The sequence below is a fragment of the Lampetra fluviatilis genome, chromosome 63 (assembly GCF_964198595.1).
Source record: "Lampetra fluviatilis chromosome 63, kcLamFluv1.1, whole genome shotgun sequence".
In the NCBI taxonomy this organism is placed as follows: domain Eukaryota; kingdom Metazoa; phylum Chordata; class Hyperoartia; order Petromyzontiformes; family Petromyzontidae; genus Lampetra; species Lampetra fluviatilis.
In genome coordinates this window covers 7294101-7352801 of record NC_136337.1, presented here as the reverse complement: position 1 = coordinate 7352801, position 58701 = coordinate 7294101, and the positions used below count along the sequence as shown (strand labels likewise).

The following is a 58701-nucleotide window of genomic DNA, read 5'->3' as shown; positions in this document are numbered from 1 at the left end:
GGACAAGCGGCTGTGCGGCAGCTGGTTGAGTGGTTCAAATCCAGGACTCTCCATAGTTTATTTAAGTGATTTATTCATTTCGACGACTACTTCACTTAGAGAATCTCTCCATATGTGTCCACATTTAAAATATAAATATTACAATTCATTGGGGGGGGGTCCAGGTCCAGACTGGAAGCCAACACCTTTGGCTCTCCTCGTCCAAAGTTCAACCCCACGACGGGCAGCGATTGCTGCTGCTGCTGAGCCGATTCGCTCTTGGTCCAAACAACAGGGGCACCACGGTGGCTGGGAGATGTTAATTACCTTGGTTGGTACGTAGGAGGTCGTGCGTTTAATCCCGACCCTGACGCATGCTGTATATTTGGAGTGTGCGTGTCTCTCTCCACGTGGCCAGGTGGATGCTTATCCTCCGGTTTTGCGCCCGACATATAGAATCCACACAATTCGTTCAGAGTATTTGGCTGCTATAAATGTCCACGTGATGATAAGCCACTTCGTTGGGCTATCATTTCTGGCCAGGTCGCTTCTGAAAATGAACTACATAGCTCAGCTGGCCTTACCTGGTAACCTCCAATTAGCATGGTTGGCTACGTATGGTGCGAAAAAAGTTCCACAAACATGTATAAAATAAAACGTTTCGTTTATTTTTAGTCGAACAGTAATAATTTACATTTCTGCAGTGAAATTCATCCAGGGATATCAGTAGTGGCCATGACACACACTCAGGATATCTAAATAGTACAAGGGAATTCAGAGTCCACTGGTCATTAATGGGAAGCATTTCCCTGCAGGCAGTGAGTGCCACAACGACCAGCAGTGCCACTGCTGTGTTGTGCACATGGACAAAGACTGATTATGATTATAGCTTGGGCACAACGACCAGTAACACCGCCTGCTGGGCCAGTTCACCCCTTTGGCTCGACAGGACTCATGACCTCACTATTTCGCAATGTCACAAAACAAAGCTGCCCTTGTGTTGTGCATTCTCTCGTGGAGCACACAAAAGTATGTATTTGCATTTGCATCTAGTCGGGAATTTGCGCGATTTCACGGGCTAACGGCACCCCTTGCCATGCGCCGCACGTCCCGAGTAAGATCACGGACACAGATGTCCCACCGTTGTCTATCTACAGCACTCTTGTCAATCCACTGCCGGATGGATTACATTTGGCTGCTGCTATAAATGTCCACGTGATAAGCCACTGAGTTGAGCTGCCATGTGTGGCTAGATCACGTCATAAAAATAGCTGCTCAAATAAAAATAGAGGTGTTGTATTATTATTAGTGATTTGTTGACCATTCCTCTACTTTTCACTCCTATCGTGTTGTTGTTGTTTGTTGTTGTAACGTTCTGACCCCGTGCCCCTAGTGGACATCTGTTAAAAAAAAAAGCTTTGTAGCTCATCGGATTCCTCCTGCACTATGAATACATATTTTCAATTTCTTTCCTCGCCGTGTCGGTCATGGACGTAGTTTGAGCACACGTGGAGTGAAATCTCCGCGATCTGAGTGCAGTGCGCAAACCGCTGAGCCGCCGCTGTCCCCGCCCCCGTGCTCTCAGCATCGTCCGCTGAGTTCCAATTTGCCTGTCCCTTCTCCCCAATCGTCTGTCCATCCGTCTGCCTCTTTCGTCTGTAAAGGAGGTCACTTCAACTGGATGTCATATTGTCTTGTCATGTTAGAGAGGGGTTTTTTTTCTCCCCGCCCCCAAACTGTATCGGCATCGCAAGACGACAAACCCATTCCGATCTCTCGCGCGGCAGTGCAACCAACCCCTCTGTGCTCGAGCACACGGCTCGTGGAAGTGGACATCAGAGAACTACCTCTGAGATCCCTTCACGTGACCTCAAGGTGCAGCAAGGTGAGGTCCCACTCGCCCGGAAGCCGAGAGTGTTGTTCATGACGTGGCAGTCAAATTGATATATTTAAGCAAATGTATTGGTGTACAATCAACACAAGCACCGTCAACACAAGCAAATTAAAACAACCACAACACAAGCACAGTCAACACAAGCACGGTCAACCCAACCACCATCAACACAACCACCATCAACACACCCACAACACATCCACCATCAACACAAGCAAATTAAAACAACCACAACACAACCACCGTCAACACAACCACCGTCAACACAACCACCATCAACACAACCACCATCAGCACAAGCACCATCAACACAACCACCGTCAACACAACCACCGTCAACACAACCACAATCAACACAACCACAATCAACACAAGCACAATCAACACAACCACTCAACAAGCTCGTCAATAACGCTGCCTTAAAAAAAGTAAACACAGGCGACGTTTCGGTCAGTGGCCGTTCTATTGCACGTGTCACTGATCGTATTCTCTTCTCAAGAGCTGCAATGCAGCCAAATGAAGAGCATGACCAACCCTAATACGAGGGTTTCGTTTCCTTACGTGAGTGATGAATGGGCTGAGACGATCAAATCGCTACAGCTGAGAACCCCTTTTAATCACAACTCAGCTTGGGTCTCTGTGTGAGTCTATGGGTCTCTATACAAGTCTATATGTCTCTATGCGAGTCTAATGGTCTCTGTATAAGTTTATGGGTCTTTTTGTGAGTGTACGGCTCTCCGTGTGAGACTCTGGGTGGTCTATTAGTCAATGGTGAGCCGGCTGAGACGATCAACTCGCGAATGCTTGATAACCCGCTTTAACCGTGGGTAGCAGCCTGGATCTGAACCCAAGGTCTCAGCGGTGCCTGCTCAGCTCTCTGAGCCCAGAGCCACCGGACTTGCCTGCCATTGAACACACGCGTGCACACACAGGTGAACGTTTTGAGTAGAGACTTTGAATCTAAGAGGATGCCAGAGGTGGCAGTGTCTGGGGAGGGAGATCCATAGGGGGGCGGGGGCAATCGTGGCACAGAGCTGCCACCCACCCATAGAGATCCACAGACTCACATAGAGACCCATAGATTCAAGAGACCCATAGACTTGCATATAGACCCATAGACTCGCATAGAAACCCGAAGACTGACAGAGCCCAATAGATTTACAAAAAACAATCGACTTGCACCCATCCAAACCACTGTCCAGACTCAATCCTGCTTTATCCCGAGCTCCCACAAGACTGCACATTCTCGTTAACAATCCACCACGCATGCAAACAAGCACTATGTATTCGCAGGAGTATTTCTGCTTTAAGTGCTGAGCACAACATCGAACAACAGCGCAAAGTTGGGCAGCAATGAGCGGCCAATTGTTTCCCGCAAGTGCCCTGCACGAGTTGTTTAAGCAGTGTTCACCGACACGATCATCTCTCAGCAGAGTTCACCAGTAGAGGCTACCAAAATTGTCCACCACTGGTCGACCATCAGTCTCCAACAGTGGAGTCCCCAAACAGCCTCGTCTTCCTAACAGGTGTCCAAGGTGTGTGTGTGTGAACACACCTGTACATCCTAGCAGATGTCCAAGGTGTGTGTGTGAACACACCTGTACAATTCCCAGCAGGTGTGGATTGTGAACACACCTGTACAATTCCCAGCAGGTGTGGATTGTGTGTGGACAGACCTGTACATCCTAGCAGGTGTACAAGGTGTGTGTAACACACCTGTACATCCTAGCAGGTGTACAAGGTGTGTGTAAACACACCTGTACATCCTAGCAGGTGTACAAGGTGTGTGTAAACACACCTGTACATCCTAGCAGGTGTACAAGGTGTGTGTAAACACACCTGTACATCCTTGCAGGTGTACAAGGTGTGTGTAAACACACCTGTACATCCTAGCAGGTGTCTAAGGTGTGTGTAAACACACCTGTACATCCTAGCGGGTGTCTAAGGTGTGTGTAAACACACCTGTACATCCTAGCGGGTGTACAAGGTGTGTGTAAACACACCTGTACATCCTAGCGGGTGTACAAGGTGTGTGTAAACACACCTGTACATCCTAGCAGGTGTCTAAGGTGTGTGTAAACACACCTGTACATCCTAGCGGGTGTACAAGGTGTGTGTAAACACACCTGTACATCCTAGCAGGTGTGGAAGGGGTGTGTGTGTAAACACACCTGTACATCCTAGCAGGTGTCCAAGGTGTGTGTGTGAACACACCTGTACAATTCCCGGCAGGTGTGGATTGTGAACACACCTGTACAATTCCCAGCAGGTGTGGATTGTGTGGACAGACCTGTACATCCTAGCAGGTGTACAAGGTGTTTGTGTGTGTGAACACGCCTGTACAATTTCCAGCAGGTGTGGATTGTGTGTGAACACACCTGTACAATTCCCAGCAGGTGTGGATTGTGTGAAGAGACCTGTACAATTCCTAGCATAGTTCACCAGTGGAGCCTACCATAAGTGTCCACCACTGGTCGACCAGCAGTCTTGCATGACACATCAACTAGGAAAACCCAACAGCAGTCACCCATGAGGGGTCCACCAGTCGAGTCCACCAGCAATGTCAACCAGCGGCAGAGTCAATCAGAATTGTCCACCGCAGAACAGTGTCTGTCGCCCAACTCATTCCACAAGAGCACGGTCCACCAACACAATCACCCAGCAGAGTCCAGCAGCAGCAGTGTGTGAGGAGTGTGTTCTTTAATGAGGAGCAGGAGTGGATGCCAACCGCCCCGGACACAATGCACGCTTCCAGTGTAAAATCATAAAACCCAGACACGTACACACACACATATACTGTACACGTAAATGTATGCACATAGCCATCAGTGTACACATACACACGGATACATACACATAAATACAGAGACACATATGCATATACACACATCGACAGAGATCCCCCGTCTCGACTTGAACAGCCGGTTGAGGCAAGTGCTGTTAGAGAGTGGCACCTACGAAGCCCGGCACGGCACATGAGAGGGTGAGTGGCCAGCACCACGCCCGGCCGTCTTTGTCTCCCCAACGCTGATGGTTACGTACAGCTGAGTCACCGCCCCCCTAAACAGGAGTCGAACCCCTCGACCTTCCCAATTGCGAGCCGCTATCTCGACCAGCGAGCCACCAGGCCACACGGTCTCCACAGGCAGTAGTGGACAGCCATCCGCTGTCTCGTCACAACGCGGATGTTCTTGCTTGGGCCTGGCATGCATCCATGATGTTGTGTGGATGCGCCGATGCCGGAAGAGTGTGTTGGTAATTACAAGCCCATTGGCTGCACAAAAATCTAGCAGCCTCCTACCATTCTTATTGAGCTGATCTGTCCTGTGCCTTCCAACCACTCCAGCGTACGGGCCTGCCTCGTGACCCACTCGGGCACTGAAGTCACCCAACAGGATGACTATCCCGAGGGGCCACTCTAGCCAGCACCTGGGACAGGTCATAGAAGGCATCTGAATCATAAGCCTTGTCTGCATCCCTTCATTGATGTGCATCTTCGGTGGTGTTGTAAGCCACCACAACCACCATTCCTCCTCGCCTTCTGCTGATGGGAAGGTGCGACCACAGTAGCCTGTGACGCATCTTCCCACACTGCCCTGTCACGCTCCCACACCCTCCATTGTTTTAAGACATCCCCTGTTGTTTGGCAGTTGTATATACAGGGTGTTTTAAAAAGATGAACCCAATTTCAAAGCAGTATATTTCACGATGGCAACGTGTTACAATTACACAAAATGTTACAAACGGTTTAATGAGTTATCAAGTTTTACTAACCATTTTATAAATGCTCTATGTGCCCTCCAACTGCTGTACGGACAACATCGTGACGATAGTTGAATTCGTCCCAAACGCCTCTCTTCTCACGTTTCCCTCTGAGGTGCGTGGTCGCCCCGTGCTCTTCCCCTTACAAAAACAGCAGCCTGCTTCCTCAAATTGTCGGCTCCAACGAAGAATGCTCTTTGACATTGGCGGATGAATGCCAAAACGCCGTTGAAACGTGCGCTGCACCGTAATTACGGATTCAGTCTTGCTGAACTGCAGAACGCAAAACGCCCCTTGTGTTGAGGGGTCACCGTCTTGCGAATGACTGAGGCTAGGGGCTGTTTGTGCGCTGGAAGAGGCATCTTGCGGTAATCATTTGAAACTATGCCCCGCCCTCTCTATGCCCCGCCCTCTCTATGCCCCGCCCTCTCTATGCCCCGCCCTCTCTATGCCCCGCCCTCTCTAGTGGTAAGAGTTTCATTCATTCTAGATTTGAAGCTTTCGTGACTGCAATGATTCATATTCTCAGGTTTTTTCGGTAAAGTCACGTAGGTAAAACATTAAAAGTAATGAAAGTAAAATAAAACAAAACAAAAATAAAAATAAAATTCACGACGTTTCGGAGGCAACACAAGTCTCCGTCATCAGGTGGGACCGTCACAGCCAGATTAGCTGCATCAAGTGAAGCAATGATTCAAAATGTAATCCCTTATAAGCAAGTTGAAGGGGGGGAGGAGAGGGGGGGGGAGTTAATCAGAATGTGGTAGCCAATGAATGGAACGTATCGGGAGGGAGGGGGGTGGGAGGGGGAGGGAGCCAACAAAACATTTGGCGACGGCTTGGACGCGGCTGCTGCGCACGCCAACACAATGGGCAGAAAGGGGGGAGGGGAGGTCTGATACACATGATAGAACAAAGGAACGAAAATGCCCATGTTTATACCAATGCAGGCTGAAAAATGAAGAGAGTACTGTTAAAAATAACTGGGGATGTTAACACTCGGTGAAGTAAATTAAAATAGTGCCTGTCAGATAAGATGGTCCAAAAAGTGTAATTAAGTCTTATTTGCGTGGTTAATAACATCTTTCCAGTGATTACTGAGTTTGTACCCATCATCACGGTTGAAATTATGTCTGTGTTTGTATATTTGTATGGCTTCGTGTACAAACCTTTGATGGTAGCCAGGAGGCTTGCAGAGAACCTTGGTCTCGGAAAAGACAATATCATGAGAGCCCGCCGAGTTGTAGCAATGATCGGCAACGGCCGAAGAATCAGTTCTGCCGTGTTTCAGATCTGACTTGTGCTCGCGGACACGATCAGCAACATGACGTTTTGTTTCTCCAATGTAGCAATCACCACAAATGCAACTCAATTTGTAGACTCCAGGATACTGTAAGTCAGGAACGACATCCTTCACAGATGGAATCAGATCACGGATTTTATGCACTGTGCTGAATCGGACTTGGATCTTATGTTTGTTTAGAATTTTGGAGATCTTTTTGGTCACGCCTGCTATGTATGGTAACGTGATAGTTTTGGTCGGAGTTTCATGTGGTTGTTTCTGTGTGGTGGGAGAGACAGCTTGGCGGATAGTACGGTCAGAGTATCCGTTCATCCTGAGGGCCCGATGTACATGTCTTAATTCATCAGTCAGGTGGTGTTGGTCAGAAATGCCATGGGCTCTGTGGTATAGCGTTTTGATGAGAGAATTCTTTTGAGATGGGTGGTGGTGGGAATCCGGTTTCAGGTAGGAATCTGTGTGGGTGGCTTTCCTGTAGACAGAATGTCCCAAGGATCCGTCAAGCCTCCTCTTAAACAGAATATCCAAGAATGGTAGTTTACCGTCTTTCTCCACTTCCATGGTGAATTCACCATGGAATTCACCATGGAAGTGGAGAAAGACGGTAAACTACCATTCTTGGATATTCTGTTTAAGAGGAGGCTTGACGGATCCTTGGGACATTCTGTCTACAGGAAAGCCACCCACACAGATTCCTACCTGAAACCGGATTCCCACCACCACCCATCTCAAAAGAATTCTCTCATCAAAACGCTATACCACAGAGCCCATGGCATTTCTGACCAACACCACCTGACTGATGAATTAAGACATGTACATCGGGCCCTCAGGATGAACGGATACTCTGACCGTACTATCCGCCAAGCTGTCTCTCCCACCACACAGAAACAACCACATGAAACTCCGACCAAAACTATCACGTTACCATACATAGCAGGCGTGACCAAAAAGATCTCCAAAATTCTAAACAAACATAAGATCCAAGTCCGATTCAGCACAGTGCATAAAATCCGTGATCTGATTCCATCTGTGAAGGATGTCGTTCCTGACTTACAGTATCCTGGAGTCTACAAATTGAGTTGCATTTGTGGTGATTGCTACATTGGAGAAACAAAACGTCATGTTGCTGATCGTGTCCGCGAGCACAAGTCAGATCTGAAACACGGCAGAACTGATTCTTCGGCCGTTGCCGATCATTGCTACAACTCGGCGGGCTCTCATGATATTGTCTTTTCCGAGACCAAGGTTCTCTGCAAGCCTCCTGGCTACCATCAAAGGTTTGTACACGAAGCCATACAAATATACAAACACAGACATAATTTCAACCGTGATGATGGGTACAAACTCAGTAATCACTGGAAAGATGTTATTAACCACGCAAATAAGACTTAATTACACTTTTTGGACCATCTTATCTGACAGGCACTATTTTAATTTACTTCACCGAGTGTTAACATCCCCAGTTATTTTTAACAGTACTCTCTTCATTTTTCAGCCTGCATTGGTATAAACATGGGCATTTTCGTTCCTTTGTTCTATCATGTGTATCAGACCTCCCCTCCCCCCTTTCTGCCCATTGTGTTGGCGTGCGCAGCAGCCGCGTCCAAGCCGTCGCCAAATGTTTTGTTGGCTCCCTCCCCCTCCCACCCCCCTCCCTCCCGATACGTTCCATTCATTGGCTACCACATTCTGATTAACTCCCCCCCCCTCTCCTCCCCCCCTTCAACTTGCTTATAAGGGATTACATTTTGAATCATTGCTTCACTTGATGCAGCTAATCTGGCTGTGACGGTCCCACCTGATGACGGAGACTTGTGTTGCCTCCGAAACGTCGTGAATTTTATTTTTATTTTTGTTTTGTTTTATTTTACTTTCATTACTTTTAATGTTTTACCTACGTGACTTTACCGAAAAAACCTGAGAATAAGTTTCATTCATGGGCGGTTCGTGGTTGCAGAGATATAGCGATTTCAAATCAGGTCCATCTTTGTGAAACACCCTGTATACTCACACACAGACACAACACATATAATAGACACAACCTTCACATGCGCGCACTCGCACACTCATGCACGCATATAAGCACGGACATATACATACATACCGACACACACACACACACACATGGATACACACGGACAAAGGTACCCACACACCTTACACAACTCAGCAGTCGACATAACAGTAAGGCACTCCTGTGCAAATCATCGCGAAAACACCAACACACTAGCACTGACACCAACACTAGCGCTGATACTAACACACTAACACCGATACCCACACTAGCACGGATACCAACACACTAACACTGATACCAACACGATCACTGGACTCGGCGGTTTCACATCCGCTCGGTCACTCGGCGCAGCTTAGCATATTTCCCGACACACTCCCCAGATGGTGGAGAATGTGTGTGGACACGTCTGTACAATTCCTGGTAGGTGTGGAAACTGTGAGCGTGTGTACACCTGTACAATTCCTAGCAGGTGTGCAAGGTGTGGATTGTGTGTGTGTCCACACCTGTGTGATCAAGTATGTGGATAGGAGGAGCGCCCTGGAATCACTTGAAAACCTATAAAAAGTCACTCGCCTAGGAAATTCCATCTTTATTGGTGAACTTGTTGAACTATTTAATACGTGCGCTTGTGCAGCAATACCAAATTACCTGCCCAGAACCCAGGCCTTGTGTAAAGCAGGTGGATTGAGTGGATGGGAGAAGTAAATTGTTAAGTTCACCCGTGCGGTCATCTGTGGGGGAGATCCACAAACTATATTTACAAAAAACTAAGAAAAAAAAGAGAGAACAAAAGTGCATTTTAAAATGTGGTCCAATGAAGCCAGCAGTGGGTGATGGTAAAAATAGATTGTGAGTGATCAAGTTTGACTGTTTACTCCCCCTAAGGAGAACAACGCCCTTGCTGGCTCGATGCAGCAACCCCGCTGGGGGGCTTGCCACTGCCGACACAAAAGTTAATCTACAACAGAAGTTATTTTTTTTTTGGGGGGGGGGGGAGGGGGGATAGGTTGCATAAATATGAATGTCGGAAAACCCGCCACCACCTGACGCAGCCAATTACCAAGGTTTGTCACTTAAACAAAACTTTCCAGTTAGTTGCTAGTTCAGCACACCGGTTGTGTGTTGGAGAGTAAACCCACCGTATTTAAAATGTGAGTGTGTATGCGATCTAACCCAAAAACACCTCAATTACGGATCATAATGGTCGCGAAAGCCGACTGAGTGTTAAACAGTAGTTCATGCACACAAGTTCGCGACGGTCAACGTTTGTAACAACAATGCGGACCAACGGTCAAAGTTCAAGGCCCCCCACTGGGATTGGGAATCCGAGCCCTGCTTACGCCATGCACACCCCGCGAGTGCACATACGTACGAGTGTGCGTGTGGCTGGCTAGCACACACACACGTACGAGTGTACGTGTGTTGCTGCCTGGCTCACGCACACGCGTACAAGTGTGTGTGGCTGGCTAGCGCGCACGCACGCAGTGTCCTCGAAATACAGTGATCATTCAGGTTGTGGGGTGGCCCCGGTATAACGGTTTCCTTAAAACCTTGTTAATTCAAAGTTGGACAAATTTAGCACATTCACAATCCTACTTTTTTATATTGTGAGAATGTATTTTTTAAAGCAGTAGAAAAGAAAGGCGCAAAAACGCCACTGGAAGCAGTGAAAATAACGAGTCAATACGGCAACGCACCAAATCTTTTCTTGAGAACTGCTTGTTTGCGTTGAGTGTGTTGTCCTTCCCCACCGCACCTCCGATTAGCAGGCTTGGCTACGTACGGTGCGAAAGAAGTTCCATGTACGTATGTACAATCCAATGCTCTGGTGGTTTCTGTGCACTAGTACAGAATTAACTGGCACTGCATGGCACGTGACATTTCCTGCCACTTGAAATGTTTCACATTATTCCCAAGAGGCCACCCTAAACTCGCCATTATATACACGCAGGGCATAGCATGAATCTAGATTAAAAACTCTTATTTCTTTAGAACTGTGTTTAGAAGTTCAAGGTGCGTACGTATCCATGTCGGCGATTTCGAGGGCACACTTGACGGACGTATGCACACATTTATCCAGCGCAACGACAATTAACAATGCCCAGTGGGTGGTGCTCTCACACTTGGTGGGGAGCATGGGGCGCCGACGCTCGGCTCCTACTCAGTTTTGAGCCTCGAGGTGGAAATGCCACCACGTGGTGCCTCATTGGTCAACCCCCTCGAGAGGATGTAGGGCCAAGTAGGAGACACCGCCGTGATTTGACCTCGCTACCAACTGAAGTTGGGCCGCGGTGATCGAACCACCAGCGGTGTGAGCGCAAACGAAAATCCACCAGAATCAAAACTAAACAAAAACAACTATTTGTGTATTTTACCAGGTAAGGTCCACTGAACGACGTGGTTCTTTTTCGCAAGCGACCTGGCCGCAAATGACAGCTCAACGAAGTGGCTTATCGTGTGGGAATGTATAGCAGCGAAATACTCTCAACCAGGGATCGACAACCTCCCTCTCTTCGCAGACTGCTTCGTGACGTGATGCACATGCATTCACATTGCATTGTGGATCTCACAATATTCAGTTTTGTACTAAAATCTAATTTTTTTGTCTCCTTATTTAGTTTGCTGACCCCTCCTCTAGAGGCGTGTTTCTAAATGTGGAGCGAAAAACCGGAGGACCCGGATAAAAATTCACACGACCACGGCGAGAGAGACACGGCAAACTCCAAATATACAGCAGCAGGCGTCAGGGTTGGGATCGAACCCACGACCTCTTGCATACCAGGCGAGGTAGTTAACATCTCGTCCACTGTGGCAAATGTTAACGGCCGCTCCTTGTAACGGGGAGGAGGTGCACCCTGACCCAAACCAACGTTACCCCTCACCAAGTCTCCACTGACCACAACCAATACTGACTAGCGAGGACTTGGCCTGCTCACCAACACTCACCCCAACCCCTGATCCCATCTCCGCGCTTTGCCGCATTCCATTTTCACGTTTTGTTCGTTTGTCAGTTTAAGTGGTCACAGTGCGAATAGTGGAACAGCAGCACTCACGTAACGGAGTGTGACACTCACGTAATAGTGTAACAGTCAAATAACAAGAATGGAACAGCAGCACTTACATATTTACACAAAGACTCCTGTATAGCCTTTAACAGATTGTTGAGGGCAAGTGCTGTTAGCAAGTAGCACCTACGAAGGCCGTCGGTATGGCACACGAGGGGAGCGGGGGAAAAACACCACCGCCCGGCCGCCTTTGTATCTCCAGCGCTGATGAGTTAGGCACTGCAACAGCTCCTGCAATGCCGAGGTCACCTGAGGTGACCTGAGGTGACATAAGGGAGTGACCTCCCACCCCGAGATCACCTAAGGGAGCGCCCCCCCCCCCCCGAGGTCACCTAAGAGAGCCCCCCCCCAGGGCTCAAACATTCGCCACCGTCATTGGTCGCGGTAGGGAGTTGAAACTCAGATCACCGCGTTCATAGCGCAGCCGCTAACCGCTGCGCCACCGCTCCCCATGAGGGTGGGGGGCAGCGAGGGCGTGCGGTGCCTCACCAGGTGTGCGGTGCCTCACCAGGTGTGCGGTGCCTCACCAGGTGAGCGAGCCGCCAACGCCACTGACGCGAGACGGCGGTCGGGGGAAGACACCAAATGGTGCTTTTGGGTACTTGGCCTCCTGCTCAAATGAGGCGGTGCTCATCTCCTGCGAGCAACCCTGAGCAGGTGATGGATATTCCGCGTCTTTTGGTGGGGCCCGAGTATCCAAAAGGACCACTGCTGTCGACTCGCCTACAACAGAATCACAGCCGCGTGAGGCCTCTTTGCGCAGTCGTCATGAAACTAACTCCGGATGAGATGGCACCGTCTACCCGAGGATTTACGCCTGTCCGCCACATGTTTAAACAAACTAGAAACAATTATTATTTGACCACCGCCTGAAGCCCACCGAAGCTTCTTTTGTCACAAGTGACGTGGCCATCACAAATGATAGCTCAACTTAGTGACTTATCATTAAGTGGCAATATATAGCAGCAGTAGCTAAGTAATCGAAACGCACGCCCATTTCTAAACGCGGAGGGTAAAAAAAAAACCCCAAGGGGACGACCCGGAGGAAAAATTCCACGCGACAACGAAAACCAACGTAGAAAATAATTCCCCGTGACAATGTAAAACATTGGTGGCGGTGACGCGGGTCAGGTGCCTGTGTTGGGGGGGGGGGGCTGCGACCTTTCAGCAGTGCACTTGAGGTCATCGCTGCCACACGCACACCACCATTTTCCCACGTCAATAAGAGGTGAAACCGTTTGAACAATTGTCGCGAGTTGAGTTTGCGATCCCATTGCAGAATCCACTACGGGCCGTTTGTTGTGTTTCTGTTTAACGACACTCTGGTCAACTTAACGGCTCAAGTGGTCACACGGACGCACTGCATGTGGCATTTGTAATGTTTAAATTTGTTTACCGGGCCTCTGTCAACCGCCACCGCTGGGTGAAGCCATCCCCAGACAGTGCCGGTTGTGAGGGGTCTTATTAAAAGTTGTTTGAGCAGGCGCATGAACTCCAGAGACCAGGGATAGTCTCATCTGCAAGGATGACCACCCTGGGGTTGTTTTAACCACACTTCACCATGCCGATCAGTACGTGTTGGTGAAGGAGGGGAGACCCAAGGGCTTCGTTTAAATATCAATCTTCCCGCTGATGTCAGCAGTGGGCAGGAATCCAACTCGGGTCGCCTTGTTCTTTGAGCGCTGCTGCTGCTGCTGCGTGTGTGTGAATCGGAGCACGTCATTCCCCAATGCATGTGTCGTGCAGGTGAATTGGTATTGACCAATGCGGTATCGCGCAACTCTATCCCTAACCCCAAGTCACATCCTCATTCCCTTATTCCTCTTCTCACGAATTCACTCCGTGGACAATGCTCTTGTTGAAACAAATGACCCCGCAGTGATTAAAACGATTTAAAATAAAAAAAAATAAAAGCCACAGAAAGCTCTTATCTTGTTCACAGTCGGACTCAAACGATTCCCAAACGCACAGCGATGTTTACGATTTGTCACGATTTCACGGTGGCAATTTGATTCAAGAACCAATAATTTTTCCGTCTCAACGCCCGATTTCTATTGCTTCTCGTTCTATCTCGTTTGTCGTCTATTTTCCCCGCCCTATTCGCCTAAATATAAAATGTGCTTGTTCACGTACGATTTGTAGGAATCGTAAATAATAATCGATTCTTACTTGCACAATTAAACACACTTCCCATCCTCCGTGAGAAGAGATCCAAATTGGTTGAATTGACACATCATTAGAAAACGTGGACATTGATCCGTACTGAATTCAGAACCCTGAATCGAAACCGTGGCCTTGAATCACGGCAATTCGTGGCATCGCTGGGAAACGGGGCGAAATTGTACGGCCACATCGGTAGCATCACCAGGAAGTATCGGCCGGCCGGCCAAACCGAGCAAACGACCCCACGGACCCGAAACGACCCAAAACACGCGTCACCAGGGTGACTCAACAAATACAAAGCGTCACATTATTCTCCCCTCTGGCGAGTCCCACCCAGCCCTGAGGCAGGATACTCGTCGTCGCGACACTCCGGTGTGCTGCCACCATCCCACGCCACACCCTCTGAATTTTGGGATGGGGGTGGGGGGCGCGGGTGGGGCGGGTGGGGTGGGGCAGGTGGGGTGGGTTGTACCCCACGCCACCCAATTCTTTCGAGGTCATCTTAAAGTTTCAGTGCAGTGGGGACTGGCGCCACGGCCGCCACCTCCTCATCGTCGACGGCCCAGTCCTGCGATGACGCCGACGGTGCGACGCCCGGCCGCTCCGCGTCGTCCGCGCAGTCGCTCCTCGCCCGCGTGTAGTCACCCGCGGATGGAGAGGGGGCCTCTTGGCCGGGCGCCGTGACCCCCGCGACCCCCAGGGCGGCTGCGCCGCCACCGTGACGGTGCCGTCGCCGCCGCCGCAGGATGAGCAGCACGTTGAGGGCGTAGGCAGCCAGCGCCAGAAAGCCCAGCGTCTGTCGGGGGGGGGGGGGGGGGGGTAAGCAAGGCAGTCGGTCGACTAAGATCTATTTAGAATGTCAACTATTTCTTGTTACCAGGCTAAGGCCCGCCAAGCTGTTTTCAGCTCTCTTATCAGAAGCGACCTGGCCACCACAAATGATCCCGCGACAAAATGGCTTCTCGTGGTGTGGAAACTTAGACCAGCCAAAAAAACCGGAGGACCCGGAGAAAGATGTACGCCACCACGGGAAGAGAGAGATATGCAAATATACAGCACGCGTTAGGGTTTCGATCGAACCCACGACCTCCTGTATACCAGGCGAGGAAGTTAACATCTCGCCATCGTGCCAACACATAGGGGCCATGGACTCGCATAGGGGCCAAATGCATTGCATGGGGACTCAGACTTATGCAAGGAGCCAGACCTGCACAGAGACCTATAGACAGACAAAGAGATCCATAGACTCACGTTGGGAGCCACATACTCGCACAAGACCCATACGGCAATTGCATAGGGACCTATAGATTCGGGCCCATAGGAGGCCCACAGACATACATAGAAAGCCAAAAACTCCGACCCATATTTGTAGACAGTATAACACGTTCACATGAGCCCTTCAGCCACCATAAGGAAGGACTTTGGTTAAATGCAGCGCTGCATTTCTGTAGCTTACGTGCTGGGCATTGTCTCGGCAAAATCCATTGTTGTACTCCGATGCTCACACGCGCGTATCTATGCTGTTCCGCCTTCACCGATCCGCAACTGAGCAGCGCGGCCAAAAATATGGCCAACCAACTCCCATGACCGACGTCTGCATGTGGAGGCCCTCACTCATCCAGCAGTAGATCAACGCAAGGGCTGCACGTGTCTATAGCGACAGAGCGAGCGAGGGAGAGATCAGCATGGCTGCCAGGGAGCCGCGCCAACACGACCGGGCCCAGAAGGCGAGCTGCGTCATCGACGAAGAGGCGACGATGTCTCCTCGCTCGCTTTCTCTGGCGTTAAAAGCCCACTGAGCTATGTAGCTATTGATCGGAAGCAACCTGAATTCACAAATGATAGCTCAACGAAGCGGCTTGTGATCACGTGGAAATTTACAACAGCCCAAATACTCTAATCGCGTGATGTCAAATCTGAATGCGGAGGGAAAAACCCGAGGACCCGGAGAAAAATCCACGCAACCACAGGGAGAGAGACACGCAAACTCCAAATATACAGCAGCAGGCGTCAGGATCGGGATGGAATCCATGACTTCCTGTAGACCAGGCGAGGTAGTCAACATACCGCAGGCCCAACACATCTGACCAGTGTGGCAGAGGAGGCCACGGGGCTCTCTGGAGCTCCCTCTAAGAGGAAGCCCTTCCGCCAGCAGTTGGCGTGAGCAAGAAATTGCAGGGCTGCACTTGAGCATTTTTTTACCGATTTGCCGAATTTCGCCAGACTTTTCAGACACAAATGCGGTGGTAGAGCCCACATCAGTGGCCATGTGACCGCGGCGCCGTAGCTGATCATGCGCGCGCCTCTTCGATGATGCAAGTAGGTTTGTATGGTCACGAGAATCAACGAATGAACGAGGCGCAGATGACGTGACGGCGTCGGGGCCCGGCGCCGCGCGCCAGCCCCTCTACTCGGCGTTGCGCCCCTCGTACCACGGCCGCCACGTGGGCACCGCTGCCGCCATCGCCCAGTGCCGCCAGCAGCACGCTCGCCAGGAAGAGCAGCGCCGTCCACACGGCCGTGTTCACCACGTCCTGTGCTCACGCACGAGACAAAGACAAGATGCCCCGCACAGCCATCGATCACACTATATTCTTGGATCTTTCGGTAAAGTCACGTAGAAGGGAAATAATAAAAATACAACATTATACAATTCTCACGACGTTTCGACCACAACACAAGCAGCCGTCCTCAGGTAAAGAACAGAGCTGTCGGAAAGACAGCGTCCTAATGGACACTGCTCAGCTTGGCAGCGTATTCTAAGCTGGGCGGGAGGAGCAGAGCGCCTTGACAAGGCGAGCCCCTCTACTCTTATTACTTCCCTTCGACGCGACTTTACCGAAAGATCCAAGAATATGAATCCCTGCAGTCACGAAAGCTTTAAATCGAAATCAATCACACTGTTGGGGGGGGGGGGGAAGTGGCGTTTGCGAGGAGCACCTACGAAGGCCGGCAAGGCACACGAAGGGGGTTGGGTGGCCAGCACCAATGCCCGGCTCCCAAGTGGCAATGTTCACTACACACCACATTTACTCATTTGAGGCTGTGTCGACCTGGGGGGGGCCCACGACCGGTTCAGATAATTAATCGTCACTCTTGTTTGGCCGTAAGCAGGAATCGAACTCGGTTCGCCACTAGAATACCATTTCCCATGTAAACACACACACATGGGTGTACATGTACCGACGCGGGCAAGCACAAACACATACGCACACACGTGTAAACACACGGACACAAACATAAATTGATTTGTATTCTACCAGGTAAGACCCACGGAGCTAAGCAGCTCTTTTTCAGAAGCGACCTGGCTATCACATATGATGGCTTAACAAAGTGGCTAATCATAATGTGAACATTTTTACCAGTAGCCAAATACTCTAATCTCACGTTGATTCTAAATGTGGAGGGGAAAACTGGAGGACCCGAACAAAAATCCACACGACCACAGGGATAACACGCAAACTCCAAATATATGGCAGGCGTCAGGGTCGGGATGGAACCCACGACCCCCTGTACACCAGGCGAGGTAGTCAACATCTCCTAGCCACCGTGGCTCCCATACATACAGAAGGAACAGGCGGAGTTCACATTTGCCGGACTTCACTCTCCTGGCGAGCCAGGGGTACGGGCACCTTCTTGACACCCACGGGAAGGGAGTTTCGCAAACAAAACAAAACATCTGCGCGCGATCCACCAACCGCCGGTTCCAGATTACAGGCCGCGTGCTCGGCTGCACCACCGCGCCCCCCCCCCCCCCCGCCGCTCACCAGCAGCGGCCAGTTCAAGTTCGGCAGGCGCAGGTGCAGAGAGAGCGCGAAGAGCAGCAGCAGGGCACCGGTGAGGAGCAGCGCGAGGAAGCTGACCGCCTCGACGAGGTAGAGGGCCCCGCAGCGCGAGCACGCCGGCACGCTCTTGGCGACGATGAACGTCAGCAGGTCCAGCGACTGCTCGCGACACGCGCACGGGCAGCAGCATCGCAGCACCGTCAAGCGGCGGCCGTCACACGTCGAGCTTCTTTCGCGCCGTACGTGGCCAACCGTGCTAATCGGAGGTGCCTCGTTACATCTCTACAGTGTCAATGTGTCTCCGAGTGTCGCTATATCCTCTGCGGCAGGGGTCCCCAACCCCCGGGCCGCGGACCGGTACCGGCCCGTGGCCTGTTAGGAACCGGGCCGCACAGCAGCAGGAGGTGAGAGCGGTGGGTCCGCGCGTGGAACCCGCCCCCATTGTTTTATTATTCACCACTTCCGTCCGCGCCTCTTTCCCGCACCAAGCACTCGTCTCAGTCACAGTGTTGCTAAGCCCACAAGCTGCTAACCCCGAGTAGCCAAAATGAGTAAAAAACAAACGTCACTGGAGAGCTTCTTTGAAAAGGGGGAAAGACCCAATGATGAACCCCCCCGGTCCGTGAAAAAAATAGTCGAAACCGTTCCTGGTGCCAACAAGGTTGGGGACCCGCTGCTCTTCGGGGAGCGGGAGCAGTGGCGGTTCGTGCACCGCGCCACGAACCCGGCGACCCGAGTTCCCATTCCTGCTCAGCGACTACACCGGTGACGATTATATGAACCGGTCTTAGGCCTCCCCAAGGCCGACTCAGCCTCAACTGAGTACCCGGTGTGGTGTGTAAAAACATCGGCACTGGGGAGACAAAGGCGGTCGGGCGTGGTGCTGGCCACCCACCCCCTCGTGTGCCGTGCCGGCCCTCGTAGGTGCTCGTGAAAAGCACTTGCCCCGACAGTATGTTAAGGCTATACGGGGAATTTGTCTTTGATAGTTTAACTAGTAGGCTTTCGCGACCAATACTATCCATAAAGATGTTTTGGGATAGATCGCGTAAGTGTCAATTAGTTAACGCACCACCACCACCCGCCAGTCAATTAGTGAAGTTTGTCAAAAAGTGCCATTTGTTACGAGTTCAGCACACCGCTGTGTTGGAGAGTGAACCCACAACATTCACAATTTGAGAACCGTGGCGTTTCTCGGGTGATTACAACCAGCTTCATCAGGCGACAGCCAGAGGTGTGGAGAAATCCTCCTCCTGTTTCAGTCTTGAAGCGAGCGAAGACCAGAGGGGGCTTAATGTAGTCATCTAAATTACAATGGATCGTGTTCATCTGAGAATATGCAGATTAACAGAATCTATTTCATGTCCCTGCCAAGACGCATGGAGTGTCGCAACGTCTGTCTGATCCACCAACCCTCGCTGCTGCCTCCCCACAGCGCTGCATCACAGACAAGCAGGATAGGCGGCCAGGCGGTGAGCTGGCGCCACATTCCCCAAGTTCTGCGGTCCTCTATATATGAAGGTGATATCGGCCCGAGTCAATTAGTGTTTACGCGTGAGAAGAGACCGGAGCACCCGGAGAAAGTCCATGCATGCGACGGGGAAAACCACCACCTCCCATGCAGATGCAAGTCCACGTTTGCCGTTCCGCCTTCTCCCTGCCAACCCAGCATATGGGCACCACCTCGACGCCAACGCGCACGGAGTCTCACGACGTGCGTGTGATCCGCCAACCCTCACTGCTGCCTCCGCAGTGCTGGACTCAAAGGCGCACACACACGCGCACGCTCACACGCGCACACACACACGCACACACACATGCACGCTCACACACGCGCGCACACGCGCGCGCACACACACGCCGCCGCCGTCATCCGAACGAGTGGGCACGGAACGCCGAGTGCTGTTTGGACAGCGCTGACGTGAGTTGTGCTGCGTAGGCAGCGGTACGCGCTGGGTGCACTCGAAGAGTGTTTGTCCAGGGCTCGCTGCCACTCTCAACGCATCGATCCCACAGGGGAACAACACGGACCTGGTGGAGCACAACCATGGGGACGAGTCGTAGCGCGTATCGATGGAAGGCAACGATCAGAATGTTGCAACATCAATTGCAACAACTGAGGGCATCGTTGCTGTATTTTGCAGGATGTTGCAATGGTGTGACAATGAGCACACTGCACTTAGTAGTTTACATCGCCTGGCACGCTAGTTGAACAAAAAATTAAGTTTCTTAAATCCCCCTGCTGTTGTCCACCCAGCAGTTCAAACGGAATACCACATTAAACTAAACGTGTGAGCCTCACTGAGCCATGTAGATCTTTTTCAAAAGCGACCTGCATATCACAAATAATATCTCAACGAAGTGGCTTATCATCACGTGGACATTTATAGCAGCCGAATACTCTAAAAGCGTGTTGTTGGTTATAAATGTAGAGGGGAAAACCGGAGAACCATGCGACCGCGGGGAGAGATACACTCCAAATATACAGCAGGCATCGTCAGGGTCGGGATCGAAACCACGACCTCCTGTATACCAGGCGAGGTAGTCAACATCCCGCAGGCCCAACACATCTGACCAGTGTGGCAGAGGAGGCCACGGGGCTCTCTGGAGCTCCCTCTAAGAGGAAGCCCTTCCGCCAGCAGTTGGCGTGAGCAAGATATTGCAGGGCTGCACTTGAGCATTTTTTAGCCGATTTGCCGATTTTCGCCAGACTTTTCGGACACAAATGCGGTGGTAGAGCCCACATCAGTGACCATGCGACCTATTTAAGGCGGAACATCTGAATGAGCTTTTTGATGTTGCACACAATTGCTGAGGAGCAACAAGTCTTACGAAGGCAACAACTACGAAAGCCGTCAAACGGCCAGCAACCAACAGCACCATGGGCAGTCGTGACCCTGCAGTGTGCGGACGCGGTACAATGTCTACAACACGTGTACGCGACATGCACACACATGTATACATGTACATACATGTGTGTGCATGTGCACCGTGTATATGAACGTGCGTGCATGTGTACATACACGTGCATGTGTACATACACGTACATGTGTACATACACGTGCATGTGTACATACACGTACATGTGTACATACACGTGCATGTGTACATACACGTGCATGTGTACATACGCGTGCATGTGTACATACGCGTGCATGTGTACATACGCGTGCATGTGTACATACGCGTGCATGTGTACACACGCGTGCATGTGTACACACGCGTGCATGTGTACACACGCGTGCATGTGTACATACGCGTGCATGTGTACATACGCGTGCATGTGTACATACATGAAACCATCTGCGTACGTACACGCATGCACGTGCAACGATGTACACACGCACGTGGAATCAACCACGCACGCGTGTGCAGTGTGTAAACACGCGTGCGTGTGCACGTGTCGCTACGCGTGCGTGCACCTTGTCCCGATAGACCCCCACCACCGCCTCTTGCAGCCCCCCACCCACCCAGACCCCCCCCACCCACCCACCCAGACCCCCCTCCACCCACCCAGACCCCCCCTCCACCCACCCAGACCCCCCTCCACCCTCACCCAGACCCCCCCTCCACCCACCCAGACCCCCCTCCACCCACCCACCCAGACCCCCCCTCACCAACCCACCCAGACCCCCCCCCCCACCCACCCAGACCCCCCTCCACCCACCCACCCAGACCCCCACCCAGACCCCCCCCCACCCACCCACCCAGACCCCCCCCCACCCACCCACCCAGACCCCCCTCCACCCACCCACCCAGACCCCCACCCACCCAGACCCCCCCCCACCAACCCACCCAGACCCCCCTCCACCCACCCACCCAGACCCCCACCCACCCACCCAGAGCTCGCACCGTCTGCGCGATCTTGACGAGGCCGGGCGGCGAGCGCACGTACGCGCGGTCGCAGGCGGGCGCCCAGCCGCGGCGGTGCAGCAGCACGGGCTCCGTGGTGGGCTGGTAGGGGCTCGGCCCGGCCGGCATCATGGACGAGGAGGCGGCGGCGTGCGCAGAGCTGATGCCCGCCCCCGCCTCCTCCTCCTCGCGCTCCTCCGCGCTCCGCATGGCAGCGGCGGTCCTGCAGCTGCTGCCGTTTGATCCTCCTGCTGCCCTTCTTCCTCTCCTCCCTCTCTCCCTGCACCTGCCCGTCCCTCTCTCCCTGTCCCTCCACTCCGCCTCCACTCCGCCTCTCGCCTCCCTCCTCCGCGGCACCACCCACCCCGCCCGCTTACACTCGGCCCCGCGTCATTTCCGGCACTCCACACACGCCACTTCCGGAATAGAAAATCCCACGCATGAGCGGTTCAGACACGTCACATCCGGGCAGCCGAGAGCGCACGACACCCGCGGTGACGTCACAGCCGGTAACGGCGCCGCGGTGACGTCAGCCGGGAGGGCACGGCACCGCGGTGACGTCACAGTCGGGAGCGCATGGCACACAGGCTAATTTCTCTACTCTTTGGTTCTGTCGGTAAAGTCACGAGGCTAATTTCTGCACTTCGATGACGCCACAGCCGTGATAAAGTGGCGTTAGAGGGGCAGCTGTTGCCGCACGCCCCGTGGAACGTGGCCGCCGACACGCCGCTGACGTCACGTTCGGGCAGACTTCAAGAGGTAATGGCTCTCCAGTGACGTCACGCCCCAGCAGCCCACCACTGGCAAGCAGCAATTAATCGAATAGTCGCTAATAATGGTCACGATATATATAAACAGATGATTCACGTGAACTGTATGCAAATTATACATGACAGCTGAGTGGACTTGAAACACAATGAACCAGACAATACAAAGGAGGCCAAATATGCCGTGGTAGCAGACATTGATCACAAGGTAATTTGATTAGAGTACTTGATTTAAATATATTCGACAGGGTTAGTGGACGTCTCATCTCCCCCTATTGCATGATTGACACTTCCTGGCCAGGCCTTTTGGTTTTATCCCTCGGATCTGATACCGCCTTTGGGCGCTGGCGCAGCCAAGCTGAGCGAAGGAAGGGGCCTTCAAGGTTCGAAATCCACTGGTCTCGCAAAGACGATGAATCTGGGATGGGTTTCAGCAGGGCCAGGGGCAGGACTAAGAATGCATTTTTGTCCTTCCTCCACATGCTCCAATTGGCGTGCGGTTGGCTATGTACGGTGCGAAAGAAGTTCAACATACGTGCATCCACACGACAGTCATCACATTTATTTGGTTGTGACATTCGTCGGTCCACGGTGAGAGCCACAGCATCACCGTATCATCTACACGCGCCCCTCTTTCATTCACACGGCAAGGCTTGTGCAGTGGAAAAACAATCCGGCGCGCCTCCCGGGCCCATGCCAGGCCCCGGCACGGCTCGGTTGTGCAGTGTAAAAAGAGGCAGAGCTGCCCCGCCCACCCCGCCCCCTACTCCCGATGTTGGCGGTGCTGTCATACGCACGTACGTATGCACGCACGTACATACGTACGTACAATTAATGTAATTCCCGCACCGTACGTAGCCAACTGCGCCAAACGGAGGTGCGGGACGAACGACATTACGTTCTCGGCAGCCCCGGCTCATCCGGCGGGTCGCTGCCCCGTCTCCAGCAGCGCCACGCCTCGTCCTCCCCCGCCGCCCACAGTTCTCCGAGCCGCGCCGCCTCCTGAGCGACGAACGCGCCGACGCGACGCGCGCGGCCGCCCGCCGGGCCGCCGCTCGCCATCGTGCGCGAGTCGCGCTCCGCCAGCACCGCCGACTGCGCCAGGCGGGCGGCCACCAGGATGAAGAGGGCCCCGCGCTCGGCTTCCGTCAGCGGGGCCCCCGCTTCCCGCTCGAACGCCGCCAGGAACGCGCCGGCCGCGCGCAGGGCCTGCCGGAGGTCGGAGTGGCGCGCCGACGCAACCACGTCGGCCATCGCGACGGCCGCGTCGAGGACCAGCGGCCCTGCGCACGCATCGCTGAAGTCGAGGATTCCGCACAGCTCCCAGCCGCCAGCGCCATCGCCGCCGGCGCAGGGTTTGGGGCACACCAGCAGGTTCTGGTCGTGAAAGTCGCTGTGGTTGATCGCTGCGTGGGTCAGGAAGGGAATGATGACCAGATGCCAGCGGTTATTAACTTGGCTTTACAGTCGATAATCGTAGTATCAGCGTTAACTAGGCATGACAGTCAATGATGGTGGCAGCGTTAACCACACTTGACTGTCAATGATGGTAGCAGCATTAACAACACTTGGCAGCCATGGACACAGACACACACGTACACATACACGTACACACAGATGTAAACACACATGTACACACACGTACTCTGCAAGACAGGGGGAGAGGACACAGACGCAGCACAGAATGGTCGCGTGTCACTCACAGGGCCGAAAGTGTCGCAGGTTGGGCAGCACGCGCTCGCGGAACTGGTGCACCACGTCAGCCAGCGTGGCACGCAGGGAGACGTCCTCCACCTCGTCCACAAACGGGGCGATGAGGTGGGCCTGCTGGAGGCCCCACCGCCCGTCCGAGCAGAGCGCCGCCCGGCACGGCTCGTGGAACTCCTGCGAGCGCGTGGAGAGACAACGCGGCATCGTCGTCAGCATCAGAATCGTCAACGGCATCATTGTCATCAATGATATGGTCATCATCTTCACAATTATCATGTTCAACATCGTCATCGCCATCGTCATCATCAACGTTTGAATCGCCAACAGCATTGTTTTCATCAATGACATGACCATCATCATCAACAATGACATTTCCATTGTCATTTTCAACATCGTCATCGTCGTCATCAATATCCGAATCATCAGCAACAACGTTATCATCAGTAACATGCTCATCATCATCACAATGATCGTTTTCAACATCGCCATTGTCATCGTCGTCGTCATCAATGTCCGAATCGTCAACAGGCTGGACCAAAGCTTTCAAATTAAATAAAAATACGTTGCATATAGCGTGTTCGCTTGAACATTCGGCAGGAGAGATATCACGGCTGATGATGATAGTTAATTAAGATCTAAACTAAAATTTCAATTTGTATTTTACCAGGTATGGCCCATTGAGCGACAGCTCTTTTTCAGATGTAACCTGGACACAAATGATACCTCAACGAAGTGGCTTACCACGTGGAAATTTATATAAGCAGCCAAAGCCTCTAAACGTATGATGTTGATTCTACATGTGGAGGGAAAAACCGGAGGACCTGGAGATAAATCCACATGACCACAGGGAGAGAGACACGCAAACTCCAAATATACAGCAGCAGGCGTCAGGTTCGGGATCGAACCCACGACCTCCATACCAGGCGAGGCAGTCAACATCTCCTCGCCACCGCGGCGAATTGCACTGAGCCTTACCTCGTGCAGCGTGCGGTTCATGCGGGCGAGCGTGCGTCCCATCTGCCCGAGCAGATCGTCGCCGGGTTCCACCTCCTCCAGCAGCGTCCCCGGCAGGAAGGTGAAGAGACGCACGATGAAGCGAGACTCCGATCCGTCGCCTTCTGCTCGCACACACGACGGCACGGTCCACCGTGCAAGCGATGATCCAGCGGTCGTCGATTCGCCCCGCTCACCCACTCACTGGCCCCGCTCACCCGCCCCGCTCACCCGCTCACCCGCCCCGCTCACCGGCTTGTCCGTGACGTAATTCGCACGAGCAGTCCATCGTTGCATGCTGGTGCCGTGGACAAAATTTACGTTTGAAAAAATGGCACCGCGACTGACTCGCGTGGGACTATCCTGACAAAGCAATCATTGTCATCAGACCCAGGTGAGGCTTTGCTAGATAAGCTAAATAATAATAACGAAGACAATAAGAACAAGCACTGCCGGTCCCCAATCACGGACAAACACACACCTGCTTTGTATCATCATTATCGGTGAGTGCAGTATTTATTCAGTATTTATACTCCTATTTGTCTAGGGATGATTTCGTATCGGGTTTTTACACGTTTATTTAAATTATTAGTTTTTTAGTTTATGTGGCATACAGCACGGGGACTTGTTTGTGATTGTTGGTTATCATGCGCCCAACCCCATTACTTAATAATTATAACAACACACACACCGTCACCATCACCGCGGACCCAACTGCTCAGCCGGCATCGTCTCACCCAGCGTCTCCATCGCCATGAGCCGCCCGTCCGTGGTGGGCACGACCGCCGGCACGGGGAACCCGCGCTCGCCCAGGAAGCGCACGGCTTGCGTCTGCGCCTCCACGAGGCCGGCGCGGTGCCGGCTGTCGGCCGAGTTGGTCACCTTCAGCACGTAGCCGTGGGGACACACGACGGACGGCGACGAGGAGGAGGAGGAAGGTTCAGGGACCACGTGGCCTCGTGTCTCCACGTGGAAGTTCTGGTCGTCGTAGCTGCCCAGCTCGGTGACGCTGGTGGCGTTGATGCCGTACAGCCTCGCCACCAGCTCCCTCACCTTGTCCGGCGAGACGTCGGGTCTCACCAGCTCCTCCTCCTCCACCATCTCGTCCCCTTGCTCGTCCCCATGCTCGTCCCTGCCCAACATCCTCTCTCCCCTCTCTGCCTGGTCCCTATCTCTCCCTGCTTCCCTCCCTGTCCCCTTGTTTCTCTCTGTCTCTCTCTATCCCACCCAACTCTCTCCTTCTGCCCCACTCTCCCCCCCCCTCTCTGTGTATTTACGTTGATCTATCCCTTTCATCTACAGGTCTCTCTTCTTGTGTGCATGTACGCTGAACTTCTTTCACACCGTACGTAGCCAAACGTGCTAATCGGAGGTGCAGGGGAAGGACAACAAACTAAACACACGAAGCACTTGTAAATAAATTAGTTTTCTCTCTGTGGTTTATTGTGATCCCTCTCTCGCTCTCTCTGAACTTGTGCCCACTTCTGCGTCTCTCAATGTCTTTGTCACACTTCCTGCCTCTCTCTCCACTTTCTCTCTCCCTTCCTCCTTTAACTTCTCTTTTTCTACAGCTCTGTCCCGGTCGCAGTCTATCTACCTTACGATCGGTCTCTCAATGCGTCTGCTGTGCGTCTCTCTGTCCCTGTGTCTCTTTGTCCCTGTGTCTCTCTGTCTGTGTGTTGTTCTGGGGAGCGGTGGTGTCGCGGTTAGCGCTACGCTGCGCTATGAACCCGGGGACCCGAGTTCAATTCCCGCTCACGGACAACACCGGCGATGATTATCTGAATCGGCTCTGGGCCTCCCCTAGGTCAACTCAGTCTCAAATGAGTACCTGGTGCGGTGTGTAAATATCGCCCCTAGGGAGACAAAGGCGGCCGGGCGTGGTGCTGGTCACCCACCCCCTCGTGCGCTGTCGGCCTTCATAGGCGCTACTCGCTAACAGCACTTGCCCCTACAGCCTGTTACAGGCTACACGTGGGCGGCTGCGGGGAGACAAAGCGGGCGAGAGACAAGGAGGCGGGAGGAGAGACGCCGGCAAGCGCGGGGGGTCCCGCCGCCACACACCTGTGGCACCTGTGGCACCTGCGGCACCTGCGGCACCTGCGGCACAAGCGGCCGGGGTTAGCGCTGAGGCTGTGGCCTGCAGGGTTAGCGGTTCACGCAGAGATTGCCTCCCGCGCAGTTGGCAGCGCGGCAAGTAGGTTATCGACTTAACAGCACGTACCAACCTCTTCTTATCTTCTTGGTTCTTTCGGTAAAGTAACGTAGAAGGGAAATAAGAAATAATAAAATATTATTTTATTATTTCCCTTCTACGTGACTTTACTTTTAATAAAAAAAAATATTTTATTACTTCCCTTCTACGTGACTTTACCGAAAGAACCAAGAAACGAATCCCTGCAGTCACAGAAGCTTTAAATCGAAACCTCTTCTTAGTGTCATACTATGATATTGACAAACAGGTAGCCCATGCTGTAGCTGCTCACCCGAGCTATGCATGCTCCGATGCGTGTGGCATTGTCTCTGTGCTGTCCGCCGTTTGGCGTTGTTCTCTGCTCTGACACTGGTGGGGAGACGAGGGCACAGAGAAGGCCGCCGCTGATGTCTGGTGTAGACAAGTCAGTCTCAAAGACAATGCCCACAGATTGTCAGAGTGTGTTAGTTTGCATGTTCACCACAAGTAGAATGCGTGGTTAATGCTGTACTTGGTTCCATGCAAAGGTTTCATCTGTTTGGTGTTTGTACATCTTCATGCTTAGTTTTCATTCTCTGTACTTTGTTGTGGTGGTGTTGGTGACTCCGAGGTCAGTATTGCACCTGCTGTCTCTCTGAATGAATGTTAAACCACCACACAGTTACTTGAGTGAGATTATCAGAATCTCTCCACGGTGGCTGGGAGACGTTAACTACCTCGCCTGGTGTACAGGAGGCCGTGGGTTTGATCCCGACCCCTGACGATGCCTGCTGCTGCTGTATATTTGGAGTTGGCGTGTCTCTCTCCCCGTGGTCGCGTGGATTTTTCTCCTACTCCCTCCGGGTGTTCCCTCCACATTTAGAATCATCATCACGCGTTTAGAGCATGTGGCTGCTGCTATACACTTCCACGTGATGACGATGATGATGATAAGCCACTTGGTTGAGCCATCGTTTGTTGCCATGTCGCTTCTGAAAAGAGCTACACAGCTCAGTGGGGCCTTACAGCTAGCTGGTAAAGTAAAATTAGTTGAGTTCAGTTGAGAATTAACTACCCACGCACCCAGCCACGCACCCAGCCACCCATCCATGAACCCACCTACTCATACAGCTACCCACCCACCTACCCAACCACCCACGCACCCAGCCACCCATCCACGCACTCACCCACGTACCCACACAGCTACCCACCCACGTACCCACCCACACAGCTACCCACCCACGTACCCACCCACACAGCTACCCAGCCACGTACCCACCCACGCACCCACCTACCCACACAGCCACCTACCCACGCACCCACCTACCCACACAGCTACCCACCCACCAACCCACGTACCCACATAGCTACCCACCCACCCACGCACCCACCTACCCACACAGCTACCCACCCACCAACCCACGTACCCACATAGCTACCCACCCACGCACCCAACTACCCACACAGCTACCCAACCATGTACCCACCCACCCACACAGCTACCCACCCACGCCCCCACCGACCCACGAGAGGTCACCACGAACCAAATCTTCACTCCGGAAGAGACAACAGCAGGTCAGCCAGACTCGGGTGGTGCCGGACTGCCCCTAACAATGTCGAAGTCGATCCCAATCGAGACGACAAACTTTTTATTCTCGTACAGGAAGCGAGCCACGTTGCCCCAATGACCGTGAGCGAACGAGCCGAGTCGTCAGTTTAATTGGGTTAAAAACATCGCGCGGACAGACCTGCGGTTTGGAGTCGACTCCACTTCGATTCCAATTTCAAAATTTGTGAATCGATAATGAAGGCGGTGGGGGGGGGATTGGAGTCAACTGTACTTCGATTCCGACTCTCCCCATCTGTCGATTCGCGAATCGATTCGCCCCCCACCGCCCCACGCTCGATGGGACACCGCGGGCTCGCGCGCTACTGCCTCTACTGCTGCCGCTACTGCTGCTACTACTACTGCTGCTACTGCTGCTACTACTACTATTGCTGCTACGGCTGTTACTACTACCACTGCTGCTACTGCTGCTATTACTGCTACTGCTGCTACTACTACTGCTGCCGCTGCTGCTGCTACTGCTGCTACTACTACTGCTGCCGCTACTGCTACTGCTGCTACTGCTGCTACTACTACTATTGCTGCTACTACTACTATTGCTGCTACGGCTGTTACTACTACCACTGCTGCTACTGCTGCTATTACTGCTACTGCTGCTACTACTACTGCTGCCGCTACTGCTGCTACTACTGCTGCTACTACTGCTGCTACACCTACTACTGCTGCTACTACTGCTGCTGCCCCTGCTGCTGCTGGGCATGAACAAATTCATCTTCAAGGGCGCGCGCCCCAAAATTTCGGCTACAAAGCCTCTCTGGAGCTGCCAGCGAGCGCCGTCTCGCGGACAGGGAGGGCGCAGCAGCGCGGGTTGTTCCAGATGTCCCGTGACCACTGCCGTGCCGAGGGTTAATCTGCGAAACGTCTTTAGACTTTCGCCAAGTCGGGGTTGTTGTGAAACGGAAATTAATGCGCGAAAGTGAAACAAAAAACGCTTGGGGTCAAATAATTGGTGATGGTGGGGGTCACAACATCTGGACCGCACTATACAATACTTTGCACTGTGTTTGAGTTGTACGCCTTCTGGTGTCATCTGGTCCAACACCAATGGGGACTAGGCTCTAAAGAAAGCCGTCTCGGGTGTGGACCAATCAACTTCAAGGACAGTGCATATTATTATCATTTTCAGAGTTGCTTATTTTTGTTTGCTTTTTTGACTACTACTATACAATACTTCACAAAGATCCCCCGTGTAGCCTTGACAGACTGTTGGGGCAAGTGCTGTTAGCGAGCACTACCTATGAAGGGTCGTGCTCGTACCACGTGCTCGTACCACGTGACAGTGGAGTGTATGGGGTCGGGGTCGTGCTCGTACCACCTGTTAGTACCACGTGACTGGTGTGTATGGGGTCGTGCTCGTGTAGAGGAGTATTGTGAGTAGCCAATGAGGAGGCGGGCAGGAGGAGGTGGGGGCGGGTTGACAGTCACGGGTGGTGCAAGGGGCCCCTTCGGGAACGTGGGCGGGTCCGAGGTGGGGCAGGAGCCGCCCAAGAGGGACCCCCCCCCCCCCCGTGACGAGGGCGGGGTCGTGGGGGGCCAGGGCTAGGAAGGCCGCAGGGGGGGGGTCCCTCTCCCTCCTCGTGGCCGGGCGGTGTTGGCTGAACCCCCGATCCGGGCGGATGGGTGGGAGAGCCCAAAGGGGGAGACGAGGCTCAGACCCAAATAGTATCCGGGGTAAAGGGACCGAGACGGAGTGCACCTACACCGGTGTGGCAGTGATTTAGTAAAGGGCGACAGCCCTCGTCGTATTCCTCGCCTCCGCGTGCTTCTACTGCACAACACTCAGACAAAGTGGCGGTGGCGTGTAAGGGGTCGTGCTAGAACCACGTACCGCCCACGACCACGCCAGGCGCGTGTGCACGTGGGTCCAGCACGGTGTGGTAGGCGGCCTGTGGTGGGGGCTACAGTGCGGGCAAAATGCCAACTTGGTTCTCCGCTGCGTTTTCGGGTTGTGCAACTGGGAGCGAACGTCGGACAAAGGGAGGGGGGGTGGTGAAGGCAGAGTGCTTGCTGCACGAGGCGTGCGTTGAAACTCCCACGCGCGCGCGCACCTCCGACTGGCGCGGTGGGCCACGTGCGGTGCGAAAGAAGTTCAGGCCACGTGACGTACAGGTGTAGCCAGCTGCTTCCATGTGGTACATAATGCTCCCCCAGTGTTACAACCTCCGCATTCTTCACGATGTGGAAACATGTCCATACGCTTTTTTTGATGCGATCGAAACGTAATTTTATTTTATTTTTCTTTGACCCTATCTACGTGACTTTACCGAAAGACCCAAAGAATATGAATTCCTGCAGTCACGAAAGCTTTAAGTCGAGATTTATATGTGTCGTTAAACCCACCACCCCCCGCCACAGCCAACTAGTAAGGGTTGTCACGTAAACAGAACGTGCCAATTCGTCACTAGTACAGCACTAACCGGTGAGTTGGAGAGCCAAGCCACAACATTTACAATCTGAGTACGACGTTTCGCCAGTAATTACAACCAGCTTCATCAGGCGACAGCCAGATTTGTCGAGAAATCTTCCACTATCGTTCTTAAATAAAAAAAAAATCACACGGATATTGTTCGCGAAAGCCTACGTGTTAATACGTGTTTCGTACCTGTCCCTGTTGAGCCTCCCAGAAATGTGGAATCCCTAACTTAACTAGTGCGCGTGTGTGTGTGCACGCAACACCATGACCCACATGGAATTTTGCAAGCGGGACTTTGATAATAAAGACAGCGCGGGAAATCATCGAGAGTCAAACATTGGTGACAATTTGTGTTTATCAAAAGGTACAAAAAAAAAACATCTCCCGGCGATGATTTGCCGTGGAGTTGACAAAGCGAGATGTGAAAACGAGCGGCACAGCACGCGTCTTGGACTGTTAGAATCCGCGCTTCCAGATGAAGCTGCCCCTCCTCCTGTTGCAGACTCAGCCGTGAACACAGAGGAGGAGGCTTCCCCGGGGAGGGATTTACAAAGCGGAATGGTATACAGACACCAGCGGGGGGATTCGTGATTTTGTTTTTACTTTCATTTTGTTCACGTCTCTTGCCCTCACCCAATGTTATCGCGATCGTGCCCTTCACTCACCCTCCACTCACCCTTCACTCACCATTTACTCACCCCTCACTCACCCCTCACTTACTCTTCACTCACCCTTCACTCACCCTTCACTCACCATTTACTCACCCTTCACTCACCCTTTATTCACCCAGGAAAGGCTTCACCCACCAGGGGGTCCCTGCTGCTGCATTGCGATGTTTGGCCAATCGATGAACGAGCAGCCCCGTGATGGAGGTGGTGTGTCTGTGTGTATATTGAGCAGGAGGCTTCAGGCAACACAGATCCTGAGGCTGACAACTGACCCCCATGAGTGGAACTCGCCAACCCCCAGGCTGCTGTAGTTATTGAGAACAATCCTCGACTCCCCGTGGGCCTGGTGGCTCAGCTGTCGAGCGAGCGGCTCGTCATCGGAAGGTTGAGAGGTCATATCCTGGTTGGCGGGGGTCGGGGGGTTGACTCATCCCATCATCTCTCGGGGGTCGATAAACAGGGTACCACTTTGTGGGGTGGGCAACAACGGTCCTTTGGATAGACTCGCCCCCTGCCATTGGAATGTGGAATGTTCCTCCACTGCCTCCGTCGTTTGGGCAGCAAAGCAAAGTCACATCGACTTTTAATGTAGGCGGTTCGGTTCCAGCGGCCGTCCCGGTTAATACTTGGGGTGTAACAACCAGGGATTAAACGCAGCAGCAATCATTGTTCCCACCACCACCCACTCTGCAAGATTGGCAGGGCCCTCTTGAAAAAGAGTCACGAGACTGGGCGATGCTTTCCCGGGTAAACAATCGGAACAATACAACTCATAACAAGAGAGTGTGTGTGTGTGTCTGTGTGTGTGTGTCTGTGTGTGTGTGTCTGTGTGTGTGTGTCTGTGTGTGTGGCGTCCACCGTGTAGCCCCCACGCGCCCCCGGGAGGGCAGCCAAGGCCCCTCCCCCCGTCCCCTCTCTCCGTGGCTCCGCGGCCCCCCACGTCACGGCGAGTAGCGCAGATCCATCCCCACCACGGTGAACCCCTGTCAGGGACACAGCACGGAACGACGGTCATCATCTCTCGCGACGTGGCCGGCGCTCACCGACACCCCCCCACCCACCACAGCAATCTGCGAACTCTCCGCTGGCGGTCATCCTCACAGCGGCAGCAGCAACGGCAGCAGCAGCTTCTGGCTCAGCCGCCGAACAAAGACGTCGGTCGCCGCATCGCGCGGCGCTTTTGGGCGCGCTTCTCCGGCCGTCTGGAATGCTCTCCTGACGTTAGGAAGCCACTGGAGCTGTGTACTTTCAAACCGTCATCATCTAGATTGACAAACTCGTTTCTTCAGAACTGCTTGTCTTTAGTTTGTTGTCCTTTCCCCGCACCTCAGATTAGCGCGGTTGGCTACGTACTGTGCGAAAGAAGTTCAACATTAAACAAAACAATAAACACTGAAGAGAAACCATGCTTGTGCGTGGATTCCGGCACATGAGGGGGTAAGACGAGAGACGAAAACTAAACTCAACTCTTTTTAATCTTACCAGGTAAGGCCCACTCATGTACGTAGCTCTCTTTGAGAAGCAACGTGGTCACTAATGAGAGCTCAACGACGTTGGATTATCGTCATGTTGAAATGTACAGCGGCCAAGTACTCTAAACGTGTGATGCCGATTCTAAATGCGATGGGAAAAACCAGAGGATCTGGTTAAAAATCCACGCGACCACGGGGAGAGAGACACACAAACTCCAATTATACAGCAGCAGGCGTCAAGGTCAAGATCAAACCCACGCCCTTTGCATACCAGGCGAGGGAGTTAACATCTAGCCACCGGGGTGCACACACACACGCACACACGCGCACACACGTGCACACACACACGCACGCACACAAGTGCACACGCGCACACACACGCGCACGCACACACACGCACGCACACACGCACACACGCGCACACACACACGCACGTGCACACACACACGCACGTGCACGCACGCTCTCACGAACGCTCCGGCCCGCACTGCGCACCTCCTTGTTGAGCAGCACGGCGTTCACGATCTTCACTTTCTTCAGAAGCGGCATGGGGATTCCCTGGCTCAGCCTCTCTGTGCGGGACACGCACACACGCACACACGCACACACGCATACACACACGCACACACACGCATACACACACGCACACACACACGCACACACGCATGCACACACGCACACACGCACACGCACACACACGCACACACATGCACGCACACACACACGCATGCACACACGCACACACGCACACATGCACACGCGAGGACGGGACTCGGTTAGTGTCACGCGACACCTAGCCTGGGGGGGGTGGAGGGGTGGTCAGACAGAGACACTGAGTGGGCAACGCTGAGATTGCGGATTCAAATTGAGGTTCTGGCCACCCAGCCATGCACGGTTCAGCCGCCCTCTTGCAGGTACCGAGCCAACGTCCTGTGCTGCGACTGCCGCCCCTGCTATTTCGACGGTATTCGCTCTTTTTGTTTGACCAGGTAAGGCCCACTGAGCTCTATCGCTCTTTTTCCGCAGCGACCTGCCTATCGCAAATGAGAGTCCAATGATGTGGACATTTTTAGCAGCCAAACACTCAATAAGCGCGTGACGTCGATTCTAAATGCAGAGCGGAAAACCACCGTACGTGGAGAGGGCTGCGTGGGTGCGTTGTGTGCGCGGCGCTGCGTTACCGTTCACTTTGGGCAGGATGATCGTTTTAGCGATGAATTTGATGATCGACTGCAGCAAATTGATCTGTAGGGGAGCAGCACACAGAGTGGCACACACAGAGAGTGGAGCGGTTAGCCGTGCCCGGGCCTCCCGCTCTGCACAACGCGCCCATCCAGCAGTCAGCTGTAAGCACCACAGATGTCAGTTGCACAGCAGTTAGCGCACTGCGCTACGAGCCTGGCGACCCGAGTTCGATTCCCGTTCTCGTGGCCAACATTGGTGACGATTATCTGAACCGGTCCCGGGGCTCCCCTAGGTCGACTCAGCCTCAAATGAGTATCTGGTGCAGTGTGTAAACATCGCCACTGGGGGGACAAAGGCGGCTGGGCGTGGTTCTGGCCACCCACCCCCTCGGGTGTGCCGTGCCGGGAATTCATAGGTGCTCGCTAACAGAACTTGCCCGAACAGTCTGTTAAGGCTATACGGGGGATCTTTGTCTGTAGTGTCACATCAGTGTCGCATGCGTCAGTAGCGCGGGTGGGTGCTCTTACGTGCACGTCTCCCACATCCGACTTCACCAGCGTCAGGACCAAGCTGCACACGCAAGCAGCAAACAACGCAGACAGCAGCGGATCGGCATCGCCCCCAACATAGACCCAGACAGAGACCTTGACGACATAGACTCAGACATAGACCAAGACACAGACCCAGACATACACCCCGACATACACCCAGACACAGACCCAGACTTAGACCCACCCAGACATAGACCCACCCAGACCCAGACACAGACATAGACCCACCCAGACACAGACCCACTCAGACACAGACACAGACCCAGACTTAGACCCACCCAGACATAGACCCTGACTGGGGGTGGTGCTAGGATCTATTGTTTACTGGGAGGGGGGTGGCTAGAGTCTATTGTTTACTGGGAGGGGGGTGGCTAGAGTCTATTGTTTACTGGGGGGGGGGGGGCTAGAGTCTATTGTTTACTGGGGGGGGGGTCTAGAGTCTATTGTTTACTGGGGGGGGGGGGGGGGCTAGCTATTGTGAATGCCACACGGCCAACCCAGGGCCCCACCCAGTGGTGGCGCTGGGTGGTGCTGCGCTCGCCGCTGACCTGTCCAGCGCGAGCGTCCCGTGCAGCTTGTCAGCGTCGATCTCCAGCCTGGCAGCCAGCGAGGCGCTCTGCGCACGCACAGCGAGGCGCTCCGTTAGCGAGCTCCTACTCAACCCTCGTGAGTGTCAGTGCGTGTGTTTGTCAGTGCGTGTGTGTCAGTGCATGTGTATCAGTGTGTGTGTGTAAGTGTGTGTGTGTCAGTGTGTGTCAGTGTGTGTGTGTGTAGGGGTGTTGCGGGAGGGGATGCGGACAAACACACAGGGGTGTCTACACCCACGCACAGGGGTGTCTACATCCACGTCCGCAACGGTTAACCCTGGGGGGCTGTGGGTGGTCGCTGGGATCCCCCATAGCCCCACCCCTCGGGGGAATTGGTATAAAAGGCGGGAAGCCAGAGGGCTCGTGGTCCAGTGTGCAGCTTTAACCAGCGAAGACTGAAGACCGGCAGATAGGCCCTGGAACTCCCCTGGCTCGCTGTCCTTCTCAGGGCCGGGCAGGGCAAGCCAGTGGCGCGGCCCTTAGAGCCTCCGGAGCGATGCTCTTGTAAGAGCCGGTCTGGCTGGCTGGGTGCCGGGATCCGTGCTTGACCAGGGCCGGATCAGACAGCCTCCCCTAGCACTCGTAGCGGAGGACTGGGAGTAGATCAGTCGGGGATAGTGCTGGGGGTGCATTCCTGTTGAGTACGGGTGAAGGGGCCGTTACCACTTCAAGTGTTGTATCTTTGCCAAAGTATTGAAATAAACGTTGTGCCTCAACTACGTCGTTCGTGTTACGAGTGAACCCACTACATATGTGTGTGTGTCAGTGTGTGTGTCAGTGTGTGTGTGTCAGTGCGTGTGTGTTAGTGTGTGTGTGTCAGTGTGGGGAGCGGTAGTGTAGCAGTTAGCGCTATGCTGCGCTACAAACTCGGCGACCCGGGTTCGATTCCCGCTACGGCCAATGCCGGTGATGATCATCTGAACCGGTCCTGGGCCTCCCCTAGGTCGACTCAGCCTCAAATGAGTACCTGGTGCGGTGTGTAAACATCACCACTGGGGAGACAAAAGCGGCTGGGCGTGGTGCTCGCCACCCACCTCCTCGTGTGCCGTGGCAGCCTTCATTGGTGCTCCTGAACAGCACTTGCCCGAAAATTTTGTTATGGCTAAAAGGGGATCTTTGTGTGCGCATGTGTGTGCGTGCCTGTGCGTGCACGTGCGTACATGCGTGTGCGTGCGTGTGCTTGCATGGTTGTGTGTGTGCGTGTGTGTGCTTGCATGGTTGTGTGTGTGCATGTGTGTGTGCGCTCGTGCCTGTGCATATGTGCTTGTGTGGTTGTGTGTGTGCGTGCGTGTGCTTGCATGGTTTTGTGTGTGCATGTGTGTGTGCGTTCGTGCCTGTGCATGTGTGTTTGCGTGGTTGTGTGTGTGCGTGCGTGTGCGTGTCTCACGGCGTTGATGGAGAAGAGGAAGCTGCGCGTGCCGTTGGGCCACAGGGCGCTGAAGGTGGCGAGGGCCTGCGTGTGCAGCGTGACGTTGCCGGCGGAGATGGAGAGCGTGGGCGCGGCGCTCGACTCCACCCTCACCTCCACAGGCAGCCCCGGGAAGTTCTTGAGCTGACGCGCACAGACAAAGGTCCCCCGTGTAGCCCACGCTCGCTGTCTCGGCAAGTGCTGTCGCCGAGCGCCTATGCGGTGTGGCACCTTTGCCCCCCCCCCCCCGGCGCTACTCATTTGCACACAAAACCAGGTAGTAATTTGAGGCCGAGTCGGCCTAGGGAAGGCCCAGCACCGGTTCCGATAATCGTCACTGGTGTTGGCCAGCGAGCGGGAATCGAACTCGGGCGGTCAGCGTTTGTTTTTCGCGGCGCTCTAACTGCTACGCCACCGCTCCCCGCACCAACACGCACAAGCAGAGCCGAGCCAGAGGCGTGCTGGCATGGTCCAGGTGGCGCCAGTGTTTCCACCGCAGGAGCCGAGCCGTGCCGCTGACTTTGCGCGCAGCGAGCGAGTGGAGATGCGTGTGGGTGACGCGGTGGCGGCGATGGGGCCTCCTCCAGCGAGGTACGGCGCTAGCCGGTGGAGAAACCAGCCGTAGTACCGTGAGGGCGCCGCGATGCCTCGGCTCGGATGCGCCAGTGGGAAAGGGGTGAAAGCGGCCGGCGCCGAGAGGCTGTGGGGCACTTGTACGCACCTTCACAGCGATGGACGCCAGGCTGGAGGTGTTGAGGTGGAAGGGGGCATCCTTCGGCAGCTGCGAGCAGAGACCACGTGCACAGCGGCACAACAACACGGCGTCACGCCAAGCACGTTTGCCAGCAGCCACGGCACCTCAACGCGGGTGGTGGTGGTGGTGGTGGCAGCTACCCAAGTGGCTGCCTGTAATCCGGCACGGCGGAAGCAGCAGCAAGAGCTGGTGAATGACCGAGAAAATGTTGCAAAACTCCCTGCACGTTGGGTGTCAAGGAGGTGCCATTCCCAGGCTCGCCAAGGGAAGGTGGCACAGCAAACACGTGGTGTGGTATCCATCTGTACGGCATCGAGTGTTGCCCCCTCACACGTGTAGGCACCTATCAGATGAGATGGGAGTTCTGTATCGGATGAAATGAGGGTTCTGCATCAGATAAGAGGAGGGTCTCTGTATCTCACCATGGCCTCAGTGATGATGTAGGTGAGGGCACCGGAGGCTTGGTACGCGTAGCCGGCGCTGTTGAAGAGGAACTCGGATAGGCCGAAGTAGAGCATGCGGTCAGCAGAGGTGCCCAGATCCATGGGGGGCGCAGGGACAGGGAACTCGGAGTGGTGCTGCAGGCTGTAGAACTCACCCTGCAGGGCGAAGCGCAGACACGGATACACACGTAGAGACACGGAGAGACACGTAGACACAGAAAGAGACACGGATAGACACACAGAGTCACATTTTAAGAGATGGATAGAGACATGGAGAAATATAGTTCAACTTTATTTATTCGGTATAGCCCTGTGAGCCATTCGGCTCCTGAATCGGGTGCAACCGCAACAAACAAAAAACAAAAACACGAACAAGAAAACATCTTAAATTGACTAAGTGACTATGTGCAAACAGAAATCCAAGAAAAGACAGCAAAATATTGCAGAAAAAGCACCGTACACCAACGCTGTGTGCAAAAATCACAGTGGGATGCAAGTCAAACCACAACAACAACAACCACAAGACAACTTAGATTAAGGCCATCAGTCTAACTCCGTACTACAACAAACAAACATGGCCAAACCAAAAAACGTTTTCGAAATCACCAAAATAAAGCCATAAAAGCAAAGAAACAGACACACATGGAGACATGGATAGAGACACGGAGACGTAGAGACAGTGGTCTGCTCGGTAGGACACTTACAGCAACCTGGTCACCGGTACAGGGTTACTGAGCAGGTGAGTGGTGGGCAGGTGAGTGGTGGAAAGGTGAGTGGTGGGCAGGTGAGTGCGCTCACCTTGCAGGGCATGTCCAGCATGTCCGCGCGGGTGTCGGGAGGACTCAGGAGCGAGTAGTCGACCTCTGTGAATTCGTCCACCTTGGCAGTGACTGGGGTCACGATCACATTTAGAATGACATTTACATGAATTCTTGGACACGTCAACATCATGAGCGTCATCATAAATCATCAGTAACAATGACATCACTACCTTGAACTTCGGCTTGTATCGTGATCATCAGCATCGTCATCAACACCACCATCATCATCAAACACCATCAGTAACAACTACATTCCACCTTTCATATGCGACATCGGCATCATCGTCGCCATTGCTCGCCATGTTACCATGACAACCCTTCACATGGCCCACATCTCTCGCACTTTTCAGGTGTTGTTTCCTTTTGCTGCTGTTTGGGCACCGTGTTGGAGAGCTGTGTTGCAGTGGAAAAGCCACGCACCCACCCTACATGTACAGTTTGGCCCTGGAAGCGTAGCCTTTACCCAAAAACTCTTTTACCCACAAACTCTTTGACACACAAACTCTTTTACCCACGACCTATTTCACACAAAAACCCTTGCAATGATTTACTTTTCAAGTGTGGGCCGCCGAAATATCGCAGCGCTGGGGATTGATTGGCTTCACTCGCTCAGCCCGGCTTCATTTCAGCCACGTCTACCCCGCGAAAATATCCACAGCCGGTAACGCCACATCCAGGATGCCCGTCGCTCATGGCTGTGGCTGCTACTACTACGAGCACCTCCGATCAGCATAGTTGGCTACGTACGGTGTGAAAGAAGTTTAGCGTACATAGATATTGCTCGTCACGTGCCACCTGCTTCGGTGTGTAAACCAGCGACGCCGAAAAGAATAAAAAAAACATTCCATGAGAAGTGAATCCCTGTCCGTGTGGCGAGGTCAGCCCACTAAAATTTTGCCAGGTAAGGCCCACTAAGCTATATATAGAGGGAAAAACTGGAGGACCCGAAGAAAAATCCACGCGACCATAGGGAGTGAGATACACAAACCCCAAATATACAGCAGCAGGCGTCAGGGTCGGGATCGAACCCACGACCTCCTGTACACCAGGCGAGGGCGTTAACACCACCCCCTAAAAGTTTGCATGTGTAAATAATCCACACCGCTGGTGAACCGAGTAACCATGGGGTTGTGTCTCCCACGTGGGGTCTCACTTGGGATCTCCTGCAGGCTGTTCTCCAGGTCGCTGTTGATCGCTTCGGTCACCTGACCACACAGCTGTTGCGAGAGAGGGGGGGGGCAGGGGGCGTGGGCAGCACAGTTGCTCGTGAACTCATCACAACCGCCGTGTTTTGTTGCTGTTCACGTTGACCCCGATGCAGAGGTCGCAATCGGGTACACGATACCCGTACCCTACCTGATACCTGGCTACCCGTACCCGGCCGGGTAAGGGTAGGCCGTGAGTCACTGGTGAGTCACCGTTTGTCACTCATTTCCCAACGTCTTGTCTCTTCTCACAATTCAAGTTCCTAGAATCAACCCACCCGCACCTGCAACATGGCTTCATCCCAGAGGTCGCATTCGGGTACCCGATACTCGTACCCTACCCGATACCCGGCTAACCGTACCCGGCCGGGTATCGCGTAGGGTACGGGTACGGGTAGGGTACGGGTACCCGTTTGCGACCCTGGTGCGGCCGGGTACGGGTACGGGTACAGGTAAGGAATCAAAACCTGTTTGCGACCTCTGCCCCGATGTCAGCCCCGCGCGTGCTGCTGCCGGGTGCTGCGTCGTTGCAACACTGCTCTTGCGCAAGAGCAGTCCGGAGCCTCCGCGTTATTCGAGAATGTACCCACGGAAGTGGATATCACAAAGCTACCTCTGAGATCTCTTCTTCTTCTGCAAGTGACTCTCGGGTCCACACAGAACGGCCCACGGAAGCGGATACCCCAGAGCTACCTCTGAGATCTCTTCTTCAAGTACACACACACACACACACGGCAAAGGGCAGGACTTTCCCCACCCGCTCTGCACATGAGAGTGATGTTCGTCGTGTGACAGGCAAACCGATGTTTTCATTCTCAGAGCTGGAATTTAGCCACATTGAACAGAGAACAACAAGTTGGCGTGGCGTGTTCGTGGTCCTGGCCATACCACCCACTCTGGTGGCATCGCGACCTTAATAGGTGCTCGCAGACACACACACGCGTGAAGACGGTGCCGGTGTTCACACCTGTCGCACTCATATAAGGGCGCACTCATTACACAGAGAGCGCTCGCCACAACTGAAGCAGAATTCCTTGTTAATCTCGTCAAGGAGCGTGAACGATCACGCGAACTCCGGCCGTCCTCGCAGTTACGTTTAACTCGCCATCGGACGGAGACGGCGGTCATCGCATCGGCCGCTTTCAAATCTTCTTCTGCGGCCCTCTGGAATGCTCTTCTGATATGAGCAAGCCACTGGTGCTATGCACTTTCAAATTCGGATTCAAAACTCATTTCTTTAGAACTGCTTATTGTGTTTAGTTTGTTGTCCTTCCCCACCCCTCCAATTAGCACGGTTGGCTACGTACGGTACAAAAGAAGTTCAACACACATACATACATACATACCTGACCCTTCAGGTGATCTCGTATGTTATCCTCGATTAGGTGTTTGAAGAGGTTGTACAGCCAGCTGTCACACACACACAACAACAATCGTTTAAACCATGGGGTTTGGAAACCTAGGCCCATCATAGGCTGCAGTGTATGGCCCATGGCCGCAATGAGGCCCCGACGCTTTTAAAAGGCCCGCAGATGACATCAATCAATCGCTGCAAGAATATCAGCCACACTAATCGGGTACTAGAGGGAGAATTTGTTTGAACTGGCGAGATTAGTATGTGCCTCTGTCGAACGTCTTCTGTGTCGTAGGCAGCCAACCACGCTCAATGGAGGTGCCGGGGGAGGGACGAAGAGAAAACGTGCAGACATAAACATCTATCATAGCAAGGAGACTGAGGAAGCTGGTGGATGTTGGCGAGAGTTGGGATTCAGACAGGGAAGGTCAACAACGGATGCGATCTGTGCACTGAGAGTATCGATGGAGAAGCTCAGAGAGAAGACACGGGACCTGCATGTCGGTGTTTATTGATCTCGAGAAAGCGTACGACAGGGTGCCAAGAGAGCTGGTCTGGTGGTGTAGGAGAAGAAGAGGTATTGCTGAGGTGGAGGTCCCGCTGATCCAGGGTCTGTATGAAGGTGGGATAATGAAAGCGCGAAGCAGCCGTGGAGTGTTGGAGAGCTTTCGAGTCAAAGCGGGAGTGGGCAAGGCTCCGCCCTGAGCCCCTTCCTGCTCATCATCCTGGTGCTGGACACACTCACGAGAGACATTCAGAAGGAGCCCCCCTGGTGGATGCTGTTTGCAGACGACATTGTGGCGATGCAGAGGAAGATCTGGATGCAAGAGATTGAAGGGGATGGGTTGAGGATCAGTTGGACAAAGACAGAGTACACGGTGGCAAATTGCAAAGTAAATAATGCAAAAGGAGGATTGCAAATTGTAAGTAACCAGTTAATGAAGACGAACGAGTTTAAGCACCTGGGTGCAACGATGTCTGCCGATGGATCACTGGAAGGAGAGTTGAGAATAAGAACAAGGGCTGTATGGCTGAAATGGCGAGAGAGGCCTGGTGTGGTGTGTTATAAGAGGGTCCCAGTTTGGGTGAAGGGTGAGGCTGGTGCTGTTGGATGGGGCTGAGGGCTGGTGCACAAGAACGAGGGAGGACCAAGCTACGGCAGTCGCAGAGATGAGGATGTTGCGGTGGATGTTGGGTTGAACAAGGAAGGACAGGGGCGTGAGAAATGAAGAAGTGAGAGTAAGACTCGAGGTGGTGGAAATCGCAGAGAAGATGAGAGAGAAAAGTATGTGGGTCAGAAGGTGCAAGTGATGCAAGTGGAAGGAAATAGATCAAGGGAAAGGCATCAAACGTGGTGGGGGTGGGGCGATGTGGTGCGATCAGACACGGCCCAAGGAGCGGAAGAGAGATGGTGCAGAGGGCAGGGCAGCGTGGAGAAGGTTGGCAAGGAGGGCGGAACTCCGCAACATGAGTGGAATAACCGCGTGGGGGAAGAGGAGGAGACAATTCAGTAACACGTTGAGCCGAGTGCTGATTCCGCGATTGTAATTCAGAATATATATTTTTCAGAATCAGAATTTTTACGGAAGGAATCCAATGAGCTATGAAGCTCTTTTTCACAGATGTCCAGTAAGGGGGCGAGTCAGAACGTTACAAGAACAAATAATACACAACCACGATGGGAGTGCAAAGTATAGGAAAGTTAAGCAAATCACTTGGGAAAATATATGTAATAACAGCCATAGAGGGTTCACGTGGGGATTGGCTTGCCGGTTCTGCTTGTAGCCAATAAGGGTTGAGATAGGGACCATGGCCCAGGCGTGATCACGACATGTCATCAGGAGTGATTGGCCTGGCCATTCGAGGCCCCAGCTAATGGGGAGCCGGATGAGGGGCGTGGTCCCGGGATTGACAGGGAACCATCGAGAACGGTCGAGGCTGTCCATGAACGACTGGCTGGGGGGACCACGTGACGAAGGTATTAAGAGCGAGTGAGGGAGAACGATCGGGAGCAGACTGAAACTGACAAGAGCAGGGTCACGCGCGGACGGGGGCTGGGATTGCTACGTGCGTGGTGGGGACTTAGTGCGTGGTCTGTCCTCTCTCCGTTGTTTGCCAGCAACGGAGAGTGAGTGAGCAAAGTGTATTGTGGAGTGGAAATAAAAGGACCGATTCCGAAGCCGTCTCAAGAAAGATTATTACATATATATAAAAAACGAAACAATTGTTTGTATCTTACCAGCTAAGGCCCACTGAGATATCAACTTATTTTTCAGAAGCGACCTGGCCACAAATGAGAGCTCAGCGAAGTGGCTCATCGTCACGTGCAAAGTTGTCGCCGGAATCATCTAAACGCGTGACGACGTTGATTCAACACGCAGCTTTGATGCCACTGCAGTCACCTGGCCCCGCCGTGGAACTTGATGTCGACGTCGCCGACCTCGCTGCTGCAGCCACCGGCGCTGACCGACGGCCTCCCCGCGGCATCGCGGGACAGCACCAGCACGGCGGACAGCGACATCCCGCTCATGCGCATGTCAAACGAGCCGCTGTCCTTCCTGCGTTCATCCGACACGAACACAGTGAGTTGTCCCCCATATGGAAAACGCCGTGCCACCCGATTACGCGCAACCCTGCCAAACCTCGCCCTTGCCTCCCCAGTTGCCAGAACATGCTCCAATCTTGATTTGAAGCTTTCGTGACTGCTCGCAGCAGACGTTGCAGCTGTCGCGATTTTCACCTGAAGATGGGCGCTTGTGTTGCGTTCGGAACTTCGTGATTTATTTTATTTCTACCTACGTGACTTTACCTAAAGAACAAAAGATTATAGAACATGCCTCCTTGAACGGAAGCACCCTTTACTGCTGTCCGGATATGGAACTGCCTCCCTGAACACTGATTCTGGTTTTCAGGCCTTCGAACGCCGAGCACATGGTACATCTGCTAACTTCACCACACGTCTTGTAGGAGTGAGTCTTTGAGTTGCAGTGAATCAATGATTGTGCCGATTAGATGTACTCGTGTCTGGCTGTTGTTTCACAATTGCACCCAATAAAAAAAAGATCAGAACCACGAACAGCACTGTCCTCTTAGGGTACATGTTGAACTCCACGGGATCAGAACCACGGACAGCACTGATCCTATTAGGAACAGGTTGAACTCCACGGGATCAGAACCACGGACAGCCATGGCCATCTCGGTGAGTGTGCGTCTCTGTGCTTGACTCACACGAACAGCGCCTTGTAATGCCAATCCCCGGACAGCGACACCGACGCTCCGCTGAAGCTGAACTTGAGCCCCGAGCCCGGAACGAAACCCAGCGCCGTGCTGGGCATCGTGAAGTCGGTGATGTGCATCCTGACCACACACGGAACACAAAAGATAGATAAAGGTCCCCTGTGCAGCCTCCAGCTGGCTGTTGGAGCAACTGTGGTTCGCAAACGCCGGCAGGGCGCCAACGGTGGTGGCACGGCCAACATCCCACCCGGCCGCCTTTGTCTCCCCACCATATCTGTTCACACACGGTACGAGGTTATTCATTTGTATGTTATTTTAATTGCTCTTGTGGTAAATGCTATGCTGGACAGACGGGACGAAACATTAGCATTAGACTAAAAGAACAATAAATAAATAAATATTTGCTCACACACACAACTGCCGGCAGTTGCAGAACATGCTTGGCAACAAAGACATGCAATGACTTGAAAACGTCGAAGTGTTGTGTAGAACACATTACTGCTGGCCGAGACTAATTCGAGAATCTATTGAAATTGAGAGAAATACAAAATAACTTTAACTGCTCTGACAGCTACAGGCTTATTGCAGCCTGGAAGCATATCATTAAGTAATACACCTTACAATTGCATCACATGCTAATTGACAGTGATTAACTGTCTATAGTTACATAATTACAATGAACGCCCTCTGCTCTCCGCACCTGAGTGGCTCACAGTCATAGTGCCATCTTGCTCTATTTAAGACCGGAACCAGGTGGCTCTCTTCACTATTCTGGCAAATCGCTCGCTTGATGCTGGACAATGTAACTACCAGCGACACGTCTCGGTACTCAAGTGGTAAATGTTGTGGCTTTACCCTCCAACACAACGGTGGGCGAAAGTAGTAACTAATTGGCAAGTTTTGTTTAAGTGACAAACCTTACTGGCTGGCTGTGTCGGGTGGTGGCGGGCTAACGACACCCCATTTATACTGTCACGATCTAACCCCAATAACCTTTATTATGTATCTACGTACAGTATGTTGAACTTCTTTCGCCCCGTACGTAGCCAACCGTGCTAATCGGAGGTGTGAAAAGGCTGCTACAAGGTCGAAACAATATCTATGTTTTTAGACTCAGAGCTGGAATGTATCATGATGTAGAATCCAGTTTCAGAGCAGAATCAGCGTCACATTTGTGACGAACACTGCTCCGCCCGTGCTTGAGGCCTCATTGGCACCCAGCTGAGACCATCATCTCGCTCCACGCGAGAACCCGGTTAGAACCACGCCTGTCCACATTGCACACAATTAAAAGTGTTGTCGTCGTCGTTGTTGTGCAGGACAAATGGAAGAAACCGGAAAGAGAATGGCCTTGACGACGGCATCATAAGAGATCGTTGCCAGAAAGATGTGGCCACTACTTGAGCACTTTGCCACGACAAGACAGAGAGGAAAGGTGGAAACAAATGACGAAATGTTGCAGTGGACACCTACTACGGGCTATCTGCCCATGGATCGTGATGGTGATGATGATGATGCCTGTCAGCGTTGCCAGCTCTGACCTCTGAGCCACCGGCCCGCCCCTAATGGAGAATCCTTTACAGGTGACAGGACGACACATCGTACGGAAACCCTTTTATAGGTGGGGGGGGGAGGGGGGCAGCTTTTCAGAAAGGGGTCGGGGGAATGGGGTGAGCAGTTCTTTAGCTTGAAATATAAAGGAACTATGGACTATAAATTTTACCAGGTAAGGCGCACTGAGCTTTGTAGCACTTCTTCAGCAGCGACCTGGCGACCACAAACGATAACTCAACCAAAGTGGCTCTTAATGAGTGGGGGGCACCATCCTGGTCCTGGAGTCAATAACCCCCTCGCCCCACCACCCCCACCCCCCCAAGTGGGTTTGTGATGATATTTTGGGGCAACACAAACCCACACTCACCCTGACAGGGTGTAGTGGATCTTGCCAGAAGAGCCGCTCTGGTCCGGGATCGAGATGCCATGGAGCTTCTGAACCAGGATCCCAACAGCCACGCTCCGACCTGTGAGAGACAGAGAGAGATCCCAACATGATACACATGGTAGCAGTCAGTGGTGTCGTAACGACATTATAATCAGTGGTGTAGTAACTACATTATCAGTGGTGTAGTAACTACATTATCAGTGATGTAGTAACTACATTATCAGTGGTGTAGTAACTACATTATCAGTGATGTAGTAACTACATTATCAGTGGTGTAGTAACTACATTATCAGTGATGTAGTACCTACATTATCAGTGGCGTAGTAACTATATTATCAGCTCAGGGGGTGCATCAATCCCTCAGGTGAGGCCCCAGTATTTGATTTGTCTCCTGGCAGCACCTCGAGGCTGCTCTAGATCGCGGCTCCGCTTGCCCTAATCCCATCATCGTCGTTGCGCTCACGGCCTCGAACATCTAACGCTGTAGGGGCACCGCGCTCCGTGTTGGCTAAATGCAGCCGCCACAGCTCCGCAGAAGTTGTATCTCTTTGCAATGTAATTGACGCGTATCTCATGAAATAAATATCCCTTTAACGGAGTTCTACAGTCCAATGTTATTTTAGTCAAGTTACTGTCATTCAAAGCAAGTAACGTTGCATTGACGTTTTTTTGCGGTTAAAACTCTACCTTGTCACTTCCAATAACACATCTCTAGCTACGCAAGAGTTACGCTCACACACACAAAGTAGCACATGCATGTTTATCAATAATATCCTCTTCACAACATTTATGTTTTCTTCAAAATAAACAAATCCCATCACGGCGGTCGTCAAGGGGGCCTCCGAACCGTGACGTTGGCCACCAGTGGTGAGATGAGGGGGGGCACCCCCTGCCCCCCCCCCCCCGCGCTCGTTACGTCACTGGTGCCAGCTCTCCAACACGTGATGCACGTGGCAGGTGAGGGGATGTCGCCAACCTGCACAGCGGCATGCACCCCGCACCCTGGCCTCACCGTAGTCAAGTCCGGGCACGGTGAGTCTCACCATGAACCCAGCGGTGTCGGGGCTGCCGGCCTGAACTCTGCTCGGCACCGCCAGGCAGAGACACAGCAGCAGCAGCAGCCGCAGAGACACCAGGCGCAGAGGCATGGTGACGGAGGGAGGTGGTGGTGATACCGTGTCTACCTGTGCAACACCTGGTCTACCTGAGTAACACCTGGTCTGTCTGTGCAACACCTGGTCTGCCTGAGTAATAGCTGGTCTGCCTGTGTAACACCTGGTCTGCCTGTGCAACACCTGGTCTACCTGTGCGCTGCTGAGGTCTTCCTGGGTCTACTACTGTGCCGCCACGCCACGCCTCGCTGCGTAACGAGGAAGTGTTTTGAGATGCCTCGAAATCAACATCCCGGCGGGCTGGGGGGCCGGGGAATTCCCGGGTGCGGCTGCAAATTCCCCCACACGCACACACACACACCTCCCACATAGACACACACACCCCTACCACATAGACATACACACACCTACCTCCCACATAGACACATACACACACACCTACCTCCCACATAGACACACACACCTACCTCCCACATAGACACACACACACCTACCTCCCACATAGACACATACACACCTACCTCCCACATAGATACACACACACCAATAAACGCATACACACAACAACCACCGCCATTCGCCACTAAGTGGCGGTGACGTCACCACGACACTTGTGCCAGGCTATGTGCACCTTGAGGCCACGTGAAGTGTCGAACGCCCACTGGCAGGTCACGGGGCAGACCCAGGTGCCACGGGTCGACTGACTGAGATGACCGAGATGACTGGCTGATGCACCACCTGTGCCCCTACTGTGCCAACTTGCTATGCTTTAGCCACCCGGCGCTCCGCTCGTTGTTGTGAGCGTCGCTCCTCCGCCCTCCGTTGTTGTTGGAGGGCGACTGCGCATATAAAGACAAAGATCCCCCGTGTAGCCTGTAACAGACTGTTGGGCAAGTGCTGTTAGCGAGCACCTATGATGGTTGGAACGGTACACGAGGGGGTGGGTGGCCAGCACCACGCCCGGCCGCCTTTGTCTCCCTCGTGGCGATGTTTACACCGCACCAGGTACTCATTTGAGGCTGAGTCGACCTAGGGGGAGGCCCAGGACACGGTTCAGATAATCGTCACCCGGTGGTGTTGGTGGCCGTGAGCGGGAATCGAACCCGAGTCGCCGGGTTCGTAGCGCAGCGTAGCGCTAACCACTACACTACCGCTCCCCACAAAGAGACACATACCACCACATACACCACACACACCACACACACACCTATATACTGCATATAATACACACACACCACGCACACACCACACACATACCACACACACACACCACACACATACCACACATACACCACACACACACACCACACACACACACCACACACACACCTCCCAGGCAGACGTCATACGTGATATCGGCAAAGGCGTTCTGTGCACGGGCTCTCAGTGCGGTTGCCACCTGTCCCGGTTTGCCCGGAATGGTCCTCGTGTTGTTGACGAGGCGTCTTGGGTGATCTCCGGCAGCCACCCCAAGGACATCAGAGGTCCGGGATTGTTTCAATTTTGTGTAACATTGCTAGCAATGGCTTGGCCGAGCTGCGTTGGATTGCTCAAAGAACACAGTGAAACTTCGCGCTCGTGACGAACAAAGCCCTCCCCACAACTGAACGACAGCGCCTCGCCACTGACCTCGTCAAGGTCGCATCGCGCATCAAGACGCCAACTTGGGCGGCCATCCTCACAGCAGCACACGTCAATAATACGATGCCATCTGATGAACGTAAAACACGTATAATTCATCTTTCTCATTCCCATGCTGATCTCTGTAACTCGTCTCTCATCTCACTAACATCCGTCTCGTCTGCATCTTTCCCCATCTCTTGTGGAGTGCACATTGACAAGGGTGGGGGGGTCCCAGCAGTCCAGCACCCCCCCCCCCACGTTGGCGACTCAGCGGCGGCCTTCGCGGCTTCCCGGAGGGGCGGGGGTGAGAGTTGCCACGTGGCCTGCGGTGTGCCCGTGGAAATAGAAGTTCCCTTTGGGAAACTTGGAAGTCCGCCACCCCCAACCAACCCCCCTCCCGCCCCACCCCCGGGGTGTCGCAATCGGAAGGTTGGGGGGAGGGGCGGTGGTTGACTCAGCCCATCATCCTTCCGGGGGTTGATAAAATCAGTACCGTTTTGTGAAGGTCGAAACAATTAACTTTTCTATTTAACCGGGTAAGGCCCACAAATGAGAGCTCATCGAAGTGGCTCATCACGTGGAAGTTTGGGTACGTACCCAATAAAGATTCCACCGTGTGAGTTTCCCGACACGACGCGATATCAATGTTCTGCATGCGACGATGATCGTGCTGTAAGTTGCGCAATATCTCTGTGAGTGTATCCCCACGAGTCGCCGTGTCGGCTCCTAGTGATGATGTTTACACACCGCACTAGGTACTCATTTGAGGCTGACTCGACCCAGGGGAGGCCCAGGACCTGTTCAGATAATCGTCACTGGTGTTGGCCGTGAGCGGGAATCGAACTCGGGTCGCCGGGTTCATAGCGCAGCGCGCTAACCGCTACACTACTGCTCCCCACAAACACAGTGTCACACACACACACAGTGTCACACACACACAGTGTGACACACACACACAGTGTCACACACACACACAGTGTCACACACACACACAGTGTCACACACACACACACAGTGTCACACACATACAACAACCGCCATTCGCCACTAAGTGGCGGTGACGTCACCACGACGCTTGTGCCAGGCCATGTGCACCTTGAGGCCACGTGAAGTGTCGAACGCCCGCTGGCAGGAGGTCACGGGGCAGACCCAGGTGCCACGGGTCGACTGACCGAGATGACCGAGATGACTGGCTGATGCACCACCTGTGCCCCCTACTGTGCCAACTTGCTGTGCTTTAGCCACCCGGCGCTCCGCTCGTTGTTGTGAGCGTCGCTCCTCCGCCCTCCGTTGTTGTTGGAGGGCGACTGCCTCCAACTGCCCAGTAGCGTCCTTCACGAGCCTCCTCCACTGAGGCCGATCTTGACACCGCTGGTACCAGTCATCGGCAAGTCCACTCAGCTCCACGTCCTCCTGTACCACATCACTCCATCTCTTCTCTAGCCCGTGCCGCGCCCGTTTAGCCCCCTCGATCCGGCCGAACAAAAGCTGTTTAGGCATGCGGTGGCTGGGCATGCGGGCTACATGACCCAGCCAACGCAGCCTTGCCTGCCGGAGGAGCTCACTGATGGGACTTTGCCCAGATCTTTCAAGGACTTGTGAGCTCCTCACACAATCCAGCCTGGTCAAACCCAGGATGGATCGTAGGCAGGCCAGCCTAAATGTTTCCAACCGGCGAAGATGCTCCACTAGGGGGGTCCAAGTTTCGCAAGCGTAGAGAAGGGAGGGAATGACCGTGGCCGAGAAGACCTGAAGCTTCGTGCGGAGCGACAGACCAGGTAGCTTCCACACAGCGTTACGCAACCGATGAAAAGATATTGCCGCTCGACTGATTCGGAGTGAGACCTCTGCTGATAAACTGGAGCTGGTCATGAGCACACTGCCCAGGTATGGGAAACTCTCTACTCTCTCCACAACTGCCCCATCACCGATTGGGAGTTGTGGGGGCGGAGTGCCCGATGGTACAAAATACCCAGGCAGGTGCTTAGTTTTGGTGGGGCTGATGGTAAGGCCCCACCTCTTAGTGGCACACTCCAGCCTCAGCAGCAGCGTCTCCAACTCCTCTTCTGAATGAGCAGCTATTACCAAATCATCGGCATACATAACGTGGTTGACCAATAGGGAGCCATCCCTTGATCGCACCCGGGCGTCGATCAGCCTCCCATTATATCTGTACCAAATGGTAATTCCCCCGGTACAGCTATTGAAGGCTTCACGAACTACGCAGTCGAAATAGATGTTAAATAATGTGGGAGCCAGAGGACATCCCTGTCGCACCCCAAGGTGTACAGGGAAAGGCTCCGACTCCCGGCCACGTAGTTTTACCCGGGCCCGCTCACCATCATGAAGGTCCTTAATGATCGTGAGCAGAGGGTCAGGGACTCCGAAAGCACGAAGAACAACCCAGAGCCCAGTCCTACTGATGGTATCATAGGCCTTGACCAGGTCAATAAAGCAGAGATGTAGGTCTTTTTGGAATTCCCTACACCTCTGCTGTAGCAGACGGACAGAAAATATGGCATCTGTGCAGGACCGCCCTTTCCTGAAACCACATTGGGGCTCCGCAAGCCTCTCCTCAGCATGCCTAGCAAGGCGATGTTGAATAATCCTTGCCAGGACCTTACCCGGCACACTGAGGAGTGAGATGCCCCTGTAGTTGTTACAGTCTGTGCGGTCCCCCTTCTTAAAGAGGGGGACCACCAGGGCATCCTTCCAGTCCTGCGGAACCCGTCCAGTGGTCCAGACTGTTGTTATGATGTCATATAGGGCAGTCTGTGCACAAACGCCACCCTCCCTCAGCATTTCGCCTGGGAGATCATCTCTGCCCGGTGCCTTCCCTGGTCTCAGACTCCGGATCGCCCTCAGTACTTCCTCAACAGCCGGTACCTCAGCCAGCCACTCACAGGGGGTGACCTCTTCCAATATTTGAGGCACCGCAGCCTCAGCAGGGTTATCCCCACTTTGTGCCATGATGTTTTCCTGGCTGAGAGATTTTCCCTCCCCCAGGACCTCACAGAAATGCTCAGCAAATCTGCAAACCTGTTCCTGGGGGTCGGAGATTGGATCACCGTTTTTTCCTCTAATGATGGTAATAGGTGTGGCGCTGCAGGTTACTTTTTTGATGGAGTTAAATAGTGATTTGTGATCGCGGGCCACTGAGGCAGACTCCATCTCCTCAGCAACCCGCGACCACCACCCATCCTTACAGCGCCTTACGGCTCTCCGAACCTCCGAGCGAAGGCTGCGGTAAACCTCCTCATTCTCTGACGTGGGATGCTGTAGGCGATGAGAGTGGGCCTGTCGCTTTTTCTCAATTAACCTGAACACCTCCTCCGTCAGCCAGGGTTCCCGGGGAGGTCTGGACCGCGTACCCAAAGCAGCCATTGCAGCTGCATGAGTCACAGTCTTAAACCTCGCCCATTTACCCTCGACATCAGGTGGAGTGGGGGACGATGCCAACCCCAGCTGCAAGCGATGATGAAATTCTCGCTTGCAACTTTCATCAGCTAACTTAGACCAGGCCACTTTTGGTTGGAATGGGATCCTGGGTGTACACCCACCACCGGAGTGGAAGAATGGCAGGCGCATCTTACAGATGACTAGTCGATGGTCAGAGGGCAGATCAGCTCCACGGTAGGTCCTGGTGTCAAGGACATGGGCTCGCATCCGCTGGTCCGTCACTACGTAGTCCAGCAGATGTTCTTGCTTGGACCCGGCATGCATCCATGATGTTGTGTGGATGCGCCGATGCCGGAAGAGCGTGTTGGTAATTACAAGCCCATGGGCTGCACAGAAATCTAGCAGCCTCCTACCGTTGTTATTGAGCTGATCTGGCCCATGCCTTCCAATCACTCCAGACCAGGTGCCAGCATCATGACCAACTCGGGCATTGAAGTCACCCAACAAGATGACTCTGTCCCGAGTGGCCACTTTAGCCAGCACCTGTGACAGTAGGTCATAGAAAGCGTCTGACTCATCGGCTTTGCCTGCATCCCTCCACGGATGTTCGTCTTCGGTGGGGGCGTAAGTAACCACGACCACCACTCCTCGCCTCTGGTTGATGGGAAGGCGAGCCCAAAGTATCCTGGGGCTTACAGCTTCCCACACCTCACCGCCACGCTCCCACGCCCCCTTCATTCTTTTGTTCAGAAGAAGAGCCACACCCTGTTGTTTGGCAGTCTCCTGCCCCGAGTAGAGGACTGTCCACCCCTCATGGTGGCAGGAGCCAGAACCGGTCCACCGGACCTCCTGAATGCCACAGAGATCCAGGCGGTACCGGTCCAGCTCCCGACAGAGGAGTGGCAGCCTCTCCTCCGCAGTGAGCGTTCGAACATTCCACGTGGCCATCCGCAATGGTTTTTCGTTGTTACTGGAGGAGCCCCGAGGGTTAAAATTCAATCTCCTGGCTCCGCCAAATGGGGTTTGGCCAGGAGACGTCATAAAAGCCTGACCCCCCGGGGCCTCCGGCACAAGCTTATTAATTACAGGTTTATGTTTAAATCGTAGTTTAGTGGTGGTTAATTGAAGGTGGAGGGGTTACCAGCCCCTCGCACCCGTCCAGAGCCCCCGTTTAGCCACTGTGGTGGTCACAGACGCCACACACACAGTGTGACACACACACACACAGTGTGACACACACACACAGTGTGACACACACACAATGTCACACACACAGTGTCACACACACACACACAGTGTCACACACACAACAACAACAACAACCGCCATTCGCCACTAAGTGGCGGTGACGTCACCACGACGCTTGTGCCAGGCCATGTGCACCTTGAGGCCACGTGAAGTGTCGAACGCCCGCTGGCAGGAGGTCACGGGGCAGACCCAGGTGCCACGGGTCGACTGACCGAGATGACCGAGATGACTGGCTGATGCACCACCTGTGCCCCCTACTGTACCAACTTGCTGTGCTTTAGCCACCCGGCGCTCCGCTCGTTGTTGTGAGCGTCGCTCCTCCGCCCTCCGTTGTTGTTGGAGGGCGACTGCCTCCAACTGCCCAGTAGCGTCCTTCACGAGCCTCCTCCACTGAGGCCGATCTTGACACCGCTGGTACCAGTCATCGGCAAGTCCACTCAGCTCCACGTCCTCCTGTACCACATCACTCCATCTCTTCTCTAGCCCGTGCCGCGCCCGTTTAGCCCCCTCGATCCGGCCGAACAAAAGCTGTTTAGGCATGCGGTGGCTGGGCATGCGGGCTACATGACCCAGCCAACGCAGCCTTGCCTGCCGGAGGAGCTCACTGATGGGACTTTGCCCAGATCTTTCAAGGACTTGTGAGCTCCTCACACAATCCAGCCTGGTTAAACCCAGGATGGATCGTAGGCAGGCCAGCCTAAATGTTTCCAACCGGCGAAGATGCTCCACTAGGGGGGTCCACGTTTCGCAAGCGTAGAGAAGGGAGGGAATGACCGTGGCCGAGAAAACCTGAAGCTTCGTGCGGAGCGACAGACCAGGTAGCTTCCACACAGCGTTACGCAACCGATGAAAAGATATTGCCGCTCGACTGATTCGGAGTGAGACCTCTGCTGATAAACTGGAGCCGGTCATAAGCACACTGCCCAGGTATGGGAAACTCTCCACTCTTTCCACAACTGCCCCATCACCAATTGGGAGTTGTGGGGGTGGAGTGTCCGATGGTACAAAATACCCAGGCAGGTGCTTAGTTTTGGTGGGGCTGATGGTAAGGCCCCACCTCTTAGTGGCACGCTCCAGTCTCAGCAGCAGCGTCTCCAACTCCTCTTCTGAATGAGCAGCTATTACCAAATCATCGGCATACATAACGTGGTTGACCAATAGGGAGCCATCCCTTGATCGCACCCGGGCGTCGATCAGCCTCCCATTATATCTGTACCAAATGGAAATTCCCCCGGTACAGCTATTGAAGGCTTCACGAACTACGCAGTCGAAATAGATGTTAAATAATGTGGGAGCCAAAGGACATCCCTGTCGCACCCCAAGGTGTACAGGGAAAGGCTCCGACTCCCGGCCACGTAGTTTTACCCGGGCCCGCTCACCATCATGAAGGTCCTTAATGATCGTGAGCAGAGGGTCAGGGACTCCGAAAGCACGAAGAACAACCCAGAGCCCAGTCCTATTGATGGTATCATAGGCCTTGACCAGGTCAATAAAGCAGAGATGTAGGTCTTTTTGGAATTCCCTACACCTCTGCTGTAGCAGACGGACAGAAAATATGGCATCTGTGCAGGACCGCCCTTTCCTGAAACCGCACACACACACAGTGTCACACACACACACACAGTGTCACACACACACAGTGTCACACACACACAGTGTCACACACACACACAGTGTCACACACACACAGTGTGACACACACACACAGTGTCACACACACACAGTGTGACACACACACACACACAGTGTCACACACACACACACAGTGTCACACCCACACAGAGTGACACACACACACACACAGTGTCACCGTAATCCAAGCCGCCTTGTGAGATGCGCAGCTGAATGCCCGGAGCGGCGCCCCACGCCCTCGCCACGAGGAAGACCGCGGCCACGAACGACGCCACCGCCTCCATGGCTCAGTTCGACTCCGGGCAGGTGCCAGCACCCACCGCTGATCGCTGATCGCCGATGGGACCCCGGGGGGGGGGGCTAGGCCCAAAGGGGGAAGCGATGATTCGCGGAGCACCGGAGGAAGTGGATGACACCAGGCTCGAAGTGAAATAAATAAATAATTAGTATTTAATAATAATTAGTAATACATAATAATTTGTATTAGATAATAATCTGTAATAAGTAATAATTAGTCATAAATAATAATTAGTATTAGATAATTAGTAATAAATAAGAATTAGTATTAGATAATAGTTTGTAATAAATAATAATTAGTAATAAATAATCATTAGTAATAAAAATAAATAGTAGTAAATAATAATTAGTAATAAATTAGAATTAGTAATGAATAATTTGTAATAAATACAAATTAGTAATAAATAATCCTTAGTAATAATTGTATTCGCCCATTGGGAAGAGCCAAAAATCCCATTCACCGATTGTGCTGTTGATTTTGTTTGAGTGGAGATGGTGGGGGGCGGGGGAGCGGTGGCGCAGTGGTTAGCACGCTGCACTCCGAAGCTACGAACCCGACCGCGTTCGATCGATCCCCGCTCACGCCCAACAACGGTGGCGACCATTTGAATCGGTTCAGGGCCTCTCCTAGGTCGACTCGGCCTTAAGTGAGTACCTGGTGCGGTGTGTAAATATCATTACTGGGGAGACAAAGGCGGCCGGGCGTGGTTCTGGCCACCCGTCCCCTGGTGTGCCGTGCCGACCTTCTAAGGCGCTCGTCAACAGCACTTGCCCCAGCAGTCTGTTAAGGCTCAGCGGTTCGCAATCACAAGGTCGCGAGTTCAAATCCTACCGGTTGGGGGTGGGGGGGACTTGACTCAGCCCATCATCCCAGTGGGGTCGCTAAATCGAGTACCACTTCGTGAGGAGGCGAGCAGTGTTTGCCGTATGGATAGACTCGCTTCCGACCCCGCCATTTGTTCAGAAGAAGAGCCACACCCTGTTGTTTGGCAGTCTCCTGCCCCGAGTAGAGGACTGTCCACCCCTCATGGTGGCAGGAGCCAGAGCCGGTCCACACGGACACAAAGTCTGTTGAGGCCATGCGGGTGATCTTTGTCTTGGGGTTGCGCGAGGCAGCCTGGCGGGGTGGCTCCGGCCACACCACCCCCTGGCAGCGCCCCGGACTCCGTTGGTTCCATTCGTCAAAACACGCGCACACTTGCCCCGGCAGCGTGCGCAGGCTATGCCGCCTGGGGGGCACCTTTGTGGGGTTGCGCATCAAAGAACAAAGGAGGCGCGCACCAATCGGGCAGATAATACAGTTTACATTTATTCACGTTCCTTTTCTTTAAAACCTACAAAGTTGTTACCCCCAACGTACATATATATAGTTTCTTTTAAAGTTTATTATTCACAAAATAGGCTATGGCATTTTTTAAAAAAGTTGCTCTGTTTGCATTTTGTCGCTCGCCGCCCCCCCACCCCCCCGGCTCAGCCCCCCCCCCGAGCTCACTCCGTTCAGGCAACGACTCAGCGAGGATTTTTTTTTTTATTTCCCGGCCTCCCCACCCCCGGAGTGGGTGGCAGGGAGGGGGGGGCGCACGGCAGGGTGAGAGGACACCGTGGGTGCGATTAAGACATTTATTTTTTTCTCGCCAGTAAATTGGTTTACAAGATCATCAATCGGCGGTTGCATGCACTGCAGTAAAGTATGGGTACCCCCCCCCACCTTCTCCAACCCCCCCCTCCCCCGCCACAACCTCTCCCGAGATCATCCGAAAGAGTAGGCCAAACACACATTCTTACAGAGGATCGGGGGGGGGTTGTGGTGGTCCCCTAAGAGGGCAGGAGTCTACCCCCGAGGCGATTGGCACGAGCGAGGCGTTGCGGGCACCCCGTCTGTAACCCTCTTGGCGGGTCTCACACGCGCGGCGCGTCGAACACAGGAACTCAAAGTCGGTAGACGTCATTGCTCCCATTTCGTTGTTACAACAACAGCAGAGGTGGTGGTGGGGGAGGGAGGGGGGGAGAAAACTGAAGGTACGAAGTGTAAATTAAATTAAAATAAATTTAACGCAAAAAATAGCAACGAGAAGTTAAGATGCTTTAGGAGCCATAAATAGTGGCGACGGCCATCTCGACACCAGCTTATTGTAGCGCACAAACACCGAGCTTCGTGCCGCGCGTTCATTCCCAGGCATTATTATTATGGCTCCGTTTCTACCATCGCACACTCTCACCCCGACCCCGGCCTGACCCTGGTTGACCCCGGCCTGACCCTGGT

The 58701-nt window shown here is 53.4% G+C and overlaps 3 protein-coding genes across 3 annotated transcripts; all 3 read right to left on the bottom strand.

Annotated features, from left to right (window-relative positions):
- Positions 1 to 12466: 12466 nt before the first annotated feature.
- On the bottom strand, positions 12467 to 22203 carry LOC144951720 (CKLF-like MARVEL transmembrane domain-containing protein 4). The gene is made up of 4 exons (XM_078882049.1): positions 21818 to 22203; positions 17948 to 18124; positions 16613 to 16714; positions 12467 to 14976 (listed from the first exon to the last, which is right to left on the bottom strand). The coding sequence occupies exons 1-4, from the start codon at positions 22025 to 22027 to the stop codon at positions 14683 to 14685; spliced, it is 783 nt and encodes a 260-aa protein (XP_078738175.1). The 5' UTR covers positions 22028 to 22203; the 3' UTR covers positions 12467 to 14682.
- Positions 22204 to 23367: 1164 nt separating this feature from the next.
- On the bottom strand, positions 23368 to 26525 carry LOC144951603 (hydroxylysine kinase-like). The gene is made up of 4 exons (XM_078881886.1): positions 26025 to 26525; positions 25270 to 25412; positions 24288 to 24468; positions 23368 to 23990 (listed from the first exon to the last, which is right to left on the bottom strand). Exons 1-4 carry the CDS (start codon positions 26428 to 26430, stop codon positions 23479 to 23481), a joined length of 1242 nt encoding a protein of 413 aa, XP_078738012.1. The 5' UTR covers positions 26431 to 26525; the 3' UTR covers positions 23368 to 23478.
- A 6578-nt stretch (positions 26526 to 33103) lies between these two features.
- LOC144951737 (bactericidal permeability-increasing protein-like) lies at positions 33104 to 56425 on the bottom strand. Its single transcript, XM_078882075.1, has 16 exons — positions 56321 to 56425; positions 48140 to 48218; positions 47107 to 47206; positions 45177 to 45305; positions 44351 to 44506; positions 41941 to 42004; positions 40543 to 40606; positions 39367 to 39458; positions 38548 to 38724; positions 38093 to 38152; positions 37351 to 37515; positions 35925 to 35992; positions 35353 to 35395; positions 34822 to 34885; positions 34136 to 34212; positions 33104 to 33151 (listed from the first exon to the last, which is right to left on the bottom strand). The coding sequence occupies exons 1-16, from the start codon at positions 56423 to 56425 to the stop codon at positions 33110 to 33112; spliced, it is 1485 nt and encodes a 494-aa protein (XP_078738201.1). The 3' UTR covers positions 33104 to 33109.
- Between the last annotated feature and the right edge of the window lie 2276 nt (positions 56426 to 58701).

Excerpts from the sequence above, each read along its gene's own strand:
- LOC144951720 (XM_078882049.1), bottom strand. The coding sequence starts at position 22,027 with ATGCGGAGCGCGGAGGAGCGCGAGGAGGAGGAGGCGGGGGCGGGCATC. Across the intron at positions 18,125-21,817 it reads TCGTCAAGATCGCGCAGACG|TCGCTGGACCTGCTGACGTT; the intron begins GTGCGAGCTCTG and ends TGTCGCGAGCAG. Across the intron at positions 16,715-17,947 it reads ACTTGAACTGGCCGCTGCTG|GACGTGGTGAACACGGCCGT; the intron begins GTGAGCGGCGGG and ends GCGTGAGCACAG.
- LOC144951603 (XM_078881886.1), bottom strand. The coding sequence starts at position 26,430 with ATGTTGGGCAGGGACGAGCATGGGGACGAGCAAGGGGACGAGATGGTG. Across the intron at positions 25,413-26,024 it reads CATGGCGATGGAGACGCTGG|AAGGCGACGGATCGGAGTCT; the intron begins GTGAGACGATGC and ends GTGTGCGAGCAG. Across the intron at positions 24,469-25,269 it reads TGAACCGCACGCTGCACGAG|GAGTTCCACGAGCCGTGCCG; the intron begins GTAAGGCTCAGT and ends ACGCGCTCGCAG.
- LOC144951737 (XM_078882075.1), bottom strand. The coding sequence starts at position 56,425 with ATGGAGGCGGTGGCGTCGTTCGTGGCCGCGGTCTTCCTCGTGGCGAGG. Across the intron at positions 45,306-47,106 it reads ATCCACTACACCCTGTCAGG|GATGCACATCACCGACTTCA; the intron begins GTGAGTGTGGGT and ends GTGTGTGGTCAG. Across the intron at positions 35,993-37,350 it reads TCCTCTTCTCCATCAACGCC|AGCGCCTCGCTGGCTGCCAG; the intron begins GTGAGACACGCA and ends GTGCGTGCGCAG.